This window comes from Pristiophorus japonicus, chromosome 6 (genome assembly GCF_044704955.1).
Source record: "Pristiophorus japonicus isolate sPriJap1 chromosome 6, sPriJap1.hap1, whole genome shotgun sequence".
Lineage (NCBI taxonomy): Eukaryota > Metazoa > Chordata > Chondrichthyes > Pristiophoridae > Pristiophorus > Pristiophorus japonicus.
This window is the reverse complement of record NC_091982.1, coordinates 183,122,257-183,183,204: the sequence shown is the minus strand read 5'-3', so window position 1 is coordinate 183,183,204 and position 60,948 is coordinate 183,122,257. Positions and strand designations below refer to the sequence as shown.

At 43.0% G+C, this 60,948-nt stretch overlaps 1 protein-coding gene across 1 annotated transcript; it reads right to left on the bottom strand.

Annotated features, from left to right (window-relative positions):
• Positions 1-6,386: 6,386 nt before the first annotated feature.
• Positions 6,387-59,411, bottom strand: lsg1 (large 60S subunit nuclear export GTPase 1). The gene is made up of 14 exons (XM_070883470.1): positions 59,182-59,411; positions 44,891-45,017; positions 43,684-43,804; positions 40,922-41,008; positions 39,499-39,585; positions 38,597-38,657; positions 36,208-36,384; positions 30,450-30,899; positions 28,148-28,249; positions 26,981-27,124; positions 16,168-16,291; positions 14,803-14,882; positions 8,950-9,126; positions 6,387-8,300 (listed from the first exon to the last, which is right to left on the bottom strand). The coding sequence occupies exons 1-14, from the start codon at positions 59,272-59,274 to the stop codon at positions 8,121-8,123; spliced, it is 2,010 nt and encodes a 669-aa protein (XP_070739571.1). The 5' UTR covers positions 59,275-59,411; the 3' UTR covers positions 6,387-8,120.
• Between the last annotated feature and the right edge of the window lie 1,537 nt (positions 59,412-60,948).

Here is a 60,948-nt window from a genome sequence, read left to right as displayed (position 1 = left end):
TTGTCAAAGTCCCCCTCACTGTCCATTCTTTTCTGTATAATTTATAGGTGACTGCAAACCTAAGATGCATACAGCATTCTAACCAACTATAAACATGAACACCCGAACATAAGAAAATCAGTCATACAAATTAATCCCTACTAAAAAAAAGATACAATAATACAAACATTGCAGCACCAACACAAAATATAGCCATAAACCATTCTACACTTAGGCAGCAGAAAGTCAAATGACAGCAATATTCCACCAAGATATTGTAGATATCAGGACCAAAGACTATACAAGGCATAAACATTAAATACTCAAGAACCAGTAGAAATGAATACAATTTACAATTAATACAAGCTGGATTTCACACTATTACTTTCCATCCATAAAAAGTACAGAGCATTTAAATCAAAACTATTGACACTTGCATACCTTTTTGAGCATAAACAAACATCAGCAAGTTTGTTAAGTTAACAGAAAAATCAATTACTATAATGTCTGCATAGTCCACCACAGACCCGAGTTTACTAAATTTTTGTACGCTTCAAATGTTAAAAATGAAATAGCTGAAACAACCAACTTCTGACCCCATACTTTTGGCCCTTGCTTCTCATCTAACTCAGAATATTCACACAAAGACCAACCTCCACCATTGGTACTCTGACAAAAACATTATCAACAATTACAATATTCCCTACTTTGACCGCATAAATGGTGTTTATCTTACTCTATCTTGGGATCATTAATATCATGAAATATTATTGCTCTTTGGTTTATATATCACTCTGGTCTACAAATTGCTATGTTGTTTATATATCTCTCTAGTCTACAAATCTGTAATGCATCATTCCACTTGTATCATTCCACTTCCTATTCCTTAACTCTATTGAAATGGATTTTATATTAATGCAACCCCCAGATTATTCTTGTACAATGTACGATTGCACTAAACAATGGGATATGCTGTACACAAGAAATTAGAATTTGTAATTTGTGTGATTTGCATAGTCATATCTGTGCTGACGCACCATGCTATTGTAGAAATTAAATCAGACTCTAGCATTGAAAATTAACAACTGGCTCGCTATTGGTCTGAAAACTGATGAAATGGACTGAAACAAATCCCAAGAAGCAGACACACTCCAATGGGGAATCCTTACTTGAGCATGGCTTCTCTACTTTCTCTCTTGCATTCCACGTAAAGCTAGAGGAGAACTCAAAGTTTAAATTTTACATTGTGCACTACCAAAAAAAAGTTAATCATTCTCCTTTTATCTCCAACATATCCATTAGAAGATCTTATGAGGGGAGTAATAAGTTACTAAATAAAATTGTCTACAGAGATTACCTGTAAACCCTAAACATTTCTACAACGTACATTTATATAATGCCTTTAACATAGTAAAATGTCCCAAGGCGCTTCACAGGAGCGTTATCAAAAACAAAAATTTGACACCAAGTCATTTAAGGAGATGTTAGGGCAGATGACCAAATGATTGGTCAAAGAGGTAGGTTTTAAAGAGTAAATAAAGAGAGAGATGTAGACAAGTGGAGGGAGGGAATTCCAGAACTTTGGGTCTTGGCAGCTGCAGGCATGGCCGCCAATGGTGGAGCAATTAAAAGCGGGGCTGTTCAAGAGGCTAGAATTGGTGGAGCACATACATCTCAGGGAGTTGGGGGGCTGGAGGAGATTACAGAGATAGGGAGGAACGAGGCCATAGAGGGATTTGAAAACAAGATGAGAATTTTAAAACAGAGGCATTGCTTAGCAGGGAGCCAATGTAGGTCAGCGAGCACAGGGGTGAGGGGGGAAACAGGACTTGGTGTGTGTTAGGACATGGGCGAGTTTTAGATGACCTCAATTTACGGAGGGCAGAACTGGGGCGGGCAGTGGTCAAGAGTGCGTTGGAATAGTCAAGTCTAGAGGTAACAAAGGCATGGATGAGGGTTTCAGAAGCAGATGAGCTGAGGCAGGAGTGGAGATGGGTGATGTTCCAGAGGTGGAAATAGGCGGTCTTAGTGATGGCGCAGATATGAGGTAGAAAGTTCAAGTCATGATCAAATATAACACCAAGATTGCGAACAGTCTGGTTCAGCCTCAGACAGGGAGAGGCATGGAATCAGTGGCAAGGGAACGGAGTTTGTGATGTGGACTGAAGACAAATGCTATGGTCTTCCTAATATTTAATTGAAGGGAATTTCTGCTCATCCAATGCTGGATATCGGACAAGCAATCTGACAGTATAGAGACAGTGGAGGGTTTGAAAGAGGTGGAGGAGAGGTAGAGCTGGGTATTGTCAGTATACATGTGAAACTCACGCTTTGTCGTCAGACGATGTCACCGAGGGGCAGCATGCAGATGAGAAATCGAAGGCCAAGAATAGATCCTTGGAGTTCCCGGAGGTAACGGTGGAGAAGAGCATGCCAACAGATAATCATTGAAAAACAAATTCTACATTGTTAAAAAATATTCAAGAATAGAACATTTTAAGAAACTTATAATTCCTTTTTTCTCAAATAGTCTCCTCAGGCAGTGGATTCATGCTAAATTATGGATCCATGGGCAAATAGCAGCCTTCTGACATCACACCCAAACAAGTAATTTTTATTTAAGTCTGGACACTGATTGTTGGCTGATACCTGTTCTTTATAACCTGCTTGACAGATTATAGAGGTAGTACATTTATCTGGTCCATAAGCTATTACAGGTTGAACCTCCCTTATCCAGAACCAACACTCGTCCAGAACCATTCCCGGCCACCGGGTAGTGCATGCGCAGAACTCTGACATGAACAAATTGAAGTCCTTCCTCGCTGCCGACTCCTGCAATCGCTGCCCCCACCCACACACAATGATCTCTCTACCGCACTCCCAGCCTCAAGCCAGCCAGCCCCAATCTCCCCTTGCTCAGTACTTGTACCATCCAATTTAATGTGACCAATCCTCGTCCGGAAAAATCTCTTATTCAGAACAGGCCAGGTCCCGAGGGTTCCGGAAGGGAGGTTCAACCGTGGGACTTGATTATCTTATTTCAATCATGGTTGCAGGTCAAACTGACTGTGTACTATGGTGCACTTTATAGCAAAGATCATCATACATATGTATAACTTTACAAGCAAGGTAGTTCACTAGCATTCAGTACCTTAATTCTAAGCCTGGATTAATCCTCTTTCAAACCTTTCACTTTAGAAGATTGAGGTGATGATCTAGTCGAGGTATTAAAAATGATAAAGATAATCAATAGAGTAGATACAGAGAAACTATTTTCACTGGTGGGGGAATCCAGATCAAGAAGATATATCCTAAAATCAGAGCAAAGCCATTTAGGAGTGAAATCAGGAAGCACTTCACACAGACGGTAGCGGAATGCTAGAACTTGCTCCACCAAAATGCTGTGGTCAATTGAAATTTTCAACACTGAGATTGATAAATTTTTAGTTAGGTAAGGGTATCAAGGAATATGGAAAAGAGTTGGGTAAACAGAGTTGAAGTACAGATCAGCCATGATTAAATTGAATGGCAGAACAGACTCAAGGTGAATAGCCTACTCTTGTTCCTATGTCAGTGTTCCTCAAACGGGTCTGGCAAAGTTGATTAGGTTGGCTGCCTTACTCTCGGGTTACACTCGAGGCTTTCTTCCCACAGCTGTTCTTGAGACTGTCTCAGCCTTCCAAGCTACTCTTTAAGATGAGAGTGAAACCAGGAAATTATAGACCTGTTAGTCGAACATTTGTTGTCGGGAAGTTATCTATAGTTAAAGAGAGTGACTGAGCAGTAGAGAAATTTGAGCTGATTTGAAAGAACCAAACATGGATTTGTAAAGGGTAGGTCATGTCTAACAAACCAATTTTTTTTTTTGAGCAAGTAACTAAAGTAGTAGACAGGAGAATGTCTTTGGATGTAGTTAAAATGGACTTCCAGAAGGCATTCAATTAAGGTTCCACATAAGCAACCATTAGCTAAAATTAAAGCTCTTGGAATTGCAAGCAAATTATTGACGTGGTTAGGCAGTAGAAGGCAGAGAGTAGAGATAATGGGTATGTACTTGAATTGGAAGGAAGTGATTAGTGGTGTAAGAATCTGTGCTGAGGCCTCAACTATTCACTATATTTATTAATGATATAGATAGGTCACCCACTTTGGACCAAAAAAAGGACAAATCTGAGTATTATTTAAATAGACTAAAGCTAGGCACAGTGGAGGTCCAAAGTGATTTACAGGTCCATGTACACAGATCATTAAGATATAGTCAGATATAAAAAAATTCTAAAAAGATTAATGGAATGTTAGCCTTTATAACTAGAGAGCTAGAATCTCTCTCTTAGGCAGTCCCTCGAAGTTGAGGATGACTTGCTTCCACACTAAAGAGTTCTCAGGTGACTGATGAGCCCAATGCAATCTGTCACAGGTAGGGCAGACAGCTGTTGAACGAATGGGTAGGTAGGATGCTTGGGTTGCCATGCGATCCTCCGCTGTTTACACTTGGCTTCAGCTTGCTCCCAGCGAAGACTCGAGGTGTTCGGCGCCTTCCCGGATGCTTTTCCTCCACTTTGAGCGGTCTAGTGCCAGGGATTCCCAAGTGTCGGTGAGGATGTTGCACTTTTTCAAGGAGGCTTTGAGGGTGTCCTTGAAGCGTTTCCTCTGCTCCCCTGGGGCTCGGTTGCCGTGTCAGAGCTCAGAGAAGAGCACTTGTATGGGGCATGCGGACGACGTGGCCTGCCCAATGGAGCTGGTCGAGCGTGGTCAATGCTTCGAGGCTGGGGATGTTGGCCTGAGCGAGAACACGGACGTTGGTGCGCCTATCAAAGCACCAATGTCAGTGATAGGGCTAGAATATAAAGGGAAGTTTTATTCCCCTTTATACAAAGTACTGGTTAGATCACATCTGGAGCAGTGTGAGCAGTTTTGGGCACCACACTTTAGAAAGGCTATGTTGGCCTTGGAAGGAGTGCAGCACAGATTCACCAGAATGTTACCAGGGATCCAGGGTTACATTATGAGGCAAGATTACATAAACTCAGTTTGTACTACACAGTACAGATACAGTTATGGGGTGATTTAGGATTTTAAAAGGAATCGACACGATAGAAACTTTTTCCACCTGTTGCAAAGGCGGAGGGGGTGGGGGGGCGGTGCGGGGAGGGAGTTTAGGATAAGGGGATTATAAGCTTAAAATCAGAGCCAGGCCATTCAGGAGAGAATTTAGGAAACACTTGCTCACACAAAGGGTGGTAGAAGTGTGCAACTCGCTCCCACAAAAAGCAGTAACTGCTAGCTCAATCAATAACTTTAAATCTAAGATCAATAGATTTTTGATAGTCAAGGGTATTGGTATGAAGCCAAGATGGGTGGATGGAATTAAGATACAGATCAGCTACGATCTCATTGAATGGTGGAACAGGCTCGAGGGGCTACATGGCCTACTCCTATTCCTAACAGCATTGGGCTTCTCAGCACCTGTGTCTCAGGCATTCCAGTCCCAGGGATTACTGCCACTCTTCCTCGCTGCTTTTCTTTCCAGTTCATCCTCTTGTGGCTGCCACCTCCATGTACTCACCCTGGCTCTCAAATTCTGTCCTCTTTCTGACCATATACACTTTGCGCTGCAGCAATCTGACAGCAGCAGCAGTTTAGGTTTCAGATCATCAGAACCATGTTAATACTGCTTAGCTCCTCCCTTTTAACTGTCTTGTTTCAGAAATGTGCTTGGATACATGCAGCAGACTTTAAGTGTGCAGGAGACCCAATGGACCTCTTGAGCACTTTGTAAATTAGGCTGACACTGCACTGGATTTGCAAGCCTCACTCCACTCCAGACCTGTCTCCAAATTTACATTGCAAGTCAAGCGTTAGTGCACAGCAATTTGCATTAATACTAAACTTGCAGTGTAAATGCACCCTATGTGGATTTCATGCCTATTTGCACCTTGTGCTCAGTCTAGTATCTCACTTTTACTATCCACTGCTCAGCTTTACCTCTACTTCCTCATTACTTACTGGCTTACTGCTCTCTTCTATCCAATCCTGTTGCTCCCTTTCATAGCTTTTCTTCCCATACTTACTGTTTTTCTCTTCCTCAGTGTCTCCGTATGCTGCTTCCCTACAACCAGCCTGTTCCTGCACTTTATTTGCAGTTTCCAAGAGATGTATCCAATGGCTGTACTCTCTAGTTGAACTGATTGACTGGTGACAACGTTCATCAGCCTGGCTTTTAATGACATTGCACCACATATTCATTTATTTTCACCAGAATATGCTCACAATTCAACCACAAAAATAGTGGCATACACTTCTTCAGTCAGCAAATTAGGATTAACAAGTGTACTTCCTATCGCACTAAGATAACTTATATTGAAAAATTGTAGAATGAAAAACAAATTTATAGCAGTCAGCCAAGCTTGATGGTATTAATTTTTAGTAAGTCATATCACACTATATAGCAACAAACTATTTAACTTTGACTAGTATAAATCTAATGTATTCAGCCTCTTTACAACAAGTGTATACTAACTGCTATCTGTAGGGTAATGTATGGCAGCAGATGGATTTGGAAACACTTTCCTGCCTTTCGACAAAGATGTGAATTTAAGTATTTACATCAATGTGGTAAATATTTTGCAAAATAGACAGCACAATCCACCCTTAGAGTGGCAGTTTAGATAGCACAGTGTGTGTCAGCTTTGTCTCAGCAGTAACAGTCTAATCTGATTCAGAAGGTTGTGGATTCAAGCCCCACTCTAAAGACTTAAGCACATAATCTAGGCTGACACCTCAGTGAAGTGCTGCACTGTCAGAGGTGTTGTCTTTTAGATGAGACATGAAACCAAGATTCCATGTGTCCTCTCAGTTAGATAAAAAAAATATTCGTGGCATTATTCAAAGAGGATCAGGGGAGTTCTCCTGGTGTCCTGGTCAACATTTATCTCTCAACCAACATCACTAAAAACAAATGACTACACTTCAAAAGTACTACATTGGCTGTGAAATGTTTTCGGATGTACTGAGGTCGTAAATGCAAGTTCTTTCTTCTCATAATGGAAATAATGAAGCACAAACTGTTGTAAACATTTCAATTAAAAACAATTGGAGGAACACAAACTTTGAAAACAAGATAATCTTCAGAATTACTGCACGACTATATATTCCATTTTATTCCACAAGTGAGAAAAACATTAATAATTCACTTGCAGCTTATTCAGGAGTAGTAACTTTTATCCCTGGAATAAACTATACATCTCATTGTGTACCTTTTCTGTCAAACCCCAACGCCCTCTCGCACCTCACCTTGTGCTCTTGAATTTACATCTGGTCATTACTGCACTTCTTTGCTAGTTTTAGATGGGTCATATTGAGAGCATCTCCACAACTGTTATCCACATCATTATGCAATTGATAACCAGAGATTCTTTGGAGCAGGACTACTCCAGTCTGTTTTGTCTCTCCCTCTCCCCAAAGGAATGCTGTGCTTCCACCCACTCTTCCTTCTAAAAATCTGATACAAAACCTGCAACATTTATCCAGTAAGGTTAAACAAGTGAATGTTGCACAAATCTAACATTCAGTATCATAACCTTCAGATAAAGAATCTAGCGCAGCATCCCATTAGCCTATCACAACTAGTTTAAAAACTAGTGAAACTCCAGTCCATTGGTAACCCCAAAATATGGAGAGATTAGTTCTGATTCAGTGCATTTTACACTGTAAAAACACAGCCATTTTGGGGGGAAAAAAGATACCATCTCATTTCAAACACAGATCAAAACAACAAATATTGTCTTCTTAAATGAAAGTCAAGTGGTACATATCTATTATTTTGTATTTTATGACTGTATTCAACAGCAGATCCATTTATTCACATCTTCAGAAAAAAATTAAAAAATTATATTGTAATAAATTCTACACACAAGGTGGACTGGAAATTCCAAGTGAATCACAGTAAATTACTTCAATTACAGTATTGTATTTCGTACGTTTGGTGTCTCATTTTTAGTCAGCATGTATTAAATGCCAGATGGAAACAACAGCCATTACTTTTCCTCCTGATTTGCTGCATGTATTTCCATTATTTATTGCCCATATTATGTTCAGATAATTAGGGCAACTGCTCAACTACCGATGATGGCAAGTGAAGTTCACCCGTCCAGATGTTTCCAAAGTCTCCGTATTTTTTCTTTCTTATTCCTGTTGCCATGCTTTTTCCATGGTTTTCCTGCCACATTTTCCATGCTGGCTCCAGTCATTGGTGTTGGGCCAATGCCAAGCTTGAGTCCCATCGCTGTTTGAACTCCCTTTGTCAAAGCGCGTATATTCTCCTTTTACAAGTACACAATTTACATTTAATTAGTCAATTGCAAGTATTTTGTAAATCTGTTACCAAAACTGCTTCAATTCACAAGACAAAGTTCTGCCACACATAAGAACGAATAAAGTTATATTAAGGAAGTCCATGCTTGAGGATTATGTTGATTTGAGAGGACCCCCAAGAGAAGCCCCAAACACCTCAATCTTTAAACTGTTTTTTAAGAATCTGATTACAGTAAAAAAAAAAGTGTATAATGTATTTTTTGTAGACAAACTTTTTAGTATCATGAGTTCAGAATTACATAAAACATGTATCTTCTTGTAAATTTCAAGATACAAAGAATATTACAATGAAACTGTGTTTCTATTACAAATTGTTGCTACTTGCCATAGTAACATAACCATCTGAATATTTGACGCTCCTTAATTTTATTCTCAGGACACTACATCTATAATTTTCTCTTGTGGGTATACTAAAAACTAGAATTCGTATTATGAACAGTATTTTGTCTAAATATACAAGGATATGCATGTCATTTGATTAAACAACCCTGCAATCATGCCTTGAATTCTAGTTTTTACCCATATCAGGCTCTTAGCATTGAAATCCATTCCATAAGAATTGCACCATTGTGCACCCTATTTGTTCTGTTTCCTTACCTGATGAAAGAAGCTTTTGTCTACATAATTTTCAATTCTTTTCACTTTATGTTGCTTCCCTTTAAGCGGTGTACCATTCTTGTCACATATAACAGCACATTCTCCAAATTTAGCGTGATGGAATTGAAAATAAGCAGGATCAATACCAGGTGGAGGGTGGCAGTACAACAGCTTGCCCTGAAATTAAAACAAGCAAACAGACATTTTCAAAGCACAAAATCTATTCATATCCAGTTATTCATTTTACTGCCATATGCAAAATGGCTACTGTATTTGCTAATTTAACAAAAGCAACTGCACCGAAATATTCGTTTCATGTGAAGCACTTCTGAAATGTGGGAGGGCAAGCCAATTTTTCTTTTCAGATGGCTTTCTGCTAACTCCCCAGCTATTGACACTTCTTGTGTACGCTTCATTTCAACATCCAGTCATGAAGTCATAGAAATCTGCATCACGGAAGGGGGCCATTTCGGCATATCGTGTCTGTGCCGGCCGACCAAGTGCTATCCAGCCTAATCCCACTTTCCAGTTCTTGGTCCGTAGCCCTGTAGGTTATGGTACTTTAAGTGCACATTCAAGTATTTTTTTTTAAATGTGGCGAGGGCTTCTGCCTCTACCATCTTTTCAGGCAATGAGTTCCAGACCCCTACTACCCTCTGGGTGAAGACAATTCTCCTCATATCTCCTTTAAACCTCCCACCCAATTACTTTATAAAAAAAATGCCTCCTGGTTGTTGACCTCTCTGCCAAAGGAACCAAGTCCTTCTTATCCACTCTATCCAGGCCCCTCATAATTTTATAAACCTCAAATCAGGTCTCCTCTCGGCCTCCTCTGTTCCAAAGAAAAAAGACCCAGCATCTCCAATCTTTCCTCATAGCCAAAATTCTCCAGTCCAGGCAACATTCTTGTAAATCCCCTCTGCACCCTTTCCAGCGGTGACCAGAACTGCACACAGTACTCCAGCTGCGGCCTAACCAGTGTTTTATACAGTTCAAGCATAACCTCCTTGCTCTTGTATTCCATGCCTCGACTAATAAAAGCAAGTATTCCATATGCCTTCTTAACCACCTTATCCAGAAGCAGAATGCTGCCTCCATGGGATTGGCTTCGCCGTAAAAAAACTAGTGAGCCGTCTCAGAGATTTCCCCCTGTGGGATAAACGAACGCCTCATGACTCTTCAGCTCACCCTAGCCCAGAACTAGTGCGCTCCAGTCTTCAGCGCATACGCCCTAACACTGAAAGCTGGAGACGAGATCAAAGAGGAATTCTACTCCAGCCTCAAACAATCCCTGTCCCGAGTCCCAACGAGCGACAAACTGATCCTCCTCGGTGACTTCAATGCCAGAGTCGCAAAGGACACTAACCTCTGGGGAGGTGTGATCGGCAGTGAGGGGATAGGGAAAGCCAACTCCAATGGCACCCTCCTCCTGACAAAATGCTTAGAACACGGCCTCATCATGACTAATACCCTGTTCCATCAGAAGGACAAATAAAAAGCGTCATGACAACACCCTCGCTCCAAGCACTGCCATCTGCTAGACTACATCATCGTCCATGCGAGGGACCGCAAAGACGTGCGCATCACCCGTGCCATGACAGGAGCTGACAACTGCTGGACGGACGACCGCTTAATTCGCTCGGTCATCACCATCAACATTGCCCCAAAACAGCGACGACAACAGAAACGACAACAGAAACAATGCCGCAGGTAAATTAACGCCGGAGCACTCAAAAATCCTAATAAGAAAGCCCTATTCAGCCAGCACCTCGCTACCAACCTGACGACTCCCAGTGACCCAGAGACGCAGAATGTCCACAGTACCTGGTCAACCCTCAAGGCTTCCATAATCAGCACCGGCGAAGAGACGCTCGGTCACTCGACCAGGAAACACCAAGACTGGTTCGACGAGAACAACCAGGAGATCCAGGAGCTAATATGCCGCAAGCGCAAGGCACTCTTGGACTGGAAGCAGCAACAACTCAAGGGCAAGAAAGCAACTCGACAGACGTCTGAAGGCCGAGGTCCAACAGAAAACCCGCGACCTAAAGAACAGATGGTGGGTGGAGAAAGCTCAAGAAATCCAGCAGCTAGCCGACCACGACGTGCGAGGATTCTTCAGCGCAATCAAGACGACCCACGGCCCAAGCACCCAAGACCCTACCCCACTACTGGCCAAGAACAGAGAGGTGCTCATCAAGGACAGAGAGGCAGTCAGTGCCCGCAGGAAGGAACACTTCGAGGATCTCCTCAACCGAGACTCTGTCTTCGACAGGAGTGCCGTCGACTCCATCCCACAGCATGCCACTCGCCACCATCTCAGCACAACCCCAGCCCGACACGAGGTTGAAAAGGCCATCCGACAACTGAAGAAGAACAAGACATCAGGAGTAGATGGAATCCCTGCCAAAGCACTAAAACATGGCGGAGAAGCACTACTGGTGCGGATCCATGACTTCATCTCTCTTATCTGGAAGGAGTAATCATGCCAGGAGATCTGAGAGATGCTGTAATCGTCATCATCTTCAAGAAAGGTGACAAGTCTGACTGCGGTAACTACAGAGGAATCTCCCTAGGCTATCGAACACCGGGAAAGTCATCGCGAGAATCCTCTTGAATCGCCTTCTTCCTGTGACTGAAGCAACTCCTCCCAGAGTCACAATGCGGATTCCGCTCACTCAGGGGTACAATGGGCATGATCTTCACTGCACGGCAGATACAAGAGAAATTCAGGGAACCACACCAGCCCCTGTACATGGCCTTCTTCAATCTCACAAAAGCCTTCGACACATTCGACCATGAGGGATTATGGAGCGTCCTCCTCAGATTAGGCTGCCCTCAAAAGTTTGTCACCATTCTCCGCCTGCTCTACGATGACATGCAAGCCGTGATCCTGACCAATGGATCCAACACAGACCCAATCCATATTCGGACCGTGGTCAAGCAAGGCTGTGTCATTGCACCAATGCTCTTCGATCTTCCTTGCTGCAATGCTCCATCTCACCCTCGGAATGTTCCCCGCCAGAATGGAGCCAAATTACAGGACAAACGGGAATCTGTTCAACCTCTGCCACCTCCAGGCCAGATCCAAGGTCGTCCCATCCTCTGTCATCGAACTATAGTACGCATACGATGCCTACGTCTGCGCACTCGGAGGGTGAACTCCGAGCCATCGTCAACACCTTCACCGAGGCGTACAAGAGCATGGGCCTTATACTAAACATCCGTAAGACAAAGGTCCTCTACCAACCTGTCCCCGCCACACAGCACTGTCCCCGGTTATCAAAATCCACGACGAGGCCTTGGACAACATGGACCATTTTTTCATACCTCAGGAGCCTACTGTCAACAAGGGCAGACATCGATGACGAGGTCCAACACCGCCTTCAGTGTGCCACTGCAGCCTTCGGTCACCTGAGGAAGTGAGTGAAGACCAGGACCTCAAACCCGGCACCAAGCTCGTGGTCTACAGAGCAGTGGTGAAACCCGCCCTCCTATAAGGCTCAGAGACATGGACTATGTACAGCAGGCACCTCAAATCACTGGAGAAGTACCACCAATGTTGCCTCTCAAGATCCTGCAAATCCATTGGAAGGATAGGCGCACCAACGTCAGCGTGTCCTTGCTCAGGCCAACATCCCCAGCATCGAAGCACTGACCACGATCGATCAGCTCCACTGGACAGGCCACATCGCCCGCATGCCTGACATGAGACTCCCAAAACAAGCGCTCTACTCAGAGCTCCCCAGGTGGGCAGAGGAAACGCTTCAGGACATCATCAAAGCCTCCTTGAAAAAAATGTAACATCCCGACCGACACCTGGGAATCCCTGGCCTAAGACCGCCCAAAGTGGAGGAAAAGCACCCAGGAAGGCGCTGAACACCTCGAATCGCTTCACCGAGAACAAGCTGAAGTCAAGCATCGACAGCAGAAGAAGCGCGTGGCAACCCAGGCACTCCATCCACCTGTTCCTTCAACCACCGTTTGCCTCACCTGTGACAGAGACTACAGGTCTCAAAGAACTCATTTCTAGTGTGGAAGCAAGTCATTCTCAACTCCGAGGGACTGCCTATGAAGATGATGATCTACCTGGCCTGCTACCTTCAGGGATCTGTGGACCTGCACTCCAAAGTCCCTTTGTTCCTCTACACTTTTCAGTGTCGTGCCATTTAATGTGTATTCCCTTGCCTTGTTAGACCTCCCCAAATGCATTACCTCACACTTATCCGGTTTGAATTCCATTTGCCGCTGTTCTGCCAACATTGATATCTTCCTGCAGTCTGCAGCTTGCTTCTTCATTATCAACCACACAGCCTATTTTAGTGTCATCTGCAAACTTCTTAATCATACCCCCAACATTCAAGTCCAAGTCATTGATATATACCACAAAAAACAAGGGACCCAGCACTGAGCTGAACACTTTTGCCGAAATGCTCCGCAACTAAGCTTTGGAAAAACTTTTTTGTTGTTCTTAATCACAACTGATCAGAGAAACTTTCCACCATCCCAGACGGACAACAATGGCAACACATGCCCCCTTCACTGCAAACTGTAGCAACTTGTGGCAGTTATTCAGATCAAGTCATTATGAGCAGTCCATCAACTATAATTATGTGTTACTTTATACTCAGTAGATTGCAACTCATTGTAGAGCATTACAATGAGTAATGAGCATTTACTTCAGTTAGAAACAAGTCAGAAATCATAATATATATAACATAATTATAATATTGATGGGATTAGATGAAGATGGGTAGGAGGAGGCTTGTGTGGAGCACAAACACCGGCAAGACCTGTTGGGCCACATGGCCTGTTTCTGTGCTGTAAATACTCTAATAAACTGCCTATTTGTCAAGGAAAGACTCAGCTTAGATTCGGACCTCAATAGGAATAGTGCATTAAAACGTCATGCTTGCATTGGGCATGCATTCATAAAACAATACAGCACAGGAGGCCATTCGGTCAATCATGTCTGTGCTGGCTCTTTGAAAGAGCTATCCAATTAGTCCCACTCCCTTGCTCTTTCTCCATAGCCCTGCAAATTTCTCCTTTTCCAAGTATATATCCAGTTACTATTGAATCTCTTTCCCCCCACCCTTTCAGGCAGTGAATTCCAGATCATAACTCACTACGTAAAAATTTTTCTCATTTCACTTTGGGTTCTTTTGCCAATTACCTTAAATCTGTCCCCTCTGGTTACCGACACTTCTATCACAGGAAGTAGTTTCTCCTTATTTACTCTATCAAAACCCTTCATGATTTTAAACACCTCTATCAAATCCCCCCTTAATCTGCTCTTGGCAAATTGTCCTGCCACCTTCAAAGATTTGTGTACGTGAACCCCCAGGGCTCTCTCTGTTCCTACACCCCCTTTAAAATTGTACCATTTAATTTATTTTGCCTCTCATTTTTTCTTCCAAAATGCATCACTTCACAACATTAAATTTCATCTGCCATGTGTTTGCCCATTTCCCCAGTCTGACTTCTCCTGAAATCTGTTACTATTTTCCTCACTGTTTACTGTATTTCCAATCTTTGTGCAAACTTTGAAATTATGCCCTTTATACCCAAGTCCAGGTCATTTATATATATAAAAAAAATTCAATAGTCATAATACTGATCCCTGGAGGACACTACTGTATACTTCCCTCCAATCTGAAACAACCGTTCATCCTTACTTTCTGCATTTAATACAGACCAGCCAGTTTTCCCATATTAAGATACACAGTTCAATGGTCCACCCAAACAATTTACTTTACAGCTGACAGCAAAAGCCTGGGGGACATCCATTTGCAAGTATTCATGTACCAGTGTGAGCATTAATAAAACTACACGGTCAAACAGTTTACTCACGGTTACATAATCTTTCAAAATATATCGAGCTGTTCTAGGTTGGTCTGGTTGTCCATGTGCAGTCATAAAACCTCTCATGTCTAGAAGATAGCAATATATTGGATAATTGACAAGTTACTGAACTGTTTATTGAACTTTCCTGTATAAGGAGTACCATGTTCCTAATAATACAAGTAATTATATAAACCTATCTAACCAAGTTGTTTGATAGAAAAAAAAAATACAAGCATCTTTGAAAAATATGACAAATAAAAAGATAGTCTGTGACTGGAAGTCTCTTTCAAACATATCATATACCATGCTCATATTCCTTTAAACATTTTCAATGTATTTCAATCTTTTGCATTAGTACAGAGTATTTTTAGCCAAGAGAATTGATTAAATGTTCTTCTTCCTTCAAGTAGGACAGAGGTGAGAAGTCAAGTGGGATAGGAACTCAGTATTTAATGCCATGATCCAAAAGGCAGTTGTGAGTTCAGTATGTGACAATCTCAACTGCATTGTGTTCTCTTCTTCCCCATTGGAATATCGGGAAGGGCAGACAACTAATAAAACGAGCAAGTGGCAACTTTAGCCTACTTACATTCTACAGCAACACAAAGGTACAGTCTCTCTGCATATAAAATAAGAAACACAGAAAATGATTGATAAACAGGGCCATTCCATCAGCATTTGAAGTAAAGAATCATGTTAACATTTTGGGTGCAGACTTTTCGTCAGAACTGGAAATTAGAAGTGAGCCCCTCAGTAGCAGTGAGCCAAACCGAGGAAAGAGGAAACAACACGTAGAAGTCAAGAATCAGGATGCGGACTCTCATTACAGAAGCAATTAATAGGTGAAAATAATAGAAATTTAAATTTTGTCCACAAGTGATTCTGATCTCCCTATGACATACCACTTGGCCTCCCTACACTGTTATAATCAAACACCATTCTAATCAAATACAAGATACTATGCACATATATGATATGCGTTCCCCCTCATAATCAGCTCCTGTTTCAAATGAGTGGGAGGTAAGGCAAGGGAGAGAAATATTCCCCGATAAGAAGGGAAATGGAATGGTGTAATAATACAAAACTGTTAATTAGGTCCACACCTGCATCTTTCCTCACTGCCTGTTGCAGATCGGGCAGCAGGTTACCCATCCCAACCTCTCAGTGGAGATATGATGAATGGTTGGAAGAAGACATGAAGAGAAAGTACAAAGTGGTACAAATTCAAACCGATATTTCAAATTCCAGAAGACGGTGCTTTTAATAATTAATGCTAAATTAAAACCGAACTATTAATCGTCTATGATGAAGGCAGACAATGACATATTAAATGCAATGTGCACAGTAATAGATAATTTATTGCAGACTTACATCCATAGGCAGTTAATAACTCCTCAGAAGTAGGTTGTCTGTCTGGATCTTCATCCTCTCTGGGCCGGATGATGTTAATTCCATATGTGGCTTCCAAAACATGCCTGGGAATATGCTGGCAGACATAACCCAGTCAAGGAATTCAATGTACGTGTGCTTTCAAAACTAGATGATGATAACTGTAATCCACAATATGTAATAAGGCACTTGTGTAAAATTTCGACTATAAGTCAATAGCAAATACAGGTAAAATGGCTCCAAGGAGAATAGAAAGATAATGTGAAGAGAAACTACAAAGTGGCAGGAAAAATACAAATAGGGATTTCAAAATCCATGATGATTATTTCAAAATTAGAAACCAAACATTAAATCTATTATGAAGCCACACAGTGACATATTAGAATGAACTTTATCCATAATTTACATGGCAAATTTAATGCAACCAAAATAGTTCAGACAATCTCATTAATTTATTCCCCCCCCACACACAAAAACTGAAATAAATTAAATGTGTTTTTATCTTGGCCCCACTTTCTCATTCTTTTCCATGACATTTTCCTCAAGTAGAGAAAGCAAATAGCTTAGTCAATCACTAAGGATTTCAACACAAATTCTTGAGTTAGAAAATCAGTGAGCAGAGCAACATGGTTAATGCCTATACAAATGGTATTGAAGCACTCTTACAGCAGTTTAGTTTAAAATTCTCAAAATGTAACCAGTCATGGAAAATGTGCATACATTTTCATTACAATAGAGTGATTACACAATAAAGATCCAGATAAAGAAAAAATACAAAAACGTTTAAAAAAAAATCTGTGCTCACTGCAGTTATTTCTATTAACGAAATGAAAACCACACCTTACCATCAAGGGGATATTTTCAGTTCTAGTTACTTAAATGATGTATTTGACACAAATCCGTGCCCACCTTTCCCGCAATTCCATGTTTAAATCCCTCCAAATGGCTCTCATCAGTCACAAATTACATCCTTTGTGACTGTGACAAAGGCAAACTATCCCTCCTCGTCCTTCTTGACTTGTCTGCAGTCTTTGACACGGTTGACCACTCTATCCTTCTCTCCATCATCGTCTAGCTGCGTGGGACTGCACTCGCCTGATTCCATTCTTATTTATTTAATTGTAGCCAGAGAAGCAGCTGCAATGGCTTCTCTTCCCATCCCCGCATCTTTACTTCTGGTGTCCCCAAGGATCTATTTTTAGCCCGAAAACACAGCATCAGTTTCCACATGTATGCTGATGACACCCAGCTCTACCTTACTACCATTTCTCTCACCCCTCCCTAGCTCTGTAATCTCCTCCAGACCCACAACTCCCCCGCCCGCCACCCCCAATTCTACCCTTTAAGCATCCCGGATTATAATCGCTCAACCATTGGTGACCGTGCCTTCTGTTGCCTAGGCCCTAAGCTCTGGAATTCTCTGCCTAAACCTCTATGCCTCTCCATCTCTTTCAAGACGATCCTTAAAACCTACCTCTTTGACCATGCTTTTAGTCACCTGCCCTAATTTCTCCTTATAAGGCTTGTCAAATTTTTAAAATCTTAGAAGACTCCTGTGAAGTGCCTTGGGACGTTTCATTACTTTAAAGATGCTATATAAATACAAATAGTTGTTGTTGGTGGTCCCAGTGTCAAATTACAAAGTCAAAAGTGTGTAATGTCTAGTCAGGTCCACTCACAGAGCTAAGAAGAAAGTTTGTAAGCATCTGAAAAATAGAAATAGGTTAACAATATTTTGAGTTGAGACCCTCTGTCAGAGCACTGAAACCACTGATCTGTCTTTTCCCTTTGTAGATGCTGATGTATCTGCTGTGTTGATCCAGTATTTTCTCTTTTTATATCACACCTGTAACTATTTGGTGTTTTGGTTATGTAATCAGCAGATAGTTTTTTCCTTTAAAAAAAACTTTCAAATTGCAGAAGTAGAGAACCTCATACTGTTGCACCTCCAAGGAAGAATTTGACAGCTGCATGTGATGATCATGTCTAAAGATTGGCAACACTGAAGATTTATTGGTTTGAATGAAACATAGAAACTAGGTGCAGGAGTAGGCCATTCGGCCCATCTAGCCTGCACCGCCATTCAATGAGTTCATGGCTGAACATGCAACTTCAGTACCCCATTCCTGTTTTCTCGCCATACCCCTTGATCCTCCTAGTAGTAAGGACTTCATCGAACTCCTTTTTGAATATATTTAGTGAATTGGCCTCAACAACTTTCTGTGGTAGAGAATGCCACAGGTTCACCACTCTCTGGGTGAAGAAGTTTCTCCTCATCTCGGTCCTAAATGGCTTACCCCTTATCCTTAGACTGTGACCCCTGTGACTGTGAATGCAATAGGTAAAGGGAACATTTTGATTTGGTTTTGCTATCTGAGCTTTTCCATACTGCTTTGGAGTATTTCATTGTCAGTTGAGTTTTTTAAGGCGTTAATAGGGAATTATCTTGGCCCCTCACACAAGTTTTTTTTAAAGTGACAGCAGCAATGTGCCACTTTTAACATGGTTTGATGGATCTAGTGATGTTATCACTCTTTAAATTGTGTGTGTGGAGGGGGGTAGGGGGGAGGGAGAAAGAGGGGAAGGACAATTGTCCATTAATCTAAAAATAAACAATGAAACACTCAAACATCATTACAAAAAAAGTCTACATTTTAATATTCCCTTATGACATTTCACAGCTGGAAAGCATTCTGACCACTTTAAAATTGATTACACTGAAACTAGCCTGCTCGGTGGAATATGCAAAATTGTCTAAATCAGGTTTCCTGCCATCAATGATTCAGAGCTATGTAAATAGAATGATGCTTAAATCCATTCAGTAATATTGTCAATTATATGAAAGGAAATATATGGACAAGGTCAGAAATAATGGAAGTTTTATCTTTTAAGAATGGGAACATCACCAGCTCCAGGTTCCCCTCCAAGTCATGACTTGGAAATATATCCTTCATCGTCGCTAGGTCAAAATCCTGGAACTCCCCGCACCCCCCCACCTAACAGCCTGAGAGTACCTTCACCTCAGGAACTGCAGCAGTTCAAGAAGGTGGCTCACCACCACCTTCTCAAGAGCAATTAGGGTTGAGCAATAAATGTTGGCCTTGCCAATGATGCCCACATCCCATGAATGAATAAAAAATATATATATTGGAGCATGGAGTCTTTCTTTAACAGCACATACCTGCTCTTCCTGTTTTTCTATTCACTGTTCAGCCCAAGCCACACACTTATGTTCAAGATGACAGAATATGCAATGGCCCGGATTTTGCAGTAGCAATGATGGCAAAACTGTTGTCTGAAAATGACACAAACCTCGAGTCAGCGTATGCGCAGATAAAGGCGGAAATCCAGAAGTTGCTGTCAGTCATTCCCTACTCCTCCACAGGTTGCACTGTGGAACTCCCCAGAGCCAGCAATCAATTCAAATCACACTGAAATGTAGTTCCTGACAAAAATGTCCCCTATTATGCTGGAATATTATTATTTAAACTTCCCCCAAACCCCCAAAAAATAAAAATTTTGTTGGAAGAGGTATAACCGGGTTTTTAATGGCGTATTGACTGCTGAACAACCATTATGGCGCTGAAAAACTAATTTTATTTTTATAGAATGTCAAATTTTTCCACTGGTGTAAGAATTACATAGCTTTTAATACAAGTCTATGATATTTCAACTTCTACCTTAATCCTGTGTGTATATCCCAATCCTTATTTCGCTCTCTGTAAAATTTGTTTTAGAAGTAAAAGTCTGTGCATTTTACTTCCTGGTTTGCTGTCTGAGAGAATTCTGCAGTGTGTTTGGCTACTTAACCTGCTTGATGACATTACTGTTGCTGGATGGTGTACATTCACTTGGTTTGGCACCAGATTCAAACTACGGTCAAGAGACCTGAAATTCACACCACAGAGATCGCTGGATCTTTGTGGGCAGCTTTCTTCAACGACAGCGACAAACGCCTTTGCTTCACCTCTGACCGGAAATTCCAGGCTATGTCTCCCCAGACCACAAGGAATGGTATTCTTGGCCAGTTTCCAGGAAGCACCTTAAAGCAGCCAATAGAGAGTCTCCAAATTTTAATTTCCAGCATATAGCTTCCAGAGAGTGGAATTCCTTTCTGAGCATCATGTCTGAGATCAGATACTCAGATGAACTATCAGACTTTTGTCCTTTCCAGCAGTACTACAGGAACAACGTCTGAAATCCGGAATCCTCGGGACCGAGTCCATGCTGGTTTTTCCGGATTTCAGACAAGAAAATCAATAGTATGAAATACGGAATCCTCGGGACTGAATCCGTGGAGGATTTCGGACCTCGCCGTGGCCCGAATCCGTGCCGGATTTCGGACCTCATAAGAACATAAGAAATAGGAGCAGGAGTAGGTCATACAGCCCCTTGAGCCTGCTCCGCCACTTAATAAGATCATGGCTGATCTGATCATGGACTCAGCTGCACTTCCCTGCCCGCTCCCCATAACCCCATATTCCCTTATCGGTTAAGAAACTGTCTATCTCTGTCTTAAATTTATTCAATGACTCAGCTTCCACAGCTCTCTGAGGCAGCGAATTCCACAGATTTACAACCCTCTGAGAGAAGAAATTCCTCCTCCTCCCAGTTTTAAACGGGCTGCCCCTTATTCTAAGATTATGTCCCCTGGTTCTAGTCTCCCCCATCAGTGGAAACATCCTCTCTGCATCCACCTTGTCAAGTCACCTCATAATCTTATACGTTTCGATAAGATCACCTCTCATGCTTTTGAATTCCAATGAGTAGAGGCCCAAACTACTCAACCTTTCCTCATAAGTCAACCCCCTTCATCTCCAGAATCAACCTAGTGAACCTTCTCTGAACTGCCTCCAAAGCAAGTATATATCCTTTCTTAAATATGGAAACCAAAACTGTACGCAATATTCCAGGTGTGGCCTCACCAATACCCTGTATAACTGAAGCAAGACTTCCCTGCTTTCATACTCCATCCCCTTTGCAATAAAGGCCAAGATTCCATTGGCCTTCCTGATCACTTGCTGTACCTGCATACTAACCTTTTGTGTTTCATGCACCAGGATCCCCAGGTCCCACTGTACTGCAGCACTTTGCAATTTTTCTCCATTTAAATACTTTGCTCTTCGATTTTTTTTCCTGCCAAGTGCATAACCTCACACTTTCCAACATTATACTCCACCTACCAAATTTTTGTCCACTTAGCCTGACTATGTCCTTTTGCAGGTTTTTTGTGTCCTCCTCACACATTGCTTTTCCTCCCATCTTTGTATCGTCAGCAAACTTGGCTACGTTACACTCAGTCCCTTCATCCAAGTCATTAATATGGATTGTAAATAGTTGGGGTCCCAGTACTGATCCCTGTGGCACCCCACTAGTTACTGATTGCCAACCCGAGAATAAACTATTTATCCCGACTCTGTTTTCTTTTAGTTAGCCAATCCTCTATCCACACTAATATATTACCCCCAACCCCGTGAACTTTTATCTTGTGCAGTATCCTTTTTTGTGGCACCTTGTCAAATGTCTTCTGGAAGTCCAAATACACCACATCCACTGGTTCCCCTTTATCCACCCTGTTTGTTACATCCTCAAAGAATTCTAGCAAGTTTGTCAAACATGACTTCCCTTTCATAAATCCATGCCGACTCTGCCTGACCGAATTATGCTTTTCCAAATGTCCTGCTACTGCTTCTTTAATAAGGAACTCCGACATTTTCCCAACCACAGATGTTAGGCTAACTGGTCTATAGTTTCCTGCTTTTTGTCTGCCTCCTTTTTTAAATAAGGGCGTTACATTTGCAGTTTTCCAATCTGCTGGGACCTCCCCAGAATCCAGGGAATTTTGGTAAATTACAACCAATGCATCCACTATCCCTGCTGCTACTTCTCTTAAGACCCTAGGATGCAAGCCATCAGGTCCAGGGGATTTATCCACCTTTAGTCCCATTATCTTTAGACCAATATGTCGAGGAACCAACTAGGGGGGAGGCCATCTTAGACTGGGTGTTATGTAATGAGAAAGGATTAATTAGCAATCTCGTTGTGCGAGGCCCCTTGGGGAAGAGTGACCATAATATGGTGGAATTCTGCATTAGGATGGAGAATGAAACAGTTAATTCAGAGACCATGGTCCAGAACTTAAAGAAGGCTAACTTTGAAGGTATGAGGCGTGAATTGGCTGAGATGGATTGGCGAATGATACTTAAGGGGTTGACTGTGGATGGGCAATGGCAGACATTTAGAGACCGCATGGATGAACTACAACAATTGTACATTCCTGTCTGGCATAAAAATAAAAAAGGGAAGGTGGCTCAACCGTGGCTATCAAGGGAAATCAGGGATAGTATTAAAGCCAAGGAAGTGGCATACAAATTGGCCAGAAATAGCAGCGAACCTGGGGACTGGGAGAAATTTAGAACTCAGCAGAGGAGGACAAAGGGTTTGATTAGGGCAGGGAAAATGGAGTATGAGAAGAAGCTTGCAGGGAACATTAAGACGGATTGCAAAAGTTTCTATAGATATGTAAAGAGAAAAAGGTTAGTAAAGACAAACGTAGGTCCCCTGCAGTCAGAATCAGGGGAAGTCATAACGGGGAACAAAGAAATGGCGGACCAATTGAACAAGTACTTTGGTTCGGTATTCACGAAGGAGGACACGAACAACCTTCCGGTTATAAAAGGGGTCGGGGGGTCTAGTAAGGAGGAGGAACTGAGGGAAATCCTTATTAGCCGGGAAATTGTGTTGGGGAAATTGATGGGATTGAAGGCCGATAAATCCCCAGGGCCTGATGGACTGCATCCCAGAGTACTTAAGGAGGTGGCCTTGGAAATAGTGGATGCGTTGACAGTCATTTTCCAACATTCCATTGACTCTGGATCAGTTCCTATGGAGTGGAGGGTAGCCAATGTAACCCCACTTTTTAAAAAAGGAGGGAGAGAGAAAACAGGGAATTATAGACCGGTCAGCCTGACATCGGTAGTGGGTAAAATGATGGAATCAATTATTAAGGATGTCATAGCAGTGCATTTGGAAAGAGGTGACATGATAGGTCCAAGTCAGCATGGATTTGTGAAAGGGAAATCATGCTTGACAAATCTTCTGGAATTTTTTGAGGATGTTTCCAGTAGAGTGGATAAGGGAGAACCAGTTGATGTGGTATATTTGGACTTTCAGAAGGCGTTCGACAAGGTCCCACACAAGAGATTGATGTGCAAAGTTAGAGCACATGGGATTGGGGGTAGTGTACTGACATGGATTGAGAACTGGTTGTCAGACAGGAAGCAAAGAGTAGGAGTAAATGGGTACTTTTCAGAATGGCAGGCAGTGACTAGTGGGGTACCGCAGGGTTCTGTGCTGGGGCCCCAGCTGTTTACACTGTACATTAATGATTTAGATGAGGGGATTGAGTGTAGTATCTCCAAGTTTGCGGATGACACTAAGTTGGGTGGCAGTGTGAGCTGCGAGGAGGATGCTGTGAGGCTGCAGAGCGACTTGGATAGGTTAGGTGAATGGGCAAATGCATGGCAGATGAAGTATAATGTGGATAAATGTGAGGTTATCCACTTTGGTGGTAAAAACAGAGAGACAGACTATTATCTGAATGGTGACAGATTAGGAAAAGGGGAGGTGCAAAGAGACCTGGGTGTCATGGTACATCAGTCATTGAAGGTTGGCATGCAGGTGCAGCAGGCGGTTAAGAAAGCAAATGGCATGTTGGCCTTCATAGCAAGGGGATTTGAGTACAGGGGCAGGGAGGTGTTGCTACAGTTGTACAGGGCATTGGTGAGGCCACACCTGGAGTATTGTGTACAGTTTTGGTCTCCTAACCTGAGGAAGGACATTCTTGCTATTGAGGGAGTGCAGCGAAGGTTCACCAGACTGATTCCCGGGATGGCGGGACTGACCTATCAAGAAAGACTGGATCAACTGGGCTTGTATTCACTGGAGTTCAGAAGAATGAGAGGGGACCTCATAGAAACATATAAAATTCTGACGGGGTTAGACAGGTTAGATGCAGGAAGAATGTTCCCAATGTTGGGGAAGTCCAGAACCAGGGGTCACAGTCTAAGGATAAGGGGTAAGCCATTTAGGACCGAGATGCGGAGGAACTTCTTCACCCAGAGAGTGGTGAACCTGTGGAATTCTCTACCACAGAAAGTTGTTGAGGCCAATTCACTAAATATATTCAAAAAGGAGTTAGATGAGGTCCTTACTGCTAGGGGGATCAAGGGGTATGGCGAGAAAGCAGGAATGGGGTACTGAAGTTGAATGTTCAGCCATGAACTCATTGAATGGCGGTGCAGGCTAGAAGGGCCGAATGGCCTACTCCTGCACCTATTTTCTATGTTTCTATGTTTCTATCTTACTGAATACCACCTCCTTAGTGATTGTGAAGTTATTTCCCCCTTATAGCCCTTTGACTATCCACTGTTGGGATATTTTTAGTGTCCTCTACCGTAAAGACTGATATAAAATATTTGTTCGGAGTTTCTGCCATCTCCATGTTCCCCATCACTAATTCCTCAGTCTCGTCCTCAAAGAGACCAAAATTTACTTTAGCCACTCTTTACCTTTTTATATACCTGTGGAAATTCTTGCTATCTGTTTTTATATTTCGTGCTAGTTTATTTTCATAGTCTATCTTCCCCTTCTTAACCATTGTTTTAGTCATTCTTTGCTGGCTTTTAAAAGCTTCCCAATCTTGTGTCCTCCCACTAGTTTTGGCCACTTTGTATGTCCTTGTTTTTAATTGGATACCATCCTTTATTTCTTTAGTTAGCCACGGATGGCTATCTTTTCTTTTACACCCTTTCCTCCTCACTGGAATATATTTTTCTTGAGTTATGAAATAGCTCCTTAAATGTATGCCACTGTTCATCAACCGTCCTACACTTTAATCTATTTTCTCAGTCCATTTTAGCCAACTCTGCCCTCATACCTTTGTAGTCTCCTTTAGTTAAGCTTAGTACACTGGTTTAAGATCCAACTTTCTCGCTCTCCATCTGAATTCCAAATTCAATCATGCTATGTTCATTCATTCCAAGGGGATCCTTTACTAGGAGATTGTTTATTAATCCTGTCTCATTACACAGGACCAGATCTAAGATAGTCTGCCTCCTGGTTGGTTCCGTTACATACTGCTCAAGGAACCCGTCCCTTATGCACTCTTCCAAGGCTACCCTGACCAATTTGATTTGTCCAATCAATATGGAGATTAAAATCACCCATGATTATTGCCGTTACCTTTTTACAAGCCCCCACTATTTCTTGATTTATACTCCGGCCAACAGAGTTGCTACTGTTAGGGGGCCTATAGACTACGTCCACCAGTGACTTTTTCCCATTATTATTCCTTATCTCCATCCAAACTGTTTCAACATCCTGATCATTTGAACCAATATCTTTTCTCACTCTTGCAATGAATCCATCCTTTATCAACAGAGCTACTCCACCTCCTTTTCCTTTCTGTCTGTCCTTCCGAATTGTCAAGTACCCCTGAATATTTAGTTCCCAGTCTTAGTCAGCTTGCAACCACGTCTCTGTTATGGCTATCAGATCATACTCATTTGTAACTATTTGTGCCGACAGCTCATCTAATTTGTTACGAATGCTCCGTGCATTCAGATAAAGAGCTTCTAAATGTGTTTTCTTACCATTTTCTCGTGCTATGGCCCCAGTTTCTGATACTCAGTGCCTGATTTCGGACTTCACCGCTCGCCGATATGTCCGGTTTTCGGACAATTCCAATTTTCGGAATTTCAGATTCGGGATGTTGCACTTGTACCATGCAGTGGTAATCCAAAAAACAATGCCCTAATTAACCATTTCTACATTTGTTGTTTCTTTTAACCTTTGTCCTTCACTTAGTTTCTTTCACACACCACAATTTAATTTGTAACTGGTCTAAAACAATGCCTCACGACAAGAGCTACTGCCAACATGTGCACTTCTACACTTCAACATCCACGACCATTTTCTGAGGGACTACTAAAGCCGCTGTTAAATGTACATTTTATATAGAAAACTATCTTTTCACATTGGAGAGTTCATTTTTTGGTATGAAGATCACAAAAGGAGCAGAAAGGAAGGAAATGCAAAAATATTTATTTTCCACCATCCTCACCTTAAGAAACTAATTCTGACATTTTCAACCTACTAAATCTAATTTAATAGGAGAACCCAAAAATGATTCTGGAAAAACTTACTTTGTGTACACAGCATCACACATACACGGAAGTTAACTGTATAAACATTGTGGGAAATTAGTTCTAAATCTGAATCAAAATACTTTTGGGAGAGGGAGGGGGGAAGAAACTATTGAAATTCTCTTTCCGCCACCACCCTTCCCATCCCCGCCCCCAATGTGAATAAATAAACTAACAATGCTTCCTTTCTGATAAGAGCTATTGAGTTTTGTCAGTTAAAATCAATCTCATATAAACCCAGATGATCTATCAACTGGTCTGTATTGCACTGTATGATTATGGTGAGCTCCAGCAATTGATGTACATCAAACCCCTCCCAGCTTACTGGCAGTTTGCCAGAAATGTATAAAAATCATTCAAGCATAATATTTTTCTGGCCAAGAGCCGAAATACAGAGGGTCTTCCATGAGGCTGCATTTTTTACTGAAAGAACAGGAAAAAGAAATTCATAACCAATTCTCTTGATGAAATTCTTCCCCAAGTGTATTAGTCCCTTTAACAAGGAATACTGTTCTCAAAAGACAGAAGATTCTTTCTTAGTTAATATTAATACTATGTAAATTGAGATATTAACATTCTGAAAAGGATATTAGAGAGACAGGTGGTACATGGTCTCTCATCTGGTCGATGGGTAAAATTCCACTACAGACCATTTCCGCTTTGGTAGAGATGAAGGAAGGCATCACAAGGCCCGGGCAGTCACACAAGCATGCACCAGGCTCCACATACAATGTCTAGAAGAAAAATATTCAGTATTAGAAGTCAGCTTAAATAATTTTACAGTTGGATTCAATATTCTACTATCATATTTAATCAGAGAACTATTTAATAGCAAACACTATTACGCATCTGCATCCTCAGTTTGTGAAAAGTACTACAGGTTGGACCTCTCCAGTCCGGCACCCTTTGGACCTGACCGGTGCCAGACCAGTAAATTTTCCGGACCACGGGAGGTCACACCAACCATAGCATTGTCAGCAGTACCTGGTAAGTCTAGGTACTGCTGACAACGACCCAGCCGTGTTTTGCGCATGCGCTGCGCAGAAGCCCACTGCGCAGCATTTCTCAGGCCCAGTTTCGGCACCTCAGTCAGCCGCCATGCTCCTTGCTCCCTCTCCGTGCCGACCCGACCTCGGAGGGAACACCGTAGGCAGTGGGGAGAAGAGCTGCCACCAGGCCCAGGAGATGGGGGGTTGCGACCCCCCCCACCGCTGGGAATTATGCCAGACCAGGAATATTGCCGGACCAAAGAGTCCCTGAGTGGAGAGGTACAACATGTATTAGAAAATTATAAAAATAAATTAAAAGGAACCAGATTCATAAAGTAATCCAAAGTTGAAACATTGCCTTTCACTCTGGGACTTGGTATATACAGCCTAGACTGATGGAATGAAAGCTCAGATGGCTTAAAAGCTATTAATTGAGTGAAGACTGTATCAATTCAATTCTTTGTGGACACAAGTCCATAGTTTATAATTTCAAGTAAATTAGCAGCCATGCACAACAGCAAATCTGACGAATGAGAAAGTCATATTGGTGCATTAGGCATCTTATGAAAAATCCAAGTATAGGTCAGAGCAGGTGGAACTTTACTCTGCATTTAACTGGTGTTGCAAGTGATCTAGAACCGCTTGCTCTTGACATGGAAAAAAGTAGAAAAACTTTCTATTTGCATCCTTCACTATTGTTTTAATTATTTCACCAAACAAATTTAATAGAGTAAAACTCCAGCACTAAAGGACATCGACATAAATTACCTGAAAATGTTTTGTGTGGCCTGGAGTTGCAGAAACAGAAACTTTCTTATTTTGAAGAATAGTATTGATTGTTGAACTTTTGCCGACATTTGGATAACCCACCTATCAAACAAAACAAAACCATGATGCATACCAACAGATATACAATGTAATGACCACAGATCTATCCATTTATAGTCAACAAACATTCTCAATTTATAGCATGCATCTCCAAAATGGAAGCACATTGAAATGTATTGTCCATCAGTATTTTTAAAAATGAATAGCACAGACTTATTGGTTCCAGGAAATAGATGTTTAAAAAATATCTGGCCGTATACAAGATTGTATACATACATTGAGGTAAGTGTTTAAAAAAAGAACACATGGCCAAATGTATCAAACTTTAACATCTCATGTCGAAGATTGGCTTTAAACAAGACTGGGCAAGCATCAGAGAGTGGAATGGTGCACTCTGAAGTTTTGTATTTTTCTATTTAAAACACAGCATAAATACATTTTTGCCAACATTTGGATAGCCCATGAATGCTATATGTGAGATTTTTACTTACAAATTCACACTAATAAAGTCTGAATGGAGAGTTCAAATCAACTGAAATCAGTTTTATGTGGACAGATCCTCAAAAAATGTAAACTGTTCTTTTCATATTTTGGGACATATGGCATGCAAAACTAATTCACACAAATCAGCCAACTTCTCTTTTAGAACAATATCCTATTCCAGGATTTCATCTTATGATGGGTCTATTATATACTGTAAATAAATTAACTTTTAAAAAGGAAGTTGACTATGGACTTACAAAATCTAAAATAATTAACCTAACTTATCTCATGTTAATTTAATCCATAACTTTATGCTAAGATTTTCCCACTGGACAGTTGAAATTCTGTGCACTTTCTACCTTTGCCGTATCAGCTAACCCCAAGTCCAAATACCTGGCTTTACCAGGTTCCTATCCGCTTTCTCAATAACACACCTTCTAAAAACTGTTCCTTCAGCCACCTACCCTGGGGCAAATTCCCCTCCCCCCCCACCCCGCCCCCCCCACCCCCCCGCTGAATCATGCCCGGTTTTTCACTTTTGCCTCTCCTGGATTACAACTGTCTCCTCTTTGTTTTTCTATAGCTTGTCAGCTCTATCCCATCTTTTCTTCAAGCAACAAAATTAATTACAAAAATCAAAATACAAAATAATCTAGAATAAAAATACCAGAGGATAAATGGGAAAGAAGGAATAAAGGCACAAATAAAACATGAAATAAAAAAAGAACTCAAATAATTTTAACATAAGAATTAAGGAGCAGGAGTCAGCCTTACGGCCCTTTGACCCTTCGAGCCTCCTCTGCCATTCAATAAAATCATGGTTAATCTTCAACCTCAATTCCACTTTCCCGCCTAATCCCCCATATTCCTTGGCTCCCCTAGAACCCAAAAATCTATCTATCTCAGCCTTGAATATACTCAACAATCAGCATCCATAGCCCCTTAGAGAATTCCAAAGATTGACAACCTTCTCTGTGAAGAAATTCCTTCTCATCTCAGTCTTAAATGACCAACCCCTTATCCTGAGACGTTGCCCCCTCGTTCTAGACTCTCCAGCCAGGGGAAACAACCTCTCAGCATATACCCTGTCAATCTCTCTCAGAATCTTGTATGTTTCAATGAGATCACCTCTCATTCTTCTAAACTCCAGAGAGTATAGGCCCAATCTACTCAATCTCTCCTCCTAGGACAAACCTCTCATCCCAGGGATCAATCTAGTGAACCTTTGTTGCACCGCCTCTAAGGCAAGCAGGTTCGTCCTCAGATAAGGAGACCAAAACAGTGCACAGTACTCCAGGTGTGGTCTCACCAAAGCCCTGTACAATTGTAGTAAGACTTTACTTTTGTACTCCAATCCCCTTGCAATAAAGGCCAATATGCCATTTGCCTTCCTAATTGCTTGCTGTACCTGTATGCTATCTTTGTTTCCTGTATGAGTGAACACCAACAATTAAAGTTTCGCACCATTTAAAAAAATATTCTGTTTTTCTATTCTTCCTACTAAAGTGAATAATCTCAAATTTCCCCACATTATACTCCATCTGCTACCTTATTGCCCACTCACTTAACCTGTCTAGATGCCTTTGCAGACTCTTTGTATCCTTTTGAAAGTAAACAAAAAACATGAAATAGGACCTGCTGAAATGGCAAGCTGGATGGACTTATGACCTTTTTGTCCTACCCTGTGTTATAAGCAATAAACAGATACGAAAACACACAGGAGAGGAAAAAAATCAAAGGCACTTGGGTATTCACTCACTAAGCCCACTGTGATTTCACCATCTTTCACACGATTTCCTTTGTGCAAAGTTTTAAAAATCTCCAACAGTTCATTTCGCTGCAGCAGACGGCTCGAGTTACTGATGCATTTTTTTGTACATGGTGTTGTATTGGAGCTTGAAGCATATGGAGTCCTGTCATTATCATTGGTGCAGTCCACACAGCCATCAGTGGAGATATGATTTATATTAGTAAAACCAGTCAGGCTCTCAATATCAGGCTGGTTTATATTATTTTCCTTCTCGTCTTCTGAACAAGTCTCCCAAAATTCATCCTCTTCACAATCTTCATATTCACTGCTGTCACCTTCATCTGTGTCACAAGTAGGCCACAAGCCTTCTCCAGTATCATGAAACTGGTTGGAAGGTTCTCGTGAGCCTTCCGTTTCACCTTCACTCTCTTCACTCCTTTCTCTCTCTGGCTCTTCTCCCTAAACATTACAAAAATCAGACACATTTAGGGTGGGATATATTTCTGGTTGAGTTGTACAAAATACAGGACTGAGATTGTGACTTTTAAGAGAGATGAAACCTGTGACTATCAGAAGCTTCGCAAGTTAAATCAAGGTACACAAATATTCCAATGTCTACAAAATATTAAAATAATTGCCAGTAATATATAGCAATATTCAATTCAATATGCAGCAGCCAGAACTCTGGCATTCTTTAGAGTTGTAGCATAATCACAACTATAGATGAAAGAATTACAGGACTAAAACAAGTGAAGAACCAGGAGGAAACTGATTAGTCTCACTAAAGTAAAACAATTCTAATGCATTCAAAATGGACAGTGGAAAATTATGCTGTGACTTTTTATGTTTATATAATTAATTCTAATTCCCGCCCCCCCCCCCTTTCTTGCCTCCTTAATTTTTAAACCCTCCTTTTCCTTTACTATAATTGTGGGTGGGCTGGCAGGCAGCTGTTCAGAGAGCTTTATCAATATGGGTGTACTGAATCATCCACCCTCAAGTGTGCTTATTCACAACTGTGAAGTCACTTTCCATTGCTTATGAGAAAGGCCCTTGCCCAGACTGCCTGATTGGGATTCGCAAACCACTGTAGGTGAAGTGGAGAGCAAAAAAAAGCATGCATAAGAAAGTCCAGATCATATCACTCCATAGGAAGCATTTAATGCAATGTTTTAAGAATAAATCTGTCTGCATAATGCATGCACGAGTCTCTGTCTAAAATCTCTAAAATTATAAAAAAATGGTCGCATCTGAAAATTAATAAGATGCATGCCTGACTTTGCAAGGACTTCACAGAAACAGATCTTGGACATAGTTGCAGGTGCTGATTGATCTGGTCTCACTACCTTCTAAAAATATACTGACAGGAAATTGGTTTATGGGTAGAAAGCAACCTGTTAAAGAAGTTATGACAGGAGGGAGGGAGAAAGAAGGTATGAGGTGCCGTAGGTATCAATGCTGGAATTCCCAATATTTCTTAAATAGATCAATGACTTGGGTTCAAAAACCCATTGCAAATAGATCAAATTTGCAGCTGATATCAAACTTGGAGAGGCAGTGGATTTGGAGGAGGCTGCACAGAATTACAAAATGAGTTAGATAAAATATAAGTGGACAAAAGAATAGCATATGAAATTTAATATGGGTAAAGGTAAAGTACTGAAGATAGGAAAGTTAGGGAGTTATTTGGGGGAAAGCATGAAAAAAAGGTGCTAAGTCTAAAGAGTGCTAATAAGACGTGCCTGTTTGAAATAGAAAATGCTGGAAATACTCAGGTCAAGCAGCATTTGTGGAGAGAGAAACAGAATTAACATTTCAGGTCGATGACCTTTTGTCAGAACTGGAAAAAGTTAGAGATGTAACAGGTTTTTAAGCAAGTGTAGGGGCAGGGAAAGGGTGGAGGGGAGGAAAGAACATAAGGCAAGGTCTGTGATAGGGTGGAAGGCAGAAGAGACAAAAGGGATAATGGTGCAAGGCAAAAGGAGATGGCAATGGGACAAGTTAAGAAACAAAAGATGAGTTTAGATAGGGTGTAAATGGAGATGGCAGAATCATCAACAGCTGCTGTAGGAAAGAGAAAAAAAACAGAAAAAAAGAAAAATAGGAGAGGTTATGGTGCGAAATTGTTGAACTCGATGTTGAGTTCAGATGGCTGTAAAGTGCCTAAACGAAAGACGAGGTGCTGTTCCTCGAGTTCACAGTGAGCTTCATTGGAATAGTGTAAGAGGCCGAGGACGGAGAGATCAGAGTTGGAGTGGAGCGGAGAATTAAAGTGACAGGCGACCGGAGGCTCGGGGTCACGCTTACGGACAAAATGGAGGCGTTCTGCAAAGCGGTCACCCAATCTGCGTTTGGTCTCCCGAATGTAGAGGAGACCACATCGTAAACAGCGAATACAGCATAATAAATTGAAAGATGTATAAGTAAATCGCTGTTTCACCTGGAAGGAGTGTTTGAGGTTCTGGACAGTGGGAAGGAAGGAGGTAAATGGGCAGGTGTTGCATCTCATGTGCTTGCACGGGAAGGTGCCGTGGGAAGGGGAGGGGGTGACTTGAGTGAACCAGGGTGTCGCGAAGGGAGCATTCCCTTCGGATTGCTGAAAGGAGAGGGGAGGGAAAGATGTGCCTGGTGGTGCGATTACGCTGGAGTTGCCGAGAATGACTCCACTCACTTCCGTTTCCGGCTGTCTCCCTGAACAAGTTCAGCCAGGTGGAGGAGTGTGGTGGTGAATGGGGACGGTTCTAACATTGAACAACTTCTCCTTTGACGCCACTCATTTCCTCCAAATTAAAAGGTGTTGCTATGGGAACCCGCACGGGTCCTAGCTACGCCTGTCTTTTCGTGGGATATGTGGAACATTCTTTGTTCCAGTCCTACTCGGGTCCCCTTCCTCATCTCTTTTTCCAGTACATTGATGACTGTATCGGTGTTGTTTCCTGCTGTCGTCCTGAACTAGAAAATTTCATTCACTTTGCTTCCAATTCTCACCCCTCCCTCACCTTCACATGGCCCATCTCCAATTCTTCCCTTCCCTTCCTTGACTTCTCTGTCTCCATTTCTGTGGATAGGCTATTAATAAACATTCACTATAAGCCCTCCAACTCCCACATCTACCTGGACTACACTTCCTCCCACCCCGCTTCCTGTAAGGACTCCATTCAATTCTTCCAGTTTCCCCGTCTGTCGCATCTGTTCTGACGACACCATCTTCAGTACTAATGCTTCCGATATGTCTCCCTTTTTCCTCAACCGAAGATTGCCCTCTACTGTTGGCTGCTTACGATTTGGGGAGACCAAACGCAGATTGGATGACCGCTTTGCAGAACACCTCCATTCCGTCCTACCAATGGTTGACATGACCAGTGACCATGTCCATTCTATTTCCCGCATTTTTGCTCTCACCGCTTCCCCTCCTTCCCAAAACCACGATAGGATTTCCCTTGACCTCACCGTTACCCCACCAGCCTCCATGTTCAATGGATCCTCCATTTCCGCCACCTCCAGTGAGATCTCACCACCAAACACATCTTTCCGTCCCCTCTCAGCATTCTGAAGGGACCGCTCCCTTCGCGATACCCTGGTCCACTTCTCAATCACCCCCCGGCAACCCCTCTCCTTCCCACGGCACCTTCCCATGCAAGTGCAGGAGATGCAATACCTGCCCTTTTATCTCCTCCCTTCCCACTGACCAGGGACCCAAACACTCCTTCCAGGTGAAACAGCAATTTACTTGTACTTCTTTCAATTTAGTATACTGTATTCACTTGCTCACAATGTGGTCTCTACATTGAGGAGACCAAGCGCAGATTGGGTGACCGCTTTGCAGAACAACTCCATTCACACCCGAAGAGTGACCCAGCGCTTCCGGTCACCTGTCATTTTAATTCTCCGCTCCATTTCCACTCTGATCTCTCCATCCTCGGCATCTTACACTGTTCCAATGGAGGTCAACGTAAGCTCGACAAACAGCACCTCATCTTTTATTTAGGCACTTTACAGCCTTCTGAACTCAACATTAAGTTCAACAATTTCAAACTATAACTTCTGCCCCTGTGTTTTTTTTCTTTTTTACTGTTTTTTCTCTTTCCGACAGTAGTTGTTGATTCGGCTATATCCATTTATACCCTATCTAAACTCATCTTTTGTTTCTTAACTTGTCCCATTACCATTTCCTTTTTCCTTGCACCATCATCCCTTTTGTCTCTTCTGCCTTCTACCCGATCACAGACCTTGCCTTTTGTTCTTTCCTCCCCTCCACCCTTTCCCTGCCCCGACACTAGTTTAAAAACCTGTTACATCTCTAACTTATTCCAATTCTGACAAAGGGTCGTCGACCTGAAATGTTAACTCTGATTCTCTCTCCACAGATGCTGCCTATCCTGTTGAGTATTTCCAGCATTTTCTATTTTTATTTCAGATTCCAGCATCCGCAGTATTTTGCTTTTATATGCCTGTTTGAAAGTCTGGTTTTAGCCTGCAATTTTTGGGCCAATTAATGGTTACCATGATTTAAACGTGCCTGGAGGCACTAAAACGGACACCTGCACATTGAGCACTCATGCGCAGATTAGGAGCAATTTTCCTGGAGCAGTATTTGTAGTCTTCACTCAGCCACTTCTACTGAAGGTGTGGAGTGTGCTGCCCGATGCACAATAACGTTTCAGGATGGCTCAGGGACCGAGAGAGAGGGTGCACAGTTTCTCGGACGTGGCACTGATGGAGGAGGCATGTCCTGTACCCGTAGGGGGGCAGGGGAAGAAAAAGGCTGCCACAGAGGAAGCTAATGCCAGAGTGGCGAAGCTAGCCAGTTCCATCCAGCGACCTGTGCAGTCTCTGATGACTGAGGTTGCAGCTTCGACTGCAATCATTGCAGTTGACATGGAAAGCCAAACAGCTTGCATGGAATGACAAAGTGCTGCAATGGAAGCCCAAACAGCTTCCGTTGCACTACTTGCATCTTCCATGGAATGAAAAAGTGCTGCAATGGAAGCTCAGGCAGCTCTTCAGTTGAAAAGGTTTTGCAGAGTTTCTCAGTTGCCCCTAGATTGGTCTTCCAGGATATCAATGGGCTGGTTGAACAGCCGCCCCGAGGTAGTGGCATGGGAATCATGGAGCAGGAACCTACTGGCCTCTCTCTGGATAGCAACATTCCTGCTTCCTTTCCCCGGCACGCCACGCTTGCAGTTGCCAGTCAGCCAGGCAGCCCAGACTGCTGAAGCCTACGTTGAAATGGTATCGTCTGAGGCTGGGCAATCATGGCCTACAGTCTCTCGAGGGCTTCCCAGGATGATATCAGAACTCCCCTCTTCAGAATCTCAGCAGCCATCCGCCAAGCTCACTTTTAAATGAAAGCACTTTTTAAAGTGCTGTATCTGAACAACACTAAAGTCACTATCACCACTAGAACCATAACAATGGATTATTTACAGGCATAGCTAAACAATCTCTGAAATGTCTACCAGAAACCAGCTATTCTTTCATCAGTGGGCTAAATTGGAAAACAGTGAAAAGTACTGTTTTAAAAAAAAAAAGACAACTTTGCATATTACAAAACATATTACTCAAATATTGATATATGATTGGAATAATCTACTAGATAGAATAGAAGAAAAACATTGGATTGTCAATATAGTTGGAGGCTGTGATAGGAGAGTTCAGGTACTAGAGGGATGACATTTGATGAGCGAAATGCCCTTTACTCATTGCTGACTTTCCTTATGTTCCTATTTCTAACAACTTAAAAAAAAAACTTTCATTAATTGCATACCTTTGCTTCAGCATCTAGTCTTTTTCCTTCTGCAGTGGCTGACCAGAAAATGACCTGCATACCTTCCTTGGTGAAATACCTTGCCCAAGCTCGCCGCTGCTCACGTGTCAGCAGATCAGCTTTATTCAGGAGGATCACGTTCTCTTTATCCTTCTGGACCTCCTTCACATAGCACTCCTAAGAAATGGACAACAGAAGATTTGACGAAAAAGTTAAATTAACAAAATTAAAACAGGATGCATTGAGAAAGTTCAACAAATTCAAGGATGAATAGCACTACTGTGTTCTTTTTTAAAAATACTACTTAATATACTGTGGTGTTCATGGGTAATATATATATATTTTAAATTGCACAGGTCGATCTACTTGTCTTCACTGACTAATTCTTTCTCGTTCCCTCTCCCGAGGTTTTCTCTTCCACTCTTATGTCTCACATTTCCTATACGCCTCTTACATTTTTCATCTGTTCATCTTGGTTTGTCTAAACAGAGTGCAAGTAAAATATTCTGTATCTTGCAGACACAATAGTTTTTGAGTCTGTAGTCAAATATTATAACTTGCTGATCCAGTTAAAGGTTGAAGCCAGTACTGCATGGGGTCAGAAAAAGGGGTTGAAGCCTGGATCAAGCCAGCTGCTGGAGGTGCAGACTAAGGCTGGGGCACCAGCAGGCTTGAGGGACAGCTGAGGAGAGAGACTAAGGCCCCAAGTTTCCCCAACCCCTTTTTCCAGCGCACTTACCCGTGGTGCGCCGACTTTCTACTCCAAAAACGGCACCAAAAATGTAGCTGCTGATTCTCCCCTCTCCGTGGACTGTCCTAGGGTCTGGCGCGGCGTGGCAATCACAGTAGGGGGCGGAGCTACAACTCTGCACCAAAAACAGTAACGGCAGTTGTGCACATGCACAGTAGCTCCTCGCCCTCCCAGCGCACCCCGATACTCGCCGCCCCTATCCCGGGCCGAGTGGCCTGCTGCACAGGCCAGCCGCTGCCTTCCCGCCCAGTGTCTCTCTTCCCCCCACCCTCTGTGTCTCAGTTTAATATACAAACTAGTTAATGTAACACTTTGGTAAAAGGAACATTTGTTCAATCACATGCTTTCACATGAAAACATAGCAATTTCTAGGTTCCGTTTTGGCTAAGATTGCTACTACAAAGTAGACCAACATATTTATTTCTATTTATATTGTTCAACAAGAATGAATTGACCCACTACTTTAGTTAGATTTTGCAGTGCCTCATGCTAGTGTCATATAGTAGAGACAAAAGAAAGCCATAAATGCTGGAGCACCATCACCACTTTCTCAAGGTAACCAGCCCGGAGGGATCTCCTGCTGCTTGTTGCGAGCCTCCTGCCCCTAGCCCTGGCCAAAGGGCTTGCCAGTGCGTGCTGCAGTTGGCGAGGTAGGACTTTTTATTTTTTAGTAATTGATTTATTTTTTAATTTATTATTGATGATGTTTTTTATGCCTCTTTAATGTTGTTGTGAAGAAGTTTAGTGCTTTGCAAAATCCTCTCACTCTTCTTTCCCCCCCCCTCCCCCTCCCACCACCTCTGGCTATCTGTGCTGATTTCTTAATTCATCGCAAGGTTTTTCTGTGCGGACACAAGTGGCCACATACGCTGGCCTAAGTTACTTTGGAGTAACTTTTAGCTGGCTAAATTTGCTTAAATGGCCAAAACAGGCGTAAGTAGCTGGTAACACCCCTTTTTGAAAAAAAAACAAAACTAAAAAACAAAACTTACACTGGAGCAAATTAAATGGGGAGAATTGCGATTTTTAAGTTACTCCAAAAAAAAACAGAGCAACTCCTGGGGAAACTTAGGTCCTATGTGTGAAGTGGCTGGAGCTAAAAGCAGGGAGCAATTGTCAAAGCAGCTGTATGGAATGTGATCTATAAATGTAACTTCTTGTTTGTTAATCGTTGCACTGGGCCAGAAGAGAGCTGGGGTTGTCACAGATCAGCAGAGACAGCTGAAGATGGAGCTGAAAGGAGCAACTGGCGTGCAAGTTGTATGGAATGCGATTTGTGAATAAAACTGATTTGGAATGCGAGTGGTGAGACAATCAAAGCAGAAAGTAAGCAATGAGAAAGTAAGAGTACAGAAATTTTAAAAATGCATAGATTTAATGTACCAAAGCTGTTGCAAGTACCAATAAGATATGGCATTCCGATTGAGTAAAGTTATCTATCACCAGCTTTACAATAATGCATCACTTTAAAGTATTTTAAAGCATATTTTACATGGGAAGATTACCAAGTGTACAGTCTTCAGACCCTACTGCGTCATTAGGACAATTGCACTGTTTAGTCTCAATTTGAAACAATACCTGCATTTTAGAATGAGATGATTATTGGCAAAAGAAAATTCAAATCAAATTTTTACTTACCAAGTCTTCACACCGGAAAAGCAGTGGGTTTCTAGCATCAACAATCTGAATAATAATATCACTGCAAAACAAAATAAAGAACCAAGTGGTGCAACTTTTATACACTAACAATTTAAAATTAAAAGTGAAATGGCCTAACCTTTCATTAAGTTTTTAGTACAACCAGTACAAAACTAATTAAAACTTACAAGATACACAGCTGTACTCAATTATGTAACATATCAACCTCCAAGTCTGCAACCACACTTAACACCAACCAGCTTTACCTATATATCTTTATACAGTGATCTTCTGTAATAAACTCTGATATTACCTGCACAATACCTACCTCTATTGTCACACAATGAGTTCTCAGTCTCAGCTGAGCAGTCCGGAGAAGGTGCCAAGTAGAGGCCAGGTGCTCCACAAGAGGGAGTACACAATGCCACTGAGAGGTTTCCATGCTGCATATTGTATCATTATTGTACAAGTTGCAGAGCAGCGTTGGAACAGTTGAGAATGGTGCACAATACAAGAAATAAAATGAACTTTAAATTTAATAAGGTAGCTCAATAAAACCCTGTGTATTCTGGGGTAAGGGGAGGAAGAATGTCCAAGGTGTACTAGGACAGTTTTCTAAATCCAACAGAACCCATATTCTCCCAACAACAAAGTAAGGATTGCTACACAACAATAAATATATTTCAGTGACTGCCAAATTTGACAGAATTCACAACTCAAGAACTATTTGGTATAAGTTCTAAAAATACATTCAAACCAAGCATCTATTCATCTATGTAAATCCAAATATTCTGCTCAGAATTCTGAGTTTTTGAGAGCGAACGATATGGCTACTGGATGTGAATAGCAAAAGAACAGCTCTGGGTGGCAACTTCAAGGGATGTAGCTTCTACATACCATACCTTCTTTCAATCACTCGCCACAGTTGACGCCAAAAGTCCAGATTCCTTTCAAACGGTGTTAGGATCAGGTTCCGTTCCTCTTCCAGCCTGGACACAGATCAAAAATTGTAAGCCGGTGAATTTTAAGCATCGTTAAAAAAAAAAGTTCAAAAAGTATATTGTTCTTTTAAGATTTAATGCAAGATAAATGTATTTTCCCACAAATGTAATGCGCATATTATCAATAAAACATTTATGCCACTGAAGCATTACAAGGTGGTTTTCTACATTTAAATGTGAAGAAATCTGGAAGTTTATTCACCATAGTGATCCCTATATAGGAAGAATTTCATAGCTACTACTTGCAGCTTGAGGGCAACACAGCAACTTTCATGTTGTTAACATTAGTGTGCCAGATCACAGAGAGGGTAACAGCACAGTAAAAGGGACAGAGACCTGCAAGACTAGGTCTCTACTTCTTCGTAGATGAATTGCATTTCTGGCGGGCCAAGTGCAGGAAACTTGCACCTGAAATAGGTTTGACACTATTTTTGTACAGGTTGAACCTTTCTTATACGGCATCCTCATGACCTAGCCTGTGCCAGATAAGGGATTTTGCCAGACATGGGGAGGTCACGTTAAATTGGATGGTACAGGTACTGAGAAAGGGGATATCGGGGCTGGCTGTCTTGGGGCTGGGAGTGTAGCAGAGAGATTGTGGGGGGTGGGGGGCCGAGAAAGGCGGTGGATCGCAGGGTCAGGCCAGCGATTGAGGGAGTCAGCAGCGAGGAAGGATTTCAATTTGTTCATGTCGGAGCGGCCGGAAATGGTGCCGGATAAGGGAAGTTCAACCTGTACTTTATTTTTTGTTTTGGAGAGATTTTTGGAAGAGGATGAAGGATGCCAAGCTATACCAGAGGTGTTCTGTGCCCACTCACTAGTACCCTAACACTCAATTATGCCATTTCTCCAGGGTTTCCTCCATCTCCTGCCAAAATTACAGTGAGAGATTCAGAGAATCCTAGCAGAAATTCCAGGCGTACATCTATAGAGAGGAAGGGGCACATATTTTTCGGTTTACAATTTCAAGGAGTCTGATTTGAACTTAATCATCATATAAAGTCATCAAAACCTAACAGGTCTCCAGTTCCACCTCCCTATTGCATTCCATGGTCATGTGAAGGTGACGTCATTAAACTTTCTACTTTGACACTGAATCTGACACTGAACTAAAATTGAATGAAGGCAACAGGACACTTCCCAGTGATTCAGTCACCCTCTCATGGGCTTCAAAAATTTCGATCTGAGGAGGAGCAGGACCGTTCTTCAATTTTCAAGTTTAAGTAAATTTTATACACAAAATTAGTATTTAACTTAGTGAAAATGGTAACCAGACACTGAGCACATCAGCTGAATTATAAGTAGTATAATCCGCAACACTCACTGAGCCAGCTGTCGTCTCCATTCCAAGAAGCTTTCCCTTTCTGCCTGTTGCAATTCTTCAGCTGCTGTATTCTCATCCCAGTAAGGTCTGCATACAAGCAATCAATTGAGAAAAGATCAGAACGGAACTTCAACAATTTTTAACTTTCCCAACAGTATTGCATTATTTAATCAGTCGATTTTGTAAAACTCTACTCAATAGGGCTGATTCTACAATCAGGTACTCCAAAGTTGGGAAATCGTTCGACTGCAGGCATTGATGTTCCATGGGAGCCAATATAGGTCAGCGAGGACAGAGTTGATAGGGGAGCAGGACTTGGTACGGGATAGGATACGGGCAGCAGAGTTTGAGATGATCTCAAGTTTACAGAGAGGAGAGGGTGGGAGGCCAACCAGAAAGCATTGGAAAAGCTGGGTCTTGAAATGCCAAAGGGATGGATGAGGGTTTCAGCAGTAGACGGGCTGAAGTAGGGGTGGAGACAGGTGACATTATGTAGGTGGAAGTAGGCGGTGTTCATGATAGAGATGATATTGGTCAGACTGGAGGAAATTGTGACTCATCCAAAACTGGACGGGTGACATCCAGTTTAACACCAGAGGCAGCGGAGAGGGGTGGAGGAGGTACAACTGGGTGTCATCTGCAGACACGTGGAAGCTGATCCTAGGTCTGCAGATTATATTGTCAAGGGGAAGCATGTAGATGAGGAAGAGAATGGGCCCCAGAATAGATCATTGGGGAATCTGAAGGAGTGGGAAAAATGAGCCATTGCTGATTTGAAATTTAAATGTGTAATAAAATTAATTTTAAATTTGACTTAACATTTCCTGTCCAATGGAACAAAAGTATATTGGACGTAAAGACTGCATTTCAGTTAACATCAAAATCGTTTTAAGCGTTTTATAATACATAGGTTTATATTTGTATTCCTCAAATTAGTTACAAAAGCTTATAAACTGCATCATTTGTATTAAAGCAGAATCAATATTTCGACTATCAAATGTACAATATTTTGCAAAATCAAAAGCTGGAAAATCACAAGGAAATTTTTTTTAAATAAAAACATACTGAAGAATTATTGATGTTTTTAAAATACATTACCAAGGGCCCAACGGAAGCAATTGTTACTTACACAAGTGAACATAACCTCAAAATGAGGGCTGTATCCACTATTGAAAACACCAGCTCATAAAATAATTGTAAAAATACTGAAACATTATGGATCTTTCAGACAATAGAACAAGTTACTTTAGGCTCATTTTGAAATGTGATTGTTGAGAGGAAAGAACCACGTAAGTGAGTGGACACAAGGTGAAGAGCCAACAGAATAGAGTCATCAATGAATAGAGGTGTACTGATGGATGTGGTGTATTTAGATTTCCAAAAGGCATTCGATAAGGTGCCACACAAAAGGTTACTGCAGAAGATAAAGGTACGCGGAGTCAAAGGAAATGTATTAGCATCGATAGAGAATTGGCTGGCGAACAGAAAGCAGAGAGTCGGGATAAATGGGTCCTTTTCCGGTTGGAAATTAGTGGTTAGTGGTGTGCCACAGGGATCAGTGCTGGGACCACAACTGTTTACAATATACATAGATGACCTAGAGGAGGGGACAGAGTGTAGTGCAACAAAATTTGCAGATGACACCAAGATTAGTGGGAAAGCGGGTTGTGTCGAGGACTCAGAGAGGCTACAAGGAGATTTGGATAGGTTAAGCGAATGGGCTAAAGTTTGGCAGATGGAATACAATGTCGGAAAGTGTGAGGTCATCCACCTTGGGGGGAAAAAAACAGTAAAAGGGAATATTATTTGAATGGGGAGAAATTACAACATGCTGTGGTGCAGAGGGACCTGGGGGTCCTTGTGCATGAAACTATGAAACTCTTTTGGAGTGCATGAAACTATGAATCCCAAAAGGTTAGTTTGCAGGTGCAGCAGGTAATCAGGAAGGCAAATGGAATGTTGGCCTTCATTGCGAAAGGGATGGAGTACAAAAGCAGGGAGGTGTTGCTGTAACTGTATAAGGTATTGGTAAGGCCGCACCTGGAGTACTGCGTGCAGTTTTGGTCACCTTACTTAAGGAAGGATATACTAGCTTTGGAAGGGGTACAGAGATGATTCACCAGGCTGATTCGAGAAATGAGGGAGTTAACTTATGATAATAGATTGAGTCGACTGGGTCTTTACTTGTTGGGAGTTCAGAAGGATAAGGGGTGATCTTATAGAAACATTTAAAATCATGAAAGGGATAGACAAGATAGAGGCAGAGAGGTTGTTTCCACTGGTCGGGGAGACTAGAACTAGGGGGTACAGCCACAAAATAGGGAGGAGCCAATTTAAAACCGAGTTGAGAAAGAATTTCTTCTCCCAGAGGGTTGTGAATCTGTGGAATTCTCTGCCCAAGGAAGCAGTTGAGGCTGGCTCATTGAATGTTTTCAAGTCAAAGATAGATAGATTTTTAAGCAATAAGGGAATTAAGGGTTACGGGGAGAGGGCGGGTAAGTGGAGCTGAGTCCACGACCAGATCAGCCATGATCTTGTTGAATGGCGGAGCAGGCTCGAGGGGCTAGATGGCCTACTCCTGTTCCTAATTCTTATGTTCTTATGTTCTTATTGGGAGAGGAAAACTATCAAATTTATAAAATATTACTGCTAGAGGTTTCTGTCCCAGAAAAAGGTTCCACAAGTGAAACATTTTCTGTTACGCTCCAATTGTTTTCAGAAATCAAAATCTCTCAAGAATCAATATTTGAACACTTGTCCACCTCCTGGGAATGCACAGAAACTGTTTGTTCTCTTCTTGAAGCTTCTTAATCTTTTTGCTTTCCTCAGTTGTCAGCAATCCAGTTCTGTCCTCAGCAGAAATAATCTTGACATTCAGCTTCTCTGTCAAAACAGAAGTTTAAAACTGCTTACTAAAACTGCTCCCATAGACTTGCATTAACACTGCTGCTTCACCCTAGTACAAGTTTGCAGCACACATACACAAACAATGATAAATGAATAGCACAATTGTCACAAATTGTTGTGTACTGATCAAGGAACAAAAATGTTACATGATCCTACTGTTAACTATCTGTATCTTATTAAAAATCTTACATTTATGCACATTTCCTGTTTACAAAACCCTACTTTCTGTTGTCACTCTTCACCACATTCTTGTATCAACTTTCTCCTGTTACTAGTGGATCTCACATGGCACTGCCCATGGAAAATCAGAGCAAAGCAAATTTCCCTCAGTGCATGAGTGATGCTGTAGGAATTGGTAAGGAGATCTATACTACCGGAGCTTATGAAGCTCCATCTAGTGGTAGAAAAGTGAAGCTGTAAGTTTGAGATGAGGTGATAGGAACAGTCTGCAGAAACAATCTCTAAAGGAGAGAAAAACGTGGCAGGCTGTCAACCACACTCATGAAAGCTTACAGGCTGGTAATCGTGGCAGAAAAAGCATTTTAAAAAGGCGTTCAGTGGGAGCAGAAAGCCCTTGAAGGTGGAAAACAGAACCCATGGGGCATGGGAGGTGGCGAGAACAGCATGCAAAATCAATCAGAAAAAACACCCAAAAGTTTAATGAATTATTTACTTAAACAGAGACAGTGGGAAAATTGAAAGGAAGAAGAAATTGGCAAGCAGTTGATCCAAACTTATCCAAAACAGTTAGGAATGTTGGCAGTGTGCAGAATCTACAAGGCCATCAGAATAATGCTACTTTGGTATCAGTGTCTGGAAATTAAAGCTCAAGTGTGAAAACTCAGATTATACCAAAGTCCTGAATGGTCCAGGCAAACCATGACCATTTTAATTAGCTTTTTTTTAAAAAAACACAGAAAAACAGAATTTCAATTATAATTGAACTGGACAGACAAATTCGAAAATTAAAATGTCAAAATGCATCTCAACAAGGTAACAAAGGACAGTGCAATAAATGGAACTCCACAATTAGAATTCTGAACTAAATTCAAAATATCTTACCAGCTGCAAACTCTGTGCCTGCTAATTCTGCAGTAGCCAGGAATTCATCTAAAGTGCTTTGTTCTGTTACAGATTGTAGGTTGAGCCGTCCCCAGTTATAGCCATCATTCAGTTCGCTTGTGTGAAGCTACAGAATAGGAGAATTAGATCGCATTAACATAGCAACATCAGCAATATTAACATTCAACCTAGCTTAATAAACTCAATGACGATATAGGAATTTGAGGGATACAATTCCCTCAGTTTGCTGATAGCAAAAAAGTAAGCCTCCCCCAAGTATAAATCAGGTTTTCTTGTTGATATTCATGCTAACTTTTCCACTAACACTTCGCAAGCACAGAAAAATGCAGCCCAGGTTACCTAAATCCAAAAATTGCCAGAAATATTTAAAAAGTATAAATCTAAAATATATTTGTATATTTATATATTACCATACATCAGTATATTTATATATTACCATTAAAATTTTAAAATATAAAAGTGTTGCACATAAATTTAATTACTACAGTGCATCATCCAAAATCCAGACACAAAGTATGTTTTCTAGATAACTTGCATTTATATAGTGCCATTAATGTACAAAAACAGCCAAAGAAGCCCCACAAAGGCATAATGAAACAAAATTGGACGCTGAGTGAAAGGAAATATTAGGAGGCGCGACCAAAAGCTTGGCCAAAGACATGGATTTTAATGCAGGTCTTAAAGGAGAGAGAGATGGAAATGTGGAGGGGATCAGTGTGGGGGCCAGGCGGCTGGAGAAGGTTACAGAGATAGGAAGGGACGAGGCTATAAAGAGATTTAAACACAAAGATGAGAACTTTAAATTGAAGACAATGGGGGACTAAAAAAAAGTATAGATCAGCAAGGAATGGAGTGACAGATGAGCAGGATTTGGTGTAGGATAACATATGAGCTGCAGCGTTTTGGATGAGCTAAAGTTTATGAAGCATGGAAGATGGGATGCCAGCCAGGAAAGTATTGGAAAAATTTAGCCTGGAGGCGAGAAAGCCATGGATGAGCGTTTCAGCGGCAGATGGGCTGAGGTAAGGGCAAGTTATGGAAGTGCAAGTAGGTAGTGTTTGTGATGAAAAGTAAATGAGGTCGTAAGCTCAGCCCAGCACCGAATAAGATGCTGAGAACGCGAACAGTCTAGTTCAACCCGAGACAGTGGGGGGGGGGGGGATAGAATCAGTGGCATGCAGCTAGTGGCGGGGACCGAAGACTTAACATCGAGGAGATTTCAGCTTATCCAAGCAGTCTGGCAGCAGTGCAGGGGGTTGAGAGAGGTGGTAGAAGTATAGAGCTGGGTATTTTCAGCATACACATGGAAGCTGACTCCCTGTCTTTGGATGATATCACCAAGGGGCAGCATGTTGATCAGGAAGAGAAGGGGCCCGTTTATAGATCCTTGGGGGAATCCAGAGGCAATGGTGCAGGGCCAAGATGAGAAACCATTACTGGAAATGTCTGACTAAAATTGAATAGGTACGAGTTGAACCAAATAATGGAAGTTTCACTGAGCTGAACAGAGAGGCATTGCAAAGAGACTGTGTCAAAGGCTACAGAGGAGGATGATGAGATAAAATGCACCAGTCGCAGTCACAGAGGATTTTTTGCCTGTGAGTTACGAGTAGGACAAGCAATTTGACATGACAAAAATTGGCAATACTAGGCATCTGCAGAAGATAATTTTTTTTAGTGTGTATCAGGCCAGTCTATTCATTTCTCGCCAACAGCTTAGTTTAAAGTGCTGAGGCGCCGCTCCTCTTTGCCATCTTCCAGTTGCAAGTGCCTAACTTATGGTAAGTGCTACCAATTGCAAGATTAGCTATTACAGTAACCACTGGTCTTACAGGTTCTCTATGTACTCCCCAGCACTTTCATTCAAATTTTTAAACAGCCCCAGTGAGATGAACAAATTTCCTTCAATGCTGGTGCTGCAATCGAGGGAAGAAATGGGTGAAAAAACAGGGCTTTTTGTGTCACAACCAGTATTTATATAGCACCTTTAACTCAGGAGTATTAATGCAATAAAAATTTGACACCGAGCCGCATAAGTAGAAATTAGTGCAGGTGACCAAAAGCTTGGTAAAAAAAAGGCATGTTTTAAGGAGCTTCTTGAAGGAGGAAAGGGAGGTAGAGAGGTGGAGAAGTTTAGGCAGGGGTTTTCAGAGCTTGGGACCTACGCAACAGAAGGCACGGCCACAATGGTTGAACAATTATAATCAGGGATGCTCAGGAAGGCAGAATTAGGGGAGCGCAGACATCTCGGCGGGGGGGGGGGGGGGGGGGGGGGGGGAAGGGGTTGTGGGGCTGGAGGAGATTACAGATAGGGAGGGGTGAGGTCATAGAGGGATTTGAAAATAAGGATGGTAATTTTGAAATCGAGACGTTGCTTAACCGGAAGCCAATGTAGGTCAGAGAGCCCAGGGGTGATGGATGAGTGGGACTTGGTGCATTAGGACATGGGCAGCCGAGTTTTGGATTACCTCAATGTAGGGTAGAATGTGGGAGGCCAGCCAGGAGTGCGTTGGAATAGTCAAGTCTCGAGGCAACAAAGGCATGGATGGGGGCTTCAGCAGCGGATGAGCTGAGGGAAGGGCAGAGATGGGCGATGTTACAGAGGTGGAAATAGGCAGTCTTCGTTATGCTGCGGATATGTGGTTGAAAGCTCATTTCAGGGTCAAATATGACACCAAAGTTGTGAACAGTCTGCTTCAGCCTCAGACAGGAGTCGGGGAGAAGGATGGAATCAGTGGCTAGGGAACGGAGTTTGTGGCGGGAACCGAAAACAATGGCTTCGGTCTTCCCAATATTCAATTGGAGAGAATTTCAGCTCATCCAGAACTGGATGTCGAACAAGCAGTCTGACAATTTAGAGACCATGGAGGGGCCGAGAAGTGATGGTGAGGTAGATCTGTGTCTCATTGGTGTACATGTGGAAACTGACGCTGTGTTTCCGGATGATGTTGTCAAGGGGCAACACTTAGATAAGAAATAGGAGGGGGCCAAGGATAGATCCTTGGGGGACACCAGAGGTAACGATGTGAGGGCAGGCAGAGGGCCCGTTGCAGGTGAGTACTGTTGAGGGGGATGACTCATCAGGGGAGGGCAGCAGCAGCCAAGTTCATGACACCGTGGCTGGCTCTGCTGCACAGGAGGGCAGGAAAAAGAGTGGGAGAGCGATAGTGATAGGGGATTCAATTGTAAGGGGAATAGATAGGCATTTCTGCGGCCGCAACCGAGACTCCAGGATGGTATGTTGCCTCCCTGGTGCAAGGGTCAAGGATGTCTCGGAGCAGGTGCAGGACATTCTGAAAAGGGAGGGTGAACAGCCAGTTGTCGTGGTGCACATTGGTAGCAACGATATAGTTAAAAAAAGGGATGAGGTCCTACGAGACGAATTTAAGGAGCTAGGAGCTAAATTAAAACGTTGGACCTCAAAAGTAGTAATCTCGGGATTGCTACTGGTGCCATGTGCTAGTCAGAGGAGGAATCGCAGGATAGCTCAGATGAATACGTGTCTTGAGCAGTGGTGCAGCAGGGAGGGATTCAAATTCCTGGGGCATTGGAACCGGTTCTGGGGGAGGTGGGACCAGTACAAACCGGACGGTCTGCACCTGGGCAGGACCGGAACCAATGTCCTAGGGGGAGTGTTTGCTCGTGCTGTTGGTGAGGAGTTAAACTAATATGGCAGGGGGATGGAAACCAATGCAGGGAGATAGAGGGAAATAAAATGGAGACAGAAGCAAAAGACAGAAAGGAGATGAGTAAAAGTGGAGGGCAGAGAAACCCAAGGCAAAAAGCAAAAAGGGCCACTGTGCAGCAAAATTCTAAAGGGTCAAAGTGTAATTAAAAAGGCAAACATGAAAGCTCGGTGCCTCAATGCGAGGAGTATTCGGAACCCAGGAGAGGGCTCTGAGCTAGTTAGAGTGGGTGAGAGCTCAGATGAACAGGACCCCAAGAAAGAATGCAAAAGGCAGGAGGCAACAGAGCAGAGTAGCACTGGGGTAAGTGTAAACCACAAGGTGATAGGAAGGGACAATATGTATGAATATAAAGGAGCTGCAGGAGGGGTCAAAACTAAAAATCATGGTTTAAAAACTAGTATTAAAATACTCTACCTAAACGCACGCAGCATTCGAAATAAAGTAAATGAGTTGATGGCACAAATCATTACAAATGGGTATGATTTGGTGGCCATTACAGAAACGTGGTTGCAGGGTGGCCAAGACTGGGAATTAAACATACAGGGGTGTCGGACAATTCGGAAAGATAGACAAGAAGGGAAAGGAGGTGTGGTAGCTCTGTTAATAAAGGATGCTATCAGGGCAGTTGTGAGAGACGATATTGGCTCTAATGAACAAAATGTTGAATCATTGTGGGTGGAGATTAGAGATAGTAAGGGGAAAAATTCACTGGTGGGCATAGTTTATAGGCCCCAAAATAATAACTTCACGGTGGGGCAGACAATAATCAAGGGAATAATGGAGGCATGTGAAAAAGGAACGGCAGTAATCATGGGGGATTTTAACCGACATATCGATTGGTCAAATCAAATCGCACGGGGTAGCCTTGAGGAGGAATTCATAGAATGCATATGGGATTGTTTCTTAGAACAGAACCTACAAGGGAGCAAGCTATCTTAGATCTGGTCTTGTGTAATGAGACAGGAACATAAGAACATAAGAATTAGGAACAGGAGTAGGCCATCTCGCCCCTCGAGCCTGCCCCGCCATTCAATAAGATCATGGCTGATCTGGTCGTGGACTCAGCTCCACTTACCCGCCCTCTCCCCGTATCCCTCAATTCCCTTATTGGTTAAAAATCTATCTATCTTTGACTTGAAAACATTCAATGAGCTAGCCTCAACTGCTTCCTTGGGCAGAGAATTCCACAGATTCACAACCCTCTGGGAGAAGACATTTTTTCTCAACTCGGTTTTAAATTGGCTCCTCTGTATTTTGAGGCTGTGCCCCCTAGTTCTAGTCTTCCCCACCAATGGAAACAACCTCTCTGCCTCTATCTTGTCTATCCCTTTCATGATTTTAAATGTTTCTATAAGATCACCCCCTCATCCTTCTGAACTCCAAGGAGTAAAGACCCAGTCTACTCAATCTATCATCATAAGGTAACCCCCTCATTTCTGGAATCAGCCTAGTGAATCGTCTCTGTACCCCTTCCAAAGCTAGTATATCCTTCCTTAAGTAAAGTGACCAAAACTGCACGCAGTACTCCAGGTGCGGCCTTACCAATACCTTATACAGTTGCAGCAAGACCTCCCTGCTTTTGTACTCCAGCTCTTTCGCAATGAAGGCCAATATTCCATTTGCCTTCCTGATTACCTGCTGCACCTGCAAACTAACCTTAAAAGGAAAATTTGATTTTAGTGCCCAAAAAAAAAGAGGGCCTTGTAAATGTCTGGTGTGTCATCCAGGGCGGGTGGCACCGATTAATGTTTTTGTTTTGCAGGTAAACTCCAAAAAGAGTTTCATGCACAAGGACCCCAGGTCCCTTTGCACCACAGCATGTTGTAATTTCTCCCCATTCAAATAATATTCCCGTTTACTGTTTTTTTTCCCCCCAAGGTGGATGAATAATAAACGATCTCCTCGTAAAAGATCCTCTCGGAATGAGTGATCACAGTATGGTTGAATTTGTAATACAGATTGAGGGTGAGGAAGTAGTGTCTCAAACGAGCGTACTATGCTTAAACAAAGGGGACTACAGTGGGATGAGGGCAGAATTGGCAAAAGTAGACTGGAAACACAGACTAAACGGTGGCACAATTGAGGAACAGTGGAGGACTTTTAAGGAGCTCTTTCATAGTGCTCAACAAAAATATATTTCAGTGAAAAAGGAGGGCGGTAAGAGAAGGGATAACCAGCCGTAGATAACCAAGGAAATAAAGGAGAGTATCAAATTAAAAACCAATGCGTATAAGGTGGCCAAGCTTAGTGGGAAACTAGGGCCCGAAGTTTCCACACGCGGCAAAACAGGCGCCCCTCCGAGCTGGGTGCCTGTTTTTTGCGCCGAAAATGGCGCCTGAAAAAAAACGCGCTATTCTCGAGCGCTTTGCAGCTCGATGTCAGCTTGGCGCGGCGCCCAGGGGGCGGAGCCAACCCCAGCGCCAATTTTGTAAGTAGGAGGGGGCGGGTACCATTTAAATGAGTTTTTTTCGTGCCGGCAACCCTGCGCGTGCGCATTGGAGCGTTCGCGCACGCGCAGTGTGAAGGAAACATTGGCACTCGGCCATTTTTGTAGTTCTTTGTAGCTGTTCAATTTTTAACATTTTTTAATAAAACCACATTGCCCTTCCATGATCAGCACTGAGGCCTCTTGCAGCAGTGAGAAGTCTGCAGGAAGCCTCAGAAGTTGAGGCAGCTGTTTCCCGACGGGCCCGACCGACGGCAGGGGGGCCTCCCCACCCCCTCTGCTGTCAGGAATGGCTGCCTCAATTTCTGAGGCTTCCTGCAGCCTTCTCACTGCCTCCTCCCCTCCTCCCCCCCTCCCCTGCCGTCGGGAACGGCTGCCTCCTCACTGCCTCCCCCCCGCTGCCGTCAGGAACGGCTGCCTCAACTTGTGAGGCTTCCTGCAGCCTTCTCACTGCCTCCTCCCTCCCCCACTGCCGTCGGGAATGGCTGCCTCCTCACTGCCTCCCCCCCCGCTGCCGTCAGGAACGGCTGCCTCCTCACTGCCTCCCCCTCACTGCCGTCAGGAATGGCTGCCTCAACTTGTGAGGCTTCCTGCAGCCTTCTCAATGCCTCCTCCCCAACCCTCTGCCGTCGGGAATGGCTGCCTCCTCCCTGCCTCACCCCCCCCCGCCTCCCCACCCCGCTGCTGTCGGGAACGGCTGCCTCAACTTGAGGCTTCCTGCAGCCTTCTCCCTGCCTGAAGCACAGGTAGGAACATGGTTTATTTAATCTTTTCTTTGCTTATAAATTTTTATTCAGGTTGGAATTATTTGTATAATATTTGTATAAGTATAACTAAGGATTTATTGTAGAATGTAATGACTTCCCTCCCCCCCCCACACACCTCGTTCCGGACGCCTAATTTGTAACCTGCGCCTGATTTTTTTTAATGTGTAGACAAGGTTTTTTCAGGCCTACAAAAATCTTCACTTGCTCCATTCCAAGTTAGTTTGGAGTACGTTTTCACTGTGGAAACTTTCAAATCAGGCGTCAGTGGCTGGACACGCCCCCTTTTGAAAAATAAATTCTGTTCCAAAGTGAAACTGTTCTACATGACTAGAACTGCAGAAAACTTAAATGTGGAGAATTGCGATTTCTAAGATACTCCGTTCTCCACCAGTTGCTCCTAAAAATCAGGAGCAAATCATGTGGAAACTTGGGGCCTAGAAGATTGGGAAAATTTTAAACGACAGCAAAGAATGACTAAGAAAGCAATAAAGAAAGGAAAGATAGATTACGAAAGTAAACTTGCGCAAAACATAAAAACAGATAGTAAAAGCTTTTACCGATATATAAAACAGAAAAGAGTGACTAAAGTAAATGTTAGTCCCTTAGAAGATGAGAAGGGGGATCTAATAATGGGAAATGTGGAAATGGCTGAGACCTTAAACAATTATTTTGCTTCGGTCTTCACAGTGGAAGACACAAAAACCATGCCAAAAATTGCTGGTCACGGGAATGTGGGAAGGGAGGACCTTGAGACAATCACTATCACTAGGGAGGTAGTGCTGGACAGGCTAATGGGACTCAAGGTAGACAAGTCCCCTGGTCCTGATGAAATGCATCCCAGGATATTAAAAGAGATGGCGGAAGTTATAGCAGATGCATTTGTTATAATCTACCAAAATTCTCTGGACTCTGGGGAGGTACCAGCGGATTGGAAAGCAGCTAATGTAACGCCTGTGTTTAACAAAGGGGGCAGACAAAAGGCTGGTAACTATAGGCCGGTTAGTTTAACATCTGTAGTGGGGAAAATGCTTGAAGCTATCATTAAGGAAGAAATAGCGGGACATCTAGATAGGAATAGTGCAATCAAGCAGACGCAACATGGATTCATGAAGGGGAAATCATGTTTAACTAATTTACTGGAATTCTTTGAGGATATAACGAGCATAGCGGATAGAGGTGTACCGATGGATGTGGTGTATTTAGATTTCCAAAAGGCATTCGATAAGGTGCCACACAAAAGGTTACTGCAGAAGATAAAGGTACGTGGAGTCAGAGGAAATGTATTAGCATGGATCGAGAATTGGCTGGCTAACAGAAAGCAGAGAGCCGGGATAAATGGGTCCTTTTCGGGGTTGGAAATCGGTGGTTAGTGGTGTGCCACAGGGATCGGTGCTGGGACCACAACTGTTTACAATATACATAGATGACCTGGAAGAGGGGACAGAGTGTAGTGTAACAAAATTTGCAGATGACACAAAGATTAGTGGGAAAGTGGGTTGTGTAGAGGACACAGAGAGGCTGCAAAGAGATTTAGATAGGGTAAGCAAATGGGCTAAGGTTTGGCAGATGGAATACAATGTCGGAAAATGTGATGTCATCCACCTTGGAAAAAAAAAAACAGTAAAAGGGATTATTATTTGAATGGGGAGAAATTACAACATGCTGCGGTGCAGAGGGAATCCCAAAAAGTTAGTTTGCAGGTGCAGCAGGTAATCAGGAAGGCGAATGGAATGTTGGCCTTCATTGCGAGAGGGATGGAGTACAAAAGCAGGGAAGTCCTGCTGCAACTATACAGGGTATTGGTGAGGCCGCACCTGGAGTACTGCGTGCAGTTTTGGTCACCTTACTAAAGGAAGGATATACTAGCTTTGGAGGGGGTACAGAGACGATTCATAGAAACATAGAAAATAGGTGCAGGAGCAGGCCATTCAGCCCTTCCAGCCTGCACCGCCATTCAACGAGTTCATGGCTGAACATGAAACTTCAGTACCCACTTCCTGCTTTCACGCCATACCCCTTGATCCCCCGAGTAGTAAGGACTTCATCTAACTCCCTTTTGAATATATTCACTAGGCTATTCCGGAGATGAGGGTGTTACCTTATGATGACAGATTGAGTAGACTGGGTATTTACTCGTTGGAGTTCAGAAGGATGAGGGGTGATCTTATAGAAACATTTAAAACAATGAAAGGGATTGACAAGATAAGAGGCAGAGAGGTTGTTTCCACTGGTCGGAGAGACGAGAACTCGGGGGCACAGCCTCAAAATACAGGGGAGCCAATTTAAAATCGAGTTGAGACGGAATTTCTTCTCCCAGACAGTTGTGAATCTGTGGAATTCTCTGCCCAAGGAAGCAGTTGAGGCTAGCTCATTGAATGTATTCAAATCACAGATAGATAGATTTTTAACCAATAAGGGAATTAAGGGTTACGGAGAGCGGGCGGGTAAGTGGAGCTGAGTCCACGGCCAGATCAGCCACGATCTTGTTGAATGGCGGAGCAGGCTCCAAAGGCTAGATGGCCTACTCCTGTTCCTAATTCTTATGTTCTTAAGCAGGTGATTCTCTGGCTACGATTAGATAGATAAGAATGGAAACAGGTGAGTGCAGTCCTGCCCAGCTGAACGAGTGGAGAGGCATTGGAGAAGGAAAAAGAGTGGTCAACCAGGTCAAAGGCTGCAGACAAGTCAAGAAGGACGACGACAGATAGCTTGCCTTTGTCACAGTCACAAAGGATGTAATGTGTGACTTTGATGAGAGCCATTTCGGTACTGCGGCGCAGAAACCGGATTGGAGGGATTCAAACATGGAATTGGAGAAAAGATGGGAGCTGATTTTGGAGGCGACAACACGTTCAAGGAACAAATCACTTGACTTAGCTGTGTGATAAATTATATGCATGAAAATGTCCTAATTTGAGAAAATTATAAGTATCAATAATAGATACCCAGAAGTAACTGCAAGAGTGTAATTTTACAAGACGTTCACAGAATATCTGCTGTAAAACTGAGGTGTAATGCTTTATCATCGCCATTGGAAACCTGAAGTCAAATTAAAATCTTGTAATCACACCCAGGTATCATTATGAGCTGTACCTGGAGTTGTTTATTGACATATCATTAAATCGGTCAGTTTAGGGGGTCGGTGTTTGGGAGTATTTTTTTTGGGGGGGGGGGGTCGGTGTTTAGGGGTATTTTGGGGAGGGGGATCAATGTTTGTGGGTATTTTTGGCAGTGGGGGCAGCGTTTGGGGGTATTTTTGGCAGCGGGGGCAGCATTTGGGGGTATTGTTGGGAGGGGGGCAGCATTTGGGGGTATTGTTGGGAGGAGGGCAGCATTTGGGGGTCCTGTTGGGAGGGGATCGGTGTTTTAGGGTATTGTTGGGGATGGGGTGGCATTTGGGGGTATTGGGTGGGAGTCGGTGAATGGGAGTATTTAGCGGGGGTTAAAACAGTGTATGGGGGTATTTTGGGGAGGTGGGTCGGTATTTGCGGGGGTTTGGTGTTTGGGGGTATTTGGGAGGGGGGCCGTCGGCGCTTGGCAGGGGGGAGGGGGCGGCGCTTGGCGGGTGGGGGTCGGCGCTCGGCCGGGGGGGGGGGGGAATCGGCAGTGTTTCAAAGGGGGGGGGGGGGGAGATTCGGTGTTTGAAAGGGGGAGGAGATTCGGTGTTTGAAAAGGGGGGGGGGGTGAGGATTCAGTGTTTGAAAGGGGGGGGGATTCCGTGTTTGAAGGGGGGGATTCCGTGTTTGAAAGGGGGGGGGGATTCCGTGTTTGAAAGGGGGGGGGGATTCCGTCTTTGAAAGGGGGGGGGGATTCCGTCTTTGAAAGGGGGGGGGATTCCGTCTTTGAAAGGGGGGGGGATTCCGTGTTTGAAAGGGGGGGGGGATTCCGTGTTTGAAAGGGGGGGGGGATTCCGTGTTTGAAAGGGGGGGGGATTCCGTCTTTGAAAGGGGGGGGGGATTCCGTGTTTGAAAGGGGGGGGGGGATTCCGTGTTTGAAAGGGGGGGGTGGATTCCGTGTTTGAAAGGGGGGGGGGAATTCCGTGTTTGAAACCCAAGGCAAAGAACAAAAAGGGCCATTGTACAGCAAAATTCGAATAATGCAAGGAGTATCCGCAATAAGATGGATGAATTAATTGTGCAAATAGATGTTAACAAATATGATGTGATTGGGATTACGGAGACGTGGCTCCAGGATGATCAGGGCTGGGAACTCAACATCAAGGGGTATTCAACATTCAGGAAAGATAGAATAAAAGGAAAAGGAGGTGGGGTAGCATTGCTGGTTAAGGAGGAAATTAAGGCAATAGTTCGGAAGGACATTAGCTTGGATGATGTGGAATCTATATGGGTAGAGCTGCAGAATACCAAAGGGCAAAAAACGTTAGTGGGAGTTGTGTACAGACCTCCAAACAGTAGTAGTGATGTTGGGGAGGGCATCAAACATGAAATTAGGGGTGCGTGCAATAAAGGTGCAGCAGTTATAATGGGTGACTTTAATATGCACATAGATTGGGTTAACCAAACTGGAAGCAATACGGTGGAGGAGGATTTCCTGGAGTGCATAAGGGATGGTTTTTTAGACCAATATGTCGAGGAACCAACTAGGGGGGAGGCCATCTTAGACTGGGTGTTGTGTAATGAGAGAGGATTAATTAGCAATCTCATTGTGCGAGGCCCCTTGGGGAAGAGTGACCATAATATGGTGGAATTCTGCATTAGGATGGAGAATGAAACAGTTAATTCAGAGACCATGGTCCAGAACTTAAAGAAGGGTAACTTTGAAGGTATGAGGTGTGAATTGGCTAGGATAGATTGGCGAATGATACTGAAGGGGTTGACTGTGGATGGGCAATGGCAGACATTTAGAGGCCGCATGGATGAACTACAACAATTGTACATTCCTGTCTGGCGTAAAAATAAAAAAGGGAAGGTGGTTCAACCGTGGCTATCAAGGAAAATCAGGTATAGTATTAAAGCCAAGGAAGTGGCATACAAATTGGCCAGAAAAAGCAGCGAACCCAGGGACTGGGAGAAATTTAGAACTCAGCAGAGGAGAACAAAGGGTTTGATTAGGGCAGGGAAAATGGAGTACGAGAAGAAGCTTGCAGGGAACATTAAGACAGATTGCAAAAGTTTCGATAGATATGTCAGGAGAAAAAGGTTAGTAAAGACAAACGTAGGTCCCCTGCAGTCAGAATCAGGGGAAGTCATAACGGGGAACAAAGAAATGGCGGACCAATTGAACAAGTACTTTGGTTCGGTATTCACCGAGGAGGACACAAACAACCTTCCGGATATAAAAGGGGTCGGAGGGTCTAGTAAGGAGGAGGAACTGAGGGAAATCCTTATTAGTCGGGAAATTGTGTTGGGGAAATTGATGGGATTGAAGGCCGATAAATCCCCAGGGCCTGATGGACTGCATCCCAGAGTACTTAAGGAGGTGGCCTTGGAAATAGTGGATGCATTGACAGTCATTTTCCAACATTCCATTGACTCTGGATCAGTTCCTATGGAGTGGAGGGTAGCCAATGTAACCCCACTTTTTAAAAAAGGAGGGAGAGAGAAAACAGGGAATTATAGACCGGTCAGCCTGACCTCAGTAGTGGGTAAAATGATGGAATCAATTATTAAGGATGTCATAGCAGCGCATTTGGAAAGAGATGATATGATAGGTCCAAGTCAGCATGGATTTGTGAAAGGGAAATCATGCTTGACAAATCTTCTGGAATTTTTTGAGGATGTTTCCAGTAGAGTGGACAAGGGAGAACCAGTTGATGTGGTATATTTGGACTTTCAGAAGGCTTTCGACAAGGTCCCACACAAGAGATTAATGTGCAAAGTTAAAGCACATGGGATTGGGGGTAGTGTGCTGACATGGATTGAGAACTGGTTGTCAGACAGGAAGCAAAGAGTAGGAGTAAATGGGGACTTTTCAGAATGGCAGGCAGTGACGGGTGGGGTACCGCAAGGTTCTGTACTGGGGCCCCAGCTGTTTACACTGTACATTAATGATTTAGACGAGGGGATTAAAAGTAGTATCTCCAAATTTGCGGATGACACTAAGTTGGGTGGCAGTGTGAGCTGCGAGGAGGATGCTGTGAGGCTGCAGAGCGACTTGGATAGGTTAGGTGAGTGGGCAAATGCATGGCAGATGAAGTATAATGTGGATAAATGTGAGGTTATCCACTTTGGTGGTAAAAACAGACAGACTATTATCTGAATGGTGACAATTAGGAAAAGGGGAGGTGCAAAGAGACCTGGGTGTCATGGTACATCAGTCATTGAAGGTTGGCATGCAGGTACAACAGGCGGTTAAGAAAGCAAATGGCATGTTGGCCTTCATAGCGAGGGGATTTGAGTACAGGGGCAGGGAGGTGTTGCTACAGTTGTACAAGGCATTGGTGAGGCCACACCTGGAGTATTGTGTACAGTTTTGGTCTCCTAACCTGAGGAAGGACATTCTTGCTATTGAGGGAGTGCAGCGAAGGTTCACCAGACTGATTCCCGGGATGGCGGGACTGACCTATCAAGAAAGACTGGATCAACTAGGCTTGTATTCACTGGAGTTCAGAAGAATGAGGGGACCTCATAGAAACGTTTAGAATTCTGACGGGGTTAGACAGGTTAGATGCAGGAAGAATGTTCCCAATGTTGGGGAAGTCCAGAACCAGGGGACACAGTCTAAGGATAAGGGGTAAGCCATTTCGGACCGAGATGAGGAGGAATTTCTTCACCGAGAGTGGTGAACCTGTGGAATTCTACCACAGAAAGTTGTTGAGGCCAATTCACTAAATATATTCAAAAAGAAGTTAGATGAAGTCCTTACTACTAGGGGGATCAAGGGGTATGGTGAGAAAGCAGGAATGGGGTACTGAAGTTGCATGTTCAGCCATGAACTCATTGAATGGCGGTGCAGGCTAGAAGGGCCGAATGGCCGACTCCTGCACCTATTTTCTATGTTTCTATGAAGGGGGGGGGAATTCGGTGTTTGAAAGGGGGGGTTCGGTGTTTGAAAGGGGGGGTTCGGTGTTTGGGGGGGGGATTCGGTGTTTGGGGGGGGGGGATTCGGTGTTTGGGGGGGGGGGATTCGGTGTTTGGGGGGGGGGATTCGGTGTTTGGGGGGGGGGGGGTTCGGTGTTTGGGGGGGGGGATTCGGTGTTTGGGGGGGGGGATTCGGTGTTTGGGGGGGGAGATTCGGTGTTTGGGGGGGGGGATTCGGTGTTTGGGGGGGGGGATTCGGTGTTTGGGGGGGGGGATTCGGTGTTTGGGGGGGGGGGGGGGGATTCGGTGTTTGGGGGGGGGGGGGGATTCGGTGTTTGGGGGCTGGGTTTTCTCCTGCAATAAACAGGTCCTGGTCGAGGCAGCTCACCCAACAGTCGGTTTTCCTCTGATTCCTGCCGGATAGATTCTTGTCTTTGATGATGGCTCGGCCCAGGCTGCCGCCGCTCTTTTTCTTGCCCATGGCTCCCGGCTCCCGGCTCCCGGCTCCCGTTCCCGTTCCGCGGCTCTCCCGGTCTTCTCACACTCGCCGCTCCGGTTCCAGCAGCGACCCGATGCCGACCTCCTCCCGAACAAGCAGCGCGCTCCCGACACGTGATCTGACAAACCGTCACCAGCAATGGCGGCCGGGCTGAGGACAAACTCTTTCCGACGGATCCAGCAGTTCTGACTCGAGGTTTCCGCCTAGTTTCACAGGTTGATTGTCAGTTCAGAGGAATGATTAGCAAAGTGCACTTTTATTAAAACTACATTGGTTCTGGATGTTATTTTAAATTACTATTTTGTCTTTCAATTTGTGTTTTCACATGTTATCGGTACTAATCTGGAAAATATAAAATCACCAGTACCTTGTTCTAGTTCATTGAATTCTGTGGGGATGAGTTTTTGTTCCATGTTTCAGAGAGTGGATCAATCACTTACTGTAAAATGTATTTCACCCATTTTTTAAAAAATGACAGCGTATTAGTTAATAGAATTCTAGGTGTGATGATTTTGTCAGCATATACATATAATACTGAATACACATGATCAGCTGATCACAGTAATGTTGATGCAATGTCTAGATTGCCTTCCCCATCACAAGTTACACCCGATAGGGAAGAAGTATTCTATTTTTCATACATTCATGAACTGCCAGTCACTGCTGAAGAGATTGGTAGAGCAATCAAACGTGACCCAGTGATGTCAAAAGTGTATGATTATATTGTAAATGGATGGCCAAACCAGGTAACAGACAAAGATATTCATCCATTCTTCATTCCTAGGAATGAATTATCAGTCGATAAAGATTGTATCATGTGGGGTCAAGAGTGGTTATACCAAATAAATTCAGGTCCAGATTATTAGGAGACCTCCATGACCAGCACCTGGGAATGTGCTTGACCAAGAGTTTTGCACATCGTTACTTATGGTGGCCAGGTCTTGATAAAGATACAGAGTACATCATGAGTCAGTATACGATATGTAAATCGGTAAGCAAGCAATCACCATCAGTATCATTACAACCATGGAAATGGCCTCCCAGGGTGTGGCAAAGGCGACATATTGATTTTGCTGAGCTGGAAGGATAACAATTGTTCATTGTGATTGATAGCCATTCAAAGTGGGTAGAGGTGTTTCCAATGTGGAAAATAACAACAAGTAAAACATTAGACATTTTGCGAAGTTTATTTTCTTCATTTGGCCTCCCTGAAGAAATTGTTTCGGATAATGGACCACAATTCCATTCAGAAAAGTTTACACAGTTCACGACCAAAAATGGTGTAAAACATACCAAGGTTCCATCGTACCACCCTGCATTGAATGGTGCAGCAGAGGCACTGTATAAATTGTTGTCATTGGATCACAAATTGGCTAATTTTCTAATTACGTATCGTAATACTCCTCATACAACTACTGGTAGAACATCAGCAGAGTTGTTTCTCAAACGACAGCCACGAACCAGATTCTCATTAAAACCAAATTTGACACAGTCCGTAGAAGAGTCACAATTAAGACAAAAAGAGAATCATGATAGAGGTAGAGTAAAAGAGAGAACTGTGAAATTAAATCATAAGGTGAGAGTGAAGAACCATCACCATAAATGGGTAAAGTGGTTACCAGGAAGAGTGGTGAAGATATGTGGTCCTCGCACATA

Excerpts from the sequence above, each read along its gene's own strand:
- lsg1 (XM_070883470.1), bottom strand. The coding sequence starts at position 59,274 with ATGGGCAAGAAAAAGAGCGGCGGCAGCCTGGGCCGAGCCATCATCAAA. Across the intron at positions 43,805-44,890 it reads AGGCACAGAGTTTGCAGCTG|AGAAGCTGAATGTCAAGATT; the intron begins GTAAGATATTTT and ends CTGTTTTGACAG. Across the intron at positions 16,292-26,980 it reads ATGTACCACCTGTCTCTCTA|GTCTGCCAGCATATTCCCAG; the intron begins ATATCCTTTTCA and ends TGACTGGGTTAT.